Source organism: Cibotium barometz, chromosome 19, assembly GCF_041138505.1.
Source record: "Cibotium barometz isolate CiBa-2024 chromosome 19, ASM4113850v1, whole genome shotgun sequence".
Classification (NCBI taxonomy): domain Eukaryota; kingdom Viridiplantae; phylum Streptophyta; class Polypodiopsida; order Cyatheales; family Cibotiaceae; genus Cibotium; species Cibotium barometz.
In genome coordinates, this window is record NC_141064.1 from 48,522,030 (window position 1) to 48,594,118 (window position 72,089).

The window sequence follows — 72,089 nt, forward strand, 5'->3', positions numbered from 1 at the left end:
TAAGATTTACTTCTTTGACCTTGACAGGGCCATCATAAGAGGCACGAGGATCTCTATGACGACATGAACTTCTTTGAGCCTTCTCACCATGTACAACTATGTTCCTAATGGTGTGGGACTTAAAGTAGTCAGGCACTTGCCTTATATCTTCTTCTTGAGACTCGACGAGCTCTTTAAGTTTAGCTTCCTTCTATGCCCTCAACGTTGACTTTGTTGAGCTTGTGTAACAACCTAGGAGAGCTTGGCTTGCTCATATCTCATGGGGCTTGTCACCTTTATTGGCCTCTGTCTTAGCCTAAAGAGTGACTTTGTTTTAGGTAAGCTTCCCACTATCTACTAGAGTTGTTTGCTAGAGTGTCTATTGGAGTTGTTTGCTAGAGTGTCTACTAAAGTAGATCTTGTGGGAATCCAAAGCCTCAACATAGCGAAGCCAACGAAGATCCATCTCCATGGAGAAAGGACACTTCTTAGGCTTTTGATATGATTTTCTCCTTCTTGACTGCAAAATTTGATCCTTTTGTGGAGGAGTCTCCACTAGATGAATCAGAAGCTATTCCTAGTCATCCAAGCTCATTATTTTCTCCCAAAAGAGATGTGCACTAAGCATGAATGAGGAGGTAATTTATGTCCAGTCTAGTCTTGAAAATCTTGTTCCAAGCTTTTGTGTGGAAGAGTGTCCATGGTTGCCAAGACATGAATCCAATCCTCACAGTCGTTCGGCTATGGGAGAGGCTCATAATCATGGTTCTCATCTTCACTATCCAACAACTTGTTACAACATTTACACATGTTGACCCAAGCGGTCCAAACAATTGTGTTAGACTCATTGGCAAGAATGCCTCAACCCATGGGATGTTTTTAGATCTATTTTCAAGTGTTGGTGTCCTTTACATATGTAAATGTAAATGTGATTTGGTTTCGCAATCGTAATGAACTTGTGTCTCTCATGTAAGGCCTTATGACGATCGTGGTGCATGATCCTCTTCTCTTAAAATCCATCACTATGAATGTTTGGTGGAAACTTAGTCTAAAGGTCTTAATATTTGCATCTTGTAGGATGCCTAATGGTTTGGTTGTGTTCTTGTTGGCAAGCTTGACCATGAGGGCGGCTTGTACATAGGAGTGGTGGGCTTCCTAGGCCTTTCAACAATCCTTGGTGATTACATTAACACCATTAATAGAGCATGATAAGCCTCTCCAAAGTTGATAATTCCCTTGCAAAAGAGTGACACTTTAACTTCCAAGGATAAGAAGGCTATGAAGCTTGCTATTCACACTCACTTGGAGTTAGGCTTGGACCTCCTACCAACATGTAAAGGATGTGTACTGAATCTTCAAAGTTTGTTCCTTAGAAGGGCATGATATGAAGTCATTACCAAGCACCTCAGATATAATGTTATGGTAACTATGATGACCCATGGAAGGTAAACTTTTAACTCTAACTCAACTCTCCTTCACTACATCTAGTGATGTAGGGTCTCGGTGAAGGAGAGAGGAGAGATAAAAATATCACAATTTTTTTGAATAAAAAACCCTTCCACACATGTGAAATAGGCGTCTACTAGATATTTGAATTTGGCATGAGATTCAGAGTGCTTTAGGTACTCGATGGATTTGGTGCAGAACACTCCACACTATGGTGTGGGCCATTACATCGAACTATGCAGACAATAATGGCCCGACAGACATATGGCGTGCCGTATTGTTGAGGTCTCTCACTTTATGGTGTGGGCCTTTACATTGAGAACATTGCAGACAATAATGGCCCGACAGACATATGGCGTGCCATATTGTTGAGGTCTCTCACTTTATGTTACACCATAGAGAGGCATAGTCTATGGTTGGAGCTTATTCAGGACACCCATAGGGATCATATTGCTGCTTATATATGGGCCTTATTGTTTCATAAGAGACCTATAGCTCTCTTGTTCATGGGTCTTTATCTCTGTAGGTAGCGTCATTGAGTACTGGTGTAATGGTGCGGTTCTTAGAGGAATCGGTTTAGGTGGTAGTACCAGAGGTGGATACCTCTCAATAAGGGGTTTTGATAGGCAGGCACTAGAGCTTGTGCCAATGGAGGAGTGACTCATGTGGGGCTAACAAGGCTAATGACGACCCTGGTGTGTAGTAGGGAGAATTTGTCGTGCTGCTGGAGTCTACCTAGTTGGTTTTCCTTAGGACCAACAATATGTTGTGCCATAGTTCTTGTGGCACTAGTAATGAGCTATGAACTATTGATGTTAGGTGTTAGCAACAACGGACACTCCATATTTGTATGGTTTCTCTATCAAATTACACCAAAATATATTTCTTCATGATGAAAATAAGTGTGGGTGTCCAGCTTGATGAACTAGCTAGGGTTAGCTTTGAGGTTGTGGCCTTGGGGGTTAGCCCTACCATTGCTATTAAGTATGCCTACTGAGTAGTTTTTTTGCCAACTCATCCATGCTCATGTCATTAACTAGGACTCTTGCATATACTTATCTGTTGATGATGTGTCCCCTATCGCTTGGTTTGGGTGGACAACTTCTACATCCCTATCGTGTAGGTCTATCTACTAGGTCTATTGGCTCATGCAACTCTCGTCAAAGATGTAGTGTCTAGACCTATAAATGAGATGCTCGTGAAGCCTCTTAATCTTGAGACCCATCATAAATCGATCGATAATGATTGATACGTCATCTAGTCTTTTGTGGAGGCTACATCTTATATGGAGATACTTGGTTCTAGCAATGTAGTATCGCATTATCTCTCGTTCCTCTTGCTTAAGGTTGTAGCATTGTCTCTTGTTTCTCTTGCTTAAGGTTATAGCATTGTCTCTCCTTTCTCTTGCTTGAGGTTGTCAGTTTGTGCAATGAGGCTCCAACTGCCTCAACTGGTTGAAAATCTCACGGCACAAGGTGTGTCTCAAGACCACATAACTGGACTTTTCAAGTGGCTTTAGTGTCCTAAACCACTGCTTTTCCATTAAGGCAAAGTACGAATGAACAGATTTTTATGGGATCATCAATCCTTCCCATGGCTTTGCAAACTTGATCAAGCTTTTCTAGGTATTGAATATGGGAGCTTTAATTTGGTCATCATCCTTGAGATGTGGATTGGCTTTGTTTTGCCCAAATTTGAGCCTCTAGGTGCTATGTTTATAACATGGCATCCTAAGCATGTCTTTGGCATATTCAAGTGTGGCAGTGGAAGGTAAGGGAATGGTTGTGTAAAACCCTCTATCTCAGGGTTGGAGTTTCTTACTCTATGGTTGTGTAAAACCCTCTATCTCAGGGTTTGGAGTTTCTTACTCTATGGGGTTGGGTTGTGCGGTTTCTAAATGGCACTTGACCTACGCCAACCTGGCTTTGAGATTGTAGGCTTGCGGCCTGGCTTTGAGGTTGTAGACTTGCGATGGATAAGGACACGTTATGTGATTGCTTTTGTGGAACCCTTGGGTTTGAGGTGTTTGTTGATTAAAGTCACAAATAATGGTAGACAAAGGTGGACAAATTAGCTATCAAAATAGTTTACGAGTGGCATGCAACAAGTATCTTTTTTATGTAAAAGCTTCGGTTAAATTATCCAATGCCCCACGAGATACAACAAGCATCTTTTTTTATGTAAAAGCTTGGGTTAAATTATCCAAGGATGTTGGTTTGGTAAAAAAGAGCTCAAGGCACTCCTTACTGTGTGGGAAACATTCACCAAAGTGTTGTGCATTAATGCCGAGTGAGTTCATAGTCAATGCATAGCGCTAGCAACTATATAATTGGCACCTAAAGATGAGTTTGATGCACTCATCATGAGATGCTCCCACCTATAAAGTTTGATTCCCATGTCATGCCGTTGATGATATATTATATACAATGTCATTAGCAGTTGGTGAAAAAGAGCTTAAGGCACTCCTTACTGTGTGGGGAACATTCACCAAAGTGTTGTGCATTAATGCCAAGTGAGTTCATAGTAAATACATAAGCGCTAGCAACTATATAATTGGCACCTAAAGATGAGTTTGATGCACTCATCATGAGATGCTCCCACCTAGAAAGTTTGATTCCCATGCCATTAGTAGTTGATGAGATATTATGTACAATGTGTTGATGTTACAACTAAGCTTCATTATAAATACCCCTTTGTAATTTAGGCTGATTAAAAAATAGTATAGATGTGTTTAAGCATTCAAGCTTACTGGTTATAGTATTTTGAAGGGCCCACCCCTCTAAAATTGACATAATCTAGTTGCAGTATCACAAGCAATTTTTAGAAATAGTTAATTATTAACCACATAGTTAATTATTAACCACTTCGCAAGTTAATCGTAAGGCGCTTCACCATCTTATCCACGTGCCCAATCCAAATCTTGTAAAACGATTGCACTTTCGAAGCTCTGACTTTGTTTATAGATTTTACGTATGTGAAGAGGTCTTCATAAGTTGTTCTCTGTTAGTTCTTCTCAAACTTATCCTCTTTGGTCAACTCGAACACCACCAAAAGCAAGCAGATCTACCATGCAGCAAACAAAATTTACGTCCTTTTCAAGCACTACCTAGCAAAGGTTAAATTGCGTAAAAACCTACCTACAAGAAGCACGTTCAAAAGCATTACGGTGGGGAGAGAGCGCCACCAACTCTTTTTATTGTGCTCAGCATCTTCACCGTCCAAGCCATCAACAACGCTCCAACAGGTGGGAGGCCGAGCAAGGAGCCTGCAGAGATCAAAACCAGACCAGCACACCAAGCTGAAGTCTTCTCTATCGCCGTTCCAGCAAGCCAGTTCTCAGAAAATCTTTCCCTGCACGAGTTTTCGTGCTGAATCTGAGGTACTTCCTATGTATCGTCTTCATCTCCTTGCATTGAAACCTTTCTTTTGTGCTTGTCTTCAAATTCTTCTGCTTTGCTTCTTTTCCAGCCTGAAAAGCGTATTATGTTTGCCTTGGAAGCTCTTTCTGCTTGCAGTTGTTTTTCTCCGCCAGAGTTCAACTCTAGAAAGCCTTAACCGCTTGTGTTGCAACTCTAGAAAGTCTCTCATGCTACATTTTAACCCTAGAAATCATCATCCGCTTGCATTGCAACCCTAGAAACCTCCACCTGCCTGCATTAAACCCTATAAAGTTTATTTTTCTTGCTTTGCATTCCTACATAGCTGCTTTTGCTTGCATCTTAACTTTATTTGGCAACCCAAGAATGCTTCATCTGCCTGCATCACAACTCTAGGCACGTAGTCTACTTGCTTTCCTACCCTAGAAAGCTTTTTCTGCATGCGTTCCGACCCTAAGAATACATATAAGAGGCAGGATATTTGCTTTGTACTTTGGCAGTTTTCTTCTTCTGTCTCTTGCATATCAGAAAATTTCAGCCCTAGAACAACTCAACTTAAGGCACTGTTTGCACATTAGCTTGCTTCACTTTCCTCTGCTGGAAGTTTCATCCAAGTTTTCAACCCTGGAAAGGTGGAGCTACAGGGATGCGGCTTCTGCTCGAACCTTTCTGCAGATTTTGAGCTTCCGTTATGTGCACCATTGACTAGATGCAGCTTCATCTCCCTGTGCAACACAGACTTTCAACACCAAAAAGATGAAGGCTATCCTTGTATACTTGCTTGTTTCGCTTGGTTTCATAGCTCTCGTCCTCTTCTCCAACCAGCCTCATCGTTTAAAGTCCAAAGTGCACCGCAATTTGCATCCGGGACGCCGCCTTGTTGTGCGCAAATTGCACATCTCGCCGGATTCCAAGCATGAGAACGTGGCATTTGATCCAATCGTGGCAGGCTTGGAACGCAAGCGGGAGGACCGAATCTGGGAGAAAGAACATTTTCAACAGCAGCACAAGCAATGGTCTCAAGACTCAGCTGGAGGAAATGCACACGATGCTGCCCCCCACCCTGAATCTCAGCCTGAACCAGAGGACTGGGATTATTCTGATCCTGAAGAGTACTTAAATGACAAGGATCAATTCAATATTTCTTCTCGCATTGCTACTCTCTTCCCCTTGATTGACAACCACCCGCCTGATGGAACTATTAGCCTGCTGGAACTGCAGGATTGGCATCTCCAGGCAGCCTTAACTGAAGCTGAACATCGTACAGCCCGTGAAATGGAAAATTATGACAAAAATCATGATGGCATGGTCAGCTTCTCTGAGTATCTGCCTCAAGCGTCTTCGGAAAACTCTGGTGTGTTGTAATGCTAGTGTTAACTTGAAGACACCATAAACATAGGTCTTAAAGCTGCATTCTGAAACTTGTGTCAATTGACCTGTTTGCTTGTGTGATGTTGAAAGTAAATGATTCCATGGAACATGGTGGAGTGGGTTGGTGGAAGGAGCAGTTTGATGCTGCAGATGAGGATGGGGATGCCCTTCTTAATGCCACAGAATTCAACAAGTAGGCTTGCAGCACCGAGAAACATTTTATCTGCTGCTTTTTGCCCATTTCTATAATCAACTTGTGTTCACAGGGTAAGTATATTTGGTGGTTAATTTGCAGCTTTTTGCATCCACAAGACAGTCACAATGAGAAGCTGCATCAATGGCTACGGAGGCAAGAAATAAAGTAAGCTTGGCTACAGGCTTAACTCGCACTGTTTTTTTTAAAATAAAATTGAGTGTATTACAGAATTCAGAAAGAAGTATTGAATCAGTTGCAGTCTTCTGACATTGTAAGGCACCCTGAGCTAGTAAGAGGTTGTTAGATTGTTCAATCCTTGCAATGAAATCTAATATGGCTTAGAGGAGTCGAATGAGGCGTGTCACAGTTTTCCAATTGTCAGCTCAGTAGAACAGGCTGGCGTCATTTTTAATTGATTGGCTAGCCCCTCTTATGGAACTTGTAATGATAGTTCTTCATGGCCCGAGTCCTGACTCCTTTTCAACATCATTATAAACTGGTAGTGGCATTACGGCACATTACACAACATAAGAGAGAGTGGAAGCAGCTGAGGATTGAATGCGAAATGACCAGGGGCAGAGCTTTTACTGTTTCATGCAAGCTGCAAGGTAAGGAAGGGGCTAATGCAGATCAAGGACAGCAATTTGGCATGCAAGGGCAGAAAAGGGCTGGCAGAGGAGGCCACATGAAAGGGAAGTGCCATTAAGTGGTTTGGCACTAGCGGGCAAATTTTTGGCATAAAAAATTTTCTACGAGGTCTCACACTTGCTAGAGACTAGAGCTTCATTCACTGCTATTATACTACATCTTTTGAGTTTGTTGACAGCAATTCATTGGTATTCTAACATGTGTCGTAAAGCTATGTTTTAATGAAGTAACATTTCTGATCATCCAATTTCTGGTTTGTTCAAGCTTGAAGATTTGGATGTTGTACTCAACGTTGATTTGCAATAACAGCTGCGTGGTAGATCAGGCTTTATCGGAGAGCTTGTTGCTTGTGTTGACTAGAGGGTCTTTTATTGTCATATCTTCAGGACACCAAATGTGATTTGTTTTATTATTATTATTTTTTCCCCCGGAAAAAAGATCCTTCTATTAGTTACGATCAAACAGCCATAGGCTACATGTACAAGCTCAGAACCCTCAAATAAGGTTTAGAAAATCTGGGAGAGGGTAGTTCCTTCATGGCTGGCCACTCTAAGAGGGAACTACCTCATACAATGGGGGGTCCGAGCCAAACAAGCGGTGTGTAGGCACTAGTGCCAAATATCCATGGCGCCATGTGTGTAAGAAAGCCTCTCACTGAATGCGCAGAGGTCCCTGGTGCCATGTGTGTAAGAAATTTTCTTGCCGCTTGTGCATGTGATCTGAACCTCCTTGGAGCTTCCCCCTTGGCCGCGGAGGGTGTGAATGATATGGGTCCATATAGCGCAGATGAACTTAGTTTGGGGGGGATGAGGATACCCTCGATGGCCTTGTAACAATGGGTCCACCATATTTGCCATGCAACAATCTTGCTGATGTTGACATGTGCGTGGAGACGAGGCCTTAGATGACAGGTTGGGAGTGGGAACTATGTCAATCCTGCAATGCAAAAGTTGGAGAGCTTCGCCTTCTACTACCTCCTCATAGTGGAGGGCAAGATGCGTCACAATCACCTAGGCAATGTGATGATACTTGTTGAAGATCTCCCGGTTGTGTAGAGGTGAAGAATCCTTTGACATATCTGTTGTCCTTTGGGGAAATCCCAAAGGCAATGACGTTAAGGCTCCAGGGTGTGGTTGCACTACACACAATGTACTAGCCTACCATCAATAGCCAACCGAGTGCCGATAGTGAGGCCGCGGTGGACTTACTACTAAAGGCTTGGGCATAGTGATATATGCGGTCCGATGAGGACACTCTATTGGTGGTTACCTTTGCTACTTTCATTGATGACTACTCTAGGCATACCTAGGTGTATCCTTTGAAGGGTAAAGATGTGTGTATCCTTTGTTACTTTCATTGATGACCACTCTAGGCACACCTTTACTTTGTTACTACTCTAGGCATACCTGGGTGTATCTTTTGAAGGGTAAAGATGTGGTATTTATGTGCTTCAGACTTTTCTTGTTCAATGGCTGAAAATGTGTACGGTCAGAAGCTTGGTACATTACATACAAACAAAGGTGTAGAGTATAAGTCAAAGGATTTTGTTGCATTTATGGGTGAAAAAGATAAAACATCAGTGCACAATGCCTTACACACCTTGTGACATGCGGGGGATTGATCGTAGTAAAACAACCTTAGGCTAAACTAAACTATACTTAATTATACTTAAGAGATAGACAATGGTGTCAATGCAATGCAATGAAGCTATATTAAATGGATGAGTTATAATGAAGATCTATAAATAGATCTATGTTGTCCCTAGATAAGTATCTATCTCAGGAAGATAGAGATAAGCTGAATGCTGATGATGAATGACTGTTGCCGTCTCCAATGTTGAGGTCCACTCTTGGATTACTGGCTTTCCTCTATGTAGGAGGTAGGAGACGATGACTGAATGCTGAATATACTGAATTGTTGATGATGATGCTGAACTGTTGATCTGTTGACTCCCCTTGCTCCCTAGGAGGGAAAACGCTGAGAAGAATGCAACATGCTTAGATGCTCCATGACTGAAATGATGCGCTTCTATATATATTGGAATTTGGATGCTGGTTGGGTATTGTACAGCAGTCGGCCAGATGTCAGGGACTCCACGTCTACATTAAATGCCTAAAATACTGCTGTCAGCTGCTGTCGACTGCCATAAATGCGCACGACTTCATAAATGCTCTGCTACTGTAGTCGGCTGCTAACTAGATCTTGGCGGCTAGCTCCACAGTCCACAAATTGAAGTGATAAATACTCTAAATGCTATGTACCTACTGTTGGTGCTGTAGAAGCCCCAAACACATGCTCATGCTGTGTTATATGCTGTAAATGCCTGGATAAATGGATTAATGCTTATGGATGCCATGTCACTTGTACAACGTATAGGGTGTGCACGTGACATTCTCCTCTGCTAAATTGTTGTTGGGTGATACACCTGGCAACCTTTCGACTCCTCTGCTGATCCTCCTCCATTGAAACCCTTGCCCCCTTCTGACGTCTTGTGTCGGGACCGAGGTCGAGTTTCTTCATTGTAGGAACTGAATGGCAAATGTTGCTAAAACTTCTTGGAAATACTTCGGTCACCCCTTAACTGTCTATGGAGTCCTTTCACACACCATGTCTGTCGTTCCTGATCCTTTGAACCTCTTGAGGCGATGTTGGAGCAAACTTCCGCCTTCTTATGCGGAAGAGAACTCCCTGCTGCCAGCGGAAGCCCAAAACTCCATTTACTCCTTTGATGATGGATGCCATTCTTCCCCAGAAAACTGATGGGCAAAACTTGTATGCCTTGTAGATGCGAGATGCTAGATTACTGCTATGATGACTACTATGCTGATGCAAGTGTTGTGCAACCCTATATGTTGTGCAAGAATGCAGATGGATGGGTTATTGATGCATGCCTAAGGAGAAAACCCTAAGGATGGCCTACAAGATCTTGAGAATTGGATTTAATTGAGCGGAAGCGACTAACATGTTGACTTAGTGAATGATTGAACATGAACTAAGGCTGCTTACCCTGTAAAACTTTGATACCAATGTGACATGCGGGAGATTGATCGTAGTAAAACAACCTTAGGCTAACTAATCTATACTTAATTTATACTTAAGAGATAGACAATGGTGTCAATGCAATGCAATGCAGCTATAGTAAATGGATGGTGTTACAATGAAGATCTGTAAATAGATCTATGCTGTCCCTAGATAAGTATCTATCTCGGAAAGAGAGAGATAAGCCGAATGTTGATGATGAATGACTGCTCCCATCTCCAATGCTGGGGTCCACCCTTGGAATGTTGACTTTCCTCTTTGTAGGAGGTAGGAGACGATGACTGAATGCTGAATATACTGAACTGTTGATGATGATGCTGAATTGTTGATCTGCTGACTCCCCTTGCTCCCTAGGAGGGAAAACGCTGAGAAGAATGCAACACGCTCAGATGCTCCATGACTAAAATGATGCGCTTCTATATATATTGGAATCTGGATGCTGGTTGGGTATTGTACAGCAGTCGGCCAGATGTCAGGGACTCCACGACTACATTAAATGCCTAAAATACGACTGTTGGCTGCCGAATGCTGTTGTCGGCTGCCATAAATGCTCATGACTTCATAAATGCTCTACTACTGCAGTCGGCTGCTAACCAGGGCCTAGAGGCTAGCTCCACAGTCCAGAAACTGAATTGATAAATGCTCTAAATGCTATGTACCTACTGTTGGGTGCTGTAGAAGCCCCAAACACATGCTCATGCTGTAGAAGCCCCAAACACATGCTCATGCTGATATGTTGTAAATGCTTGGATAAATGGATTAATGCTTATGGATGCCATGTCACTTGTACAACCCATAGGGTGTGCACATGGAGATGGCATGATGTATGGTCAAGGGCTAGGATTTGCCTCGTGGTTTTTGGTTGGAGGCTGCTATGTGTGCTACTGTACTCAATAGATGCCCAACAAAAGCCTTGCTGTCTATCGCGCTTTACAAGGCTTGAAATGGTAGGAAGCCCTCAGTGACTCACATGCGAGTTTTTGGTTGTTTGGCTTATGCTCTCGTGCCTAAACAAAAAGATGACATAAGCTGGAGGATAAGGCGGAGCAAAGATTCCATACTCAAGAATGACACTTGGGATTTGGCAGATTTCCCATATGGCAAGGTGGCCATACGTACATAGTGGGTTTACAAGCTTAAACAGAAAGCTGATTGTATTATTGATCACTACAAACCTAAGAGTGTCCAAGATCCAAAAAAGCTAAAGGTCATGAACATAGGAATGCCAAAAGCCAAGGAGCAGTAGAATGAAGCAATTAGGCCTAGCAAAGGGAAGGTGATTAGAGATAAAACACAGTCAATGGTCTTGAGGAAGAAATTGTAAGTGCCACCTTGCTCTATTGACAAAAATGAGGAGACTATTTAGAACAAGCTTGAAGAACCAAAGACATCAAAGAAAAGTCCTATCAGTGACAAGGGTAAGAGTAAAGTGGAGGAAGAATCCAATATAGATCTTGCCATGGATCCAACAACCAGTTTTATGATTTATCCGGTGGTTGAAAGAGGAGATGCAAAATTCAAGAAAGGAACTAAAACATCTCTGACAACAACATCTCTCAATGGCAAAGAAAGGAAATGGATACTAGGCCTTGAAGATGAGAGGATAGAAAGACTCAGAGGAAATGCTAAGGATTATGCCCAACAGAAGGTGATGGATTTTGATGAGACCTTTGCACCCACATCTCATACGACTACTATCATTTGCATATTTCTTTGGCTACGCATCATGGAAGGATTGTATAGCGGTTGGACATCAAAACTGCCTTTTTACATGGTGATTTGCATGAGGAGGTCTATGTATCTCAACCTCATGGCTTTGTGATGAAGGTGTAGGAAAGCTAAGTATACAAGCTTAAGAAAGCCTTGTATGGTCTTAAGCAAGCTCCCAGGGCATGGTACGAGAACATACATACATACTTGGTTGCACATGGATTTTGCGACAGTCCAACTAAGAGTACAATGGAGTAAAGATTTATTCTGGGTTATCGTCTTGTATGTTGATGACATGCTGCTCACATGCCTTGATGTGGATCAGACTTCAACCTTGGAGGTTGAGTTACGTGGTGCATTTGAGATGTTAGATGTGGGTCTGTTGGAATGGTGTCAGTGGTTCTGTGTATCTGGTATGATACTAGATGCAAGACCACTGTGTGGACAGTTCGGGTTTGCATATAGGAAAGGGGCCAGCCCATAGGGCTACCCCAAGGACATATATGGGCATGGGGGAGGTGTAGAACCACCCCCATAGGGGCTAGGAAGGCCTTGGTTGTGCCCACCAGCCATGGGATGGCCATGGAAGGGCTGTAGGACAGCCCTAGGGCTCCTGGACAGGCAGCCGACAGGGTACACAGCCCTAGAGGACTGTAGGCTAGGTGTGGGGTAGCCCACACAGGCTGCCCAGCAGCCAGAATGTGAGGCGCATGGTGGCCAGCACCTATTGGTGTGATGCGTAGGCTTTTTTAGCATTAAATGCTATTTATTCAGGTCGTGAGACTTATTTTAGACAGCCGACCAGCAATCTAGAGGGGTATAAATACTCATTGCATAATTCAGGTCCAATCATCTCATATTTCACCAAGTGCTGAAGCTGATCAAAGGGCCAGGACAGCCAAGGATAAGCTAATGCAGAAGGCTTGAAGGATTGAAGGTCAAGGGCAGAGGATTCTCCTCAGCCAAGAAGGTTCAAGTTAAGTCTTTTATTTCAGTTTTGCATCATTCTAATAAATGCAAATACACCATTCGTGGTGGGGGCCCTACAGAGGGTATTCGGGACCCAATACTTTGTCCTCTTCTCCCTCTCTCTCTCTCTCTCTCTCTCTCTCTCTATTTTTCTGCACATCTACATTCAGTTTTGTGTGTTAATTTTCGTCACGACAAGTGTGCTGTTTTTCTGAGCATTGAAGTTACCGATCTCCTCTGAAGCTTCGGCATGTTACAGTGGTATTAGAGCCTACTTCAAGTGTAAAGATTCAGCAGGAAAACAATTTTTTTTTCTTGCTTGTGTGGTTATTTTTCAAACTCTGGTAGACCACCTCTTTTGGAGTGACTCTTGTCCCTCGAAGGGCGGTTGGTTTTCAGCCTCCAGAACCCTCCGGAAGTCTCCCGCACACATAGTGGATGGTCAGATTGCGCTTCGTAAAGGAAGTGCGTTTTCTGGCTAGGCCGAGCTTTGACAACGAGAGAGACCAAGAACCTTGGGACCAAAGTGCACCAGGCAGCCTAGCTAGGGCATCAGGCATGTGAGTGTTACAGAGATGTTCCAATAGATGATGCGAGCAATCGCAGACCAAGAGTACCAAGTTGGAAGGGCAAAATGCGCAGATATTGGCTGTGGAAGGAGGGTAGGTGTTTCTTTTGTCATACAAAAGGACACACTTCTTGGGAGTGTCCTAAGAAGACTACCGTTCCAAAGACCGTCGCCTCAGTCTCTATAGTTTCCGTGGTGAGCTCAACTCCCACACAGACCGTAGTGGTTGCCCCTAGTTCTTTAAATCCCAATGCTTCAGTTAGAGCAATCATTAGCTGGGAGCTCGAAGATAAGTAGAAGAGCACCCATGACCAGGAGTATGAGCGCAACGAATTGCTCAAGACTTTTCGCTACATAAGTGGCTAGAGAGTCGTCGTCTTGTTTGACAATACCGCTGGAGTCGGATATTCCAGCAATTTGGTGGTATGATTGAGTACCTTCTCTAGGAAAGACCAATCCAGTGACTGATGCTTTGAGCAGGAAGGGACAAGTGACTTTGATTTAGACCACTAGACTCGACCTTGTTGGTACGGGACTAGACGACATGGAGCACATGTATGCGGATTTCGAGGAATTTGGTACATAGTGGAAACAGGCATTGGATGCCACAGGACCATGCCACTTTTTGATATGCGATGGTTGGGTTTTCTACAAAGGCCGAGTCTCGACTATGTGTCATGAAGTCGTTCAGGGCAGCTCTTCTCCATGACGTCCATGATGCCATGACTAGTGGTCACAGGGGCATGAGTTCGGCTTTGCAGAAATTGGAACGGCAATATTATTGGCCAAAGATGAGGCGAGATGTGTTTTCATATGTACAACGTTGTGATATTTGTCAACAGGTGAAAGCTTCTCGTGGGAAGAAGATAGGGTTGTTACAGTCCTTGCCAATTCTTGAGGGACCTTTCCAAGACATTTCGATGGATTTTGTCACGAATCTGCCTCCCAGTTCGGGTAAGCGTAATACTCGGTGCTTAACTATAGTTGATAGATTTAACAAATTTGTTATGCTTATTCCATGCAGGGCCAATGTGATCGTTGAGGATGTTGCCTAGTTGTTTATTCGACATTGGTATCCGATTGGCGGGATTCCTAGGACCATAGTGTCAAAGTGAGATGCCAAGTTTACCAATCATTTTTGGAGGGCATTGTTTGATAACTTTGGTATTAAATTGATTTTTTCTAGTGCATTTCACCCATAGACAGACGGCCAGACAGAGATCTACAACCAGTTGGCCTTTGATGTGCTGAAGTGTTATGTCCACGATTAGCAAGGTAAGTGGGAATCATATTTGCCTTTTGTTCAAGCTATTTTGTATGATTCTTTTTCTTTAGCTATTGGCACGACTCTATATGAGGCAGCGTTTGGAAGACCATTCCAGTCGCTATTGACTAGGACCTCGTCTTTAGTACCTGAAGCGAATAGATTGACGGAGTCTTACCCGGAGATTTTAGAGTCGGTAAAAGACAGGTTGGCTAAAGCGAAGAAGGCCTACACTCGACAGGCCAATAACGACCGAAGGGATATGAAGTTTGCGGAAGGTGATTGGGTTTATCTTCGGATTATGAAGCAAAGGTTAAAATACGTGGGTAAGCGATGCCCAAAGTTGCTTTCAGGAGCTTCGGACCTTTTCCCATCCAGAGAAAGATTAACGAGGTTTCAATGAAGTTGAAGCTACCTCCGAGTTGGACTATGCACGATGTGTTTCACGTTAGTTGGTTAAGGCCATAGGCAGGTCCGATCCCTTCAGAAGGTAATGACGAGGCGGAACCAGATATTATTGATGAAGCTGAAATTATGGTTCCAAAACAGATCCTTTTGCACCGCTTCAAGCATGGCTTAGGCCGAAGACAAAGACAGTTCCTCACAAAGTTTTAGGACCGAGGGACCCACGAAGCGGTATGGCTTGACAAAGAGTTTTTCGACGACTATCCAAAGTTACTGGCGGATTGTTTGGAGGCTATGCAACTTCTGTCAAGTTAAGCAAAAGGGGATGTCACGTGCATCCCGCACTTGGATGCCATGTAGACATATCTGTACGGAAGGTGCAAGATCTGGGTGGAAAACTGGTCCCATGTGAGTCCAGTCCCGGACGAGTCAGCCAAGGTCCCACTCCAGTCGTCCGCCGAGGTTAGGTGTGCATGGTCTTGCACATGCGTCCAAGGTCAGGTGTGCATTGTCTTGCACATGCCTCCAAGGTTAGGTGTGCATTGTGCTGCACATGAAACAGTGCCAGCCTGCGCTGTGAGTTTCCCTTTGGAATGATGTCAGTGGTTCTGTGTATCTGGTATGATAATGGATACCAGACCACTGTGTAGACAGTTAGGGTTTGCATATAGGAAAGGGGCCAGCCCATAGGGCTACCCCAAGGACAGATATGGGCATGGGGGAGGTGTAGAACCACCCCCATAGGGGCTAGGAAGGCCTTGGCTGTGCCCACTAGCCATGGGATGGCCATGGAAGGGCTGTAGGACAGCCCTAGGGCTCTTGGACATGCAGTGACAGGGTACACAGCCTTAGAGGACTGTAGGCCAGGTGTGGGGCAGCCCACATAGGTGGCCAACAGCGAGAATGTGAGGCGCATGGTGCCTAGCACCTATTGGTGTGATGCGTAGGCTTTTTTAGCATTAAATGCTATTTATTCAGGTCGTGAGACTTATTTTAGACAGTCGACCAGCATCCTAGAGGGGTATAAATACCCATTGCATAATTCAGTTCTAATCATCTCATATTTCACCAAGTGCTGAAGCTGATCAAAGGGCCAGGACAGCCAAGGATAAGCTAATGCAGAAGGGGTGAAGGATTGAAGGTCAAGGGCAGAGGATTCTCCTCAGCCAAGAAGGTTCAAGTTAAGTCTTTTATTTCAGTTTTGCATCATTCTAATAAAAGCAAATACACCATTCGTGGTGGGGATTCTAGAGAGGGTCTTCGGGACCCAATATTGTGTCCTCTTCTCTCCCTCTCTCTCGCCTCTCTCTCTCTCTCTCTCTTTGCCTTCATTGATGTATACCATTCTATACTCCCAGTATGGTACAGGATGGAGCTAGCTAGGTTGCATATCATGATTGTATACTCCATGCATATAGCTTTGCATTCTCCTAGCAGTAGAGCTCCATCACCTCCCCCTCTCATTGTACTTATTGCACACCCAGATTCAGCTTTTTAGTTCAGTACTTTTTCATTTTGTTGAGATGACAGAGGATACTCCACACAGGTACACTGTTTTGTCTCATAGGCCGAGTTCGGTCTTTTGGAAGACGTTATTAAAATCTTTCTTTCTTTCGTTCTTTCGCATTTTGGTCGCCAGCCCCCTCTGGGCCTGCCTCCCGCCAGCCCACTCGCCTTCGCTTCTGCGCCGCCCTGCTCGGCCCGTTCACCCAGTCGCCCCCCCTTTCAGTCTCTGCTCACTTCGCATTTGTCTCGCCAGCCCACTCGCCTTCGCATCTCTTCAGCACCGGTTTCGCCTCCTTCGCATCTCTGCGCTAGCCCACTCGCCTTCGCATTTTGGTCGCCATCCCCCTCTGTGCCTTCCTCCCGCCAGCCCACTCGCCTTCGCTTTTGCGCCGCCCTGCTCGGCCCGTTCACCCAGTCGCCCCCCCCCTTTCAGTCTCTGCTCACTTCGCATCTGCCCATTTCGCATTTTGGGGGGCCCCCTTTCCCCACCCACCCTTGCTCAGGCCCCCAAGGCAGCAACATAACTCTCCCCTGCACCTGTTGCTGAGCATCTTGTAGGTCGCATATTCTGAGTCTCCCCCAAAGGGGAGAGGGTACCCTTGAGGGGAGACTCGTTCCACCAACAGCCCTATCCTTTATCAGCAGCAACACATGGGAAGTAAGAAGTCTTTTGCCTCAGTCACCGCTTCACGATTACCGCCCATTCCTCCACCCGTGGGCAAGCCGACACCATGGGAAGCCTACCTCATGCAAGAACTGAAGAAACTCCAAGGAGAATTAGCAGCACTGAAACACGAGACTATCAAGAAAGATGAACAAATCAACGAATTGAAAGTGCAAGTGCAAGCCATGAAGACGAAGCAAGAGGAAGCACGAGAAGGATCCATACCTACAACACTACAAATAGAAACGACAAACCATGTTTCAAAGGTAAATTCAGTTAACTCACAAGATTTTGTTAAAGAAGTCATATCAGCAATCAAAGAAAAGGAACGAATGGAAAGTAACAAAAAGGTAATCAGAGTCGGTGGTCTTCCTCAAGGCTGGGATAGGGCAGACATAGCTCAAGAGCTTCGAGAAGACTACATATTAGATACAGATGTACTTACAGCACAACTGAGCAAAATAGTCCCCTTCGTGGACTTAGGAGACCCTATCTCTATTACAGTAAAGGGTACACAGGCAAAAGTCTCCTATATGGACAACAAACAAGGTCTCTCCAAGAGAAAATAGCAGTGATGAAGCAAACAAGGTCTCTCCAAGGGACAAAGGTATGGATAGCTGATGAACTTACCACGCTACAACTCAAGAACAGATCGGCAGAGCTGAATAAAGTTAAAGAAGCAAGAAAGAATGGCAAATGGGCAATATACAGAGGAGGACAAGCAATCATTAAAGAATTCCGTACCCCACCCCCCTCAAGAGCAAATCCATCCATGGATGAAATATAGCTATTTTTATTTTGAACCTCAATTTCGAACTAGATGCAATAGAACCCATTGTAATTTAAACTCTTAAGAGTCTTAAGAGTTCATTTTGAGTTATTTTTTGTTCAATTTTATGCCTCTTTGGCATCGATACCCAGAGTGGAATGTAAATGGATGTACCTGATCTGTCCCATAGGTCGGATTCGGCCTCCCGTGGGACGTTAATATAACTTTCTTTCTTTCTCTCTCGCTTCGTTGTTCGCCGCCCTCTCTCCCGCCTCTCTCTCTCTCTCTCTCTCTCTCTCTCTCTTTCCTTCACTGTTTGCCTCTCTCCCGCCTGGGTTGCCTTGTCTGTTGGCCCGTCTGCCTTTCCGCTAGGCCCTCCGGCTTCCTTTTCCCACCCACCCTTCCACAGGCCCCCAAGGCTACATGGAAGAGGACCCTCTCCCCTTCACCAAAGCATGGAGAGCTGGGAAAGACTCAACACGCAAGTGAGCCCTCATCCTACAGTTTGCAGGAGAGACGGAGAGGGTCACCTTCATGAGTAAGAGGGTCATAGGACGAGGCTTAGAGGGAGCTCCTATTTTCTTGGATGATGATCTCACGAGGATGCAGCTAGAGCATAGGAGAGCTTGCATGCCACGAGTCTTACACGCGAGGAGAGAAGGCAAGAAGGCCTTCTAACGAGATGGTCGGGTCATCATTGATGGCCGGCCCATGGATTAGCGGTTTCGGGCCTATGGGACACAGACCAGGCCACTGACAGATACACATGGCAGTATGGAACTGTAATGGTTCACTATGGGTGCAGCCTGGACGATTGGAGCGTGTTATGGTGAGGAGAGACATCATACTTCTGACAGAGACACATCAGAGTCTAGAGAGAGGGCTACCTCGAGTAGAGAGATTCCAGTGGGAGTGAGCATACAAAAGGACCACACGCCAGGGTGCCTCGAGAGGATCGGGGGGAGTAGCAGTTCTATTCAGACGGGAGCTACAGGGGAGACTGAGAGTGGTAGCACAGGATCAAGAGGCCAAATACATGTGGATTAGCTTACAGCTCTCACAGGACAGGGTTATATGCATAGCCCTATGTTACTTTCCTCCATCAGGATCCTCCTATGTCATTACAGAGGACATGCCACAGGAGGAGGAGACATGAGCCTCGCCATACACTTGTCTGTCAGAGGAGATTATGCATTATTCTACACTAGGGGAAGTATTTCTTATGAGTGACTTCAATGCCCACACACAGAGTAGACAGTGTGAGGTGTATGACTAAGATGACATGGAGATCCTCCACCCTGTGGATCCAGAGGAGATAGGGGCTAGTCGGCCATCAGAAGACAGTGGACCAGACAGAGGACATTATGGGGACCACTTACTAGAGTTGGCAGCCAGGCATCGTCTCGTTATTTATAACGGGATGCTACAGTGGCGGGGATCGGGAGGGCTGACATGCTTCCCACATGGAGGTCATACACGGACCGGAGGCACAGTGGTAGACTACATTATGGGGTCTTTGGAGGCATCACAGCTCGTCACCTCATTCTCCATCCCACCTTGTCCTATTGGGGTAGATCATACATACTTGGCATTTTCACTAGCCGGATCACGAGTATCACCAGCCTCCCACATACCGAGGCCACACACTACCATCTACTTCACACATGACATGGCAGACATACACACTGGGAGAGTAGAGGATGGGCTCCTACTCATGGATCCCCTGGCACCTATGGATACCATTTCATCCCAGCTGGCATCACTTCTACACACGGCTGCATTACAGAGCTTCCCACATCGTGTCCACTCAGTAGAGCCTACGAGATTTGGGACTATGCCCCAGAATAGATGATATGATGACGAGTGTAGAGCCCTATACTCACGGCTCCGCATACAGAGAGCCTTGGGAGCCATCACAGAGCAGGAGTCGAGGAGAGAGATGAGGAGACTTACTCGCCGCAAAAGGCGGGCCTTCGCAGAGATACAAGAGCTAGAGATCTTCCATTTCCTCATGAGTAGAGATAGCCCTATCTCATGGCGGCACTTCAGAGAGCCCTGGACACCGACACCCATTGCAGACCCACAAACATGGCACACATATGCAAAGGGCTTATACCACGCCCCACAGCAGCCACCTATACCTCAGCCCCCACAGGAGCCTCGACCTACCACAGCTAGCTTCTTTACCCACTGGATGGTAAAGGAAGCTATCCGCCACCTACAGCATGGACGGGCCGTCGACCATACGGGCCTGCAGGGTGAGCATCTCATATATGCAGTAGATTCTTTGGCTCTTTTTCTTACACACCTGTTTATTAACAGGGCACTAGTAGAGGGTTTACGTGCGGAGTGGGCGATGCACACCATTGTGCCGATCCACAAAACAGGAGATGCTTGATCCGAGCAAGTACAGGACGGTTATGGTTGGCCATGTGTTGGCCAAACTCTATGGTGCAGTGTTGGAGCAAGAGCTTAGCTTTTATGTTGAGCGAGCAGGTTTACGCTCATCAGGGCAGGCAGGTTTCAGGAAAGCTTTCTCTACCACTGACCATGTATTCACTTTGAGATGTATGATTGATCAGGCCAGAGTGAGGAAGAGAAAGCTCTATTGCTGCTTTGTGGATTTCTGCAGGCATTTGACACAGTACCACGAGAGAGGCTCTTTCAGCGCCTGCAGTCTCTTGGCATACCAGCAGATATGACATGGGGCATCTATGCATTATATGAGCAGGTTTTTGGGCGAGTCAGATGCCCAGGAGGTATGTCCGAGACTATTGCTAGCACCATTGGTGTGAGGCATGGATGCCCTCTTTCCCCTATGCTATTTGGGTTATACATTGATGAGGTGGCTGACTTCATTACATGGGGAGGCGGAGATGGAGTTGATCTAGCAGGTACCTCAGTACATATTATGCGTTATGCTGATGATATTGTATTAGTGTCTGAGTCTCCAAGACGTCTACAGTAGCATCTACATGCACTGGATGATTTCTGCACACAGAGGGGTCTTACTGAGAACCTTGGGAAAACCAAGGTTATGGTCTTTCATACATCGAGACAGGGCAGGAGTCCATTGACATTCACTCTCGCATGACGCCAGGTGGAGGTGGTGACATCATACGTGTACCTAGGGGTTACCTTCTCTGCAGCAGCCATGCGCTTCACCATGGGTTCAGCAGCCATAGCTAGATTGACACGGGGATATGCAGCATTGGCTATGCTAGAGAGACTGCCACTAGGCACATCTTCAAGAGCCCCGGACGAAGAGGTGGCTATTTGACACATTAGTCACACCGGCACTGATGTATGGAGCAGTTGTATGGGCGCCAGGCCTTGCTACCCAAGGGTGGACACAGATAGAGAGACCACAGGCCCTCATGATGGCACGCATGATACGCAACAAACTGTCAGTACCTCATGACATTATCCGAGCAGAGTTTGCTGCGCCTCCTATGATGGTAGAGGCCATATTCCCGACTATATGCTTGCTAGACAGATTCAGAGAGATGCCACAGGACAGATTGTCATACAGAGCTTTTGAGGCATCTGGACAGCTGGCTGAGGCAGGAGACAGATGATCATGGTATGCATAGGTCACACATTGGTTCTCACAGCATGGCCTAGACATGGATCATCTACCACCATTCCAGTATGACATGGGGTAGACATCTCAGATACCACAGTTCACATTATGCTATATGCACATGATATTATTCTGGTCTCTGAGTCGCAGATGGGACTACAGCACCATCTCCATGCACTCGATGACCTCTGCACACAGAGGGGCTTACAGTGAACCTTGGGAAAACCAAGGCCATGATTTTCCACACCTTAGGGCCGGCTCGACGACAGGCCATTTTCACTCTAGCAAGAGGACAGGTAGAGGTGGTAGACTCATATGTGTACCTGGGGATTACATTTAGGACTCCGTGAGGAAGATTTACTATGGCACAGGCAGCCAGGGATAGACTCACACGAGGGTATGTAGCTCTGGCCATGTTAGAGAGACAGTGTCACCAGGCACACTTCCAGGAGCCCCGCACGAAGGGGTGGTTGTTTGACACACTAGTCACCCTTGCTTTGATGTATGTTGCAGTAGTATGGGCACCTGGGCTCGCCACCTCCACATGGTCTCAGATAGAGAGGCCTCAAGGCCTCAGATTCTCATGCTCTCACGGATGATCCGCAGCAAACCCTCTGTCCCGCATGACATTGTCCGGACGGAGTTTGTTGCACCTCCTCTGCTAGTAGAGGCCCTCTTCCAGACGATCTGCTTCATATAGAGGATCATAGATATGCCATTAGATCGACTGTCACATAGAGCTTTTGAGGTGTCCAGGCAGCTCGCAGAGAGTGGAGATAGGAGATCATGGTATTCAGAGATGATACTGTGGCTCACTCAGCATGGTCTTGACATAGATCACCTGCCACCTTTCCAGTATGATATACATGCACCACACATCCAGCTCTCTCACAGTGAGAGGAACAGAGTTCTTCGGCAGGATTTATGGCAGCGATACACTCAAGAGACTTGGATTACACCCAGTCAGCCTCTACTGCCGAAGATGCTATACTATACAGAGATCAGTTTATGCGTATCTCAACGGATGGATTCATACAGAGACTTGGATACATGGATGTGTACATGCCTCACAGTGCCCGAGTGGTGATTGGCCAGCTCAGAGTGTCATTACACCAGCTTGAGATTGAGGCAGGTAGGGCAGCACAGATCCCCAGAGTAGAGAGGATATGCAGACTATGCGAAGAGGAGGTTGAGAGTGAGGAACACTATGTATGCAGATGTAGAGCATATAGTGTCATTAGAGAGAGATACACCACCATCTTCAGTGCCTCACAGTGCCCGAGTGGTGATTGGCCAGCTCAGAGTGTCATTACACCAGCTTGAGATTGAGATTGAGGCAGGTAGGGCAGCACAGATCCCCAGAGTAGAGATTGGTGATTGGCCAGCTCAGAGTGGTGATTGGCCAGCTCAGAGTGTCATTACACCAGCTTGAGATTGAGGCAGGTAGGGCAGCACAGATCCCCAGAGTAGAGAGGATATGCAGACTATGCGAGGAGGAGGTTGAGAGTGAGGAACACTATGTATGCAGATGTAGAGCATATAGTGTCATTAGAGAGAGATACACCACCATCTTCAGTGGACATCCCTCACTCTGCCAGATCATGGAGTCCGTAGACCACAGCTTAGATTTGGCCAGTTCTTGCTAGAGACAGCGCCACAGAGACATTGCTACGGACTCATACCACAGGGAGAGGTGGGGACAGCTCTAGCTCACTGATTTCTTCCAGAGATCTATCCCAGTGCCTATTCTGACACAGGAGGGGGTTACAATTTAGCGCGCCGCGGACCTTCGAGCCAGACGGAGACCGAGAGCATGAGGCTACTAGACTACATCAGAGGGAGATCACAGAGATACGGGCTCGACATCAGCACCATATCCAAGAGCGGCTAGCTCACTTACACTCACACCCGGAGATCATGCTCCGAGGTATTTTTGCCTCGCCATCGCCTATGTATCATATATTACACCCCCATTATGGTACTGGTTGGAGCTAGACAGATCTGCATTGCATTCTTGTATACCCTGCGCATATAGGTTGCATACTGAGCCTCTAGCAGTAGTGCTCCAGCCATCACACCCCCCCACTAGCTCAGTACTCTCATAGTTTATTTCATGTTCATTTTGTCCTTTTTTTTTCTAGACATCCAGAAGACATTGACAGTTGTACATTGATTTGTCTCATAGGTCGAGTTCGGCCTCTAGTAGACGTTAATACAGCTTTCTTTCTTTATTTCTTTCTCTCTCTTTCTATTTTCCTGCACATCTACATTCAGTTTTGTGCGTTAATTATTGTTGTGACAAGTGTGCTGTTTTCTGAGCATTGAAGTTAACGATCCCCGGAAGCTTTCGCATGTTACATCGACAGTGACTACTCTTCATCGAAACACACGCCAACATCGAGAGAAGAGAGAGGATAGAGGTATGCTAGACATGGGATTGAAGAGCCCCAATCTTTTGATGCACAATACAGATCCTAGCCTTGCTACTCTTTCTTGCCGGAATACCATGCCTACTAAGTGATTCTCTAGAAATACCCTATTTTGCAATGATCTGTAGCAAAACACTTACCTTTGCTCCTGTGCTGAAGTGGTGTGCTGATTTGTCTTGGATGATGCCTTCTTGGATGCTTCTTGTGATGCTTTTGTTGGAGGAAGGGCCTATTTATAAGACTTTGTAGCCTTTTGTGAGCTCCTTGCCCATCAGTGTGACGTAATGGCCTAGGCCTTCTCAATTAACTCTTAAAATCTTTCTGGTACACCCAACAATTGGCCTAATAAGCATCCATACAATTGTACAAACTTCAACTTAAAGTGGGTGCAGCCAAGTGGTTTGCACACCACATTTCAACATTTCCTCTGGTGCCTCACAAGGAGGTGTTAATAGTCACACCAAGCTTTCCATATGCCCTCCCAAAGATCTGAACCTATTGTTATGGTATCAAATTTCCTACATAAGGGTAATTTTTGGGCCCAAGGTTTCATTTCTCTGGAGTGCCACCATGGAGATTGACCAACAAAAGTTGGGACCAAGCTTCTTCTCGATTTGTTTGTGATCAAATAACTTGTTACCCATTTAACATCCATTAGGTGTTCTAAATCCTTCATAGTGTAGAAGTTCTTGAGGCAGTACTATTGGAGGTAGAGCCAGTGTGTCTGGTGACAAAATCTTCAATAGAGGTACTATTGGAGGCAGAGCTGCTGGATATGGAGAAGAGCTCAGAGATGGACCGGATCAAAAGTGGAGCGAAGGTGCATCATGCACCCTAGTGTTTCAAGTTCATCACTTAATTGCTACTGCTCGGGCTGAATGTGCTACTCTTCATGACTTATATTCTCTCCTTTGGCTGGCTACTCCAAAAGACTTGTAGAAGATGTGTAGAGAATGGGGAGAGATGGTCCTATATATAGAAAAGTAAAGGCAAACTAAGTGGGCCAACTAGTTGGCTAACTTTGCATTAGTTACGTTAGCTGTATCTTGCATTAATTGCATTCACACACAGCCTCTTTTGTCCCGCGTGTATATATGTATATGTATACATAGATGTACATGAATATGTATATGTGTGTGTGTGTGTAGATGTGTATATGTATATGTATATATAGCCTCTTTTGTCCCATACATATATATGTATACATAGATGTACATGAATATGTATGTGTGTGTGTAGAGATATGTATGTATGTATGTATGTATACATAGATGTACATGAATATGTATGTGTGTGTGTGTAGAGAGAGAGATTAACGTCTACAAGAGGCCAAAGTGGCCTATGAGACTTAAGTACCAATACATCCAAAACTCAAGGAAACTAAATGTCCCGAGCAGAAAATGAAAAGCATAAACTGAAAAACAACTAGCTATAACATGTGGCCAAAGAGGAACTAGTGGCCTGATACAATTGCTAGAAAAAGGCATATCTGATGAAAGTGTGGAACTGGAAAAATGGTAGGCTATGGGAAGGAGCTGAGATAGACTCATCCCATAATGTCTCGCATAGGTCGATCCAGCATAGACAAGCCGAAGCGTCAAGGTCCTGCCGCACGACGTCTTGCCAATATCGCTTGTATCTTGAGAGAGAGAGAGAGAGAGAGAGAGAGAGAGAGAGAGAGAGAGAGAGAGCTATAACTTGGATGATTTCAGAATTGTACCAGAAAATAAACTCTTTATCTTTGGTATTTTTCTTGTTTCAGAGATCGTGATCGAGATAATGATGGAAAGATAGGCCTTGCCGAGTTTGAACAGGGTTTGTTTGATTTGATAAAACTACATGATGAAGAAGACTCCTTGGTTACAACTGATAATCTTGATAGTGCTGCAAGAAGAGAAGCTCATGCCAAGCAATTTTTTTTGGACTTGGATAAAGATAAGGACGGGCAAGTTCTTTTAGTCTAGGATTATCTTTCATGAGACTCTAGACTGTTTCTTTTTTTTTTTTTGGGGGGGGGGTGGTGTAGTGAATTATTTTATACGGTTGGTTTTTGAACTCATGCTCCCTTCTGGCCAGTGTGGTTTGATAGCCACATGGGAAAGGGCCTGCCGACATAAGTAAGAAGTTTCAGTATTACATGTTACGTTTTGCAGGTTTCTGAGTGAAGATGAGCTTGTACCCATCATGGATAGATTGCATCCAGGAGAGGCATACTATGCCAAGCAGCAAGCAGAGTACTTAATGTCACAGGTGAATTGTAGTGATGGTGAAATCTCGGTGATCACAATGGCCCAGAGAGGAAGCTTGAAGTGTCTCAACTGACTAGAACATTTTTTTGGCCATCTCAGGCAGATAAAAACAAGGATGGACACTTGACAATAGAGGAGATGCTAGAAAACCCTTACATATTTTACAGCACTGCGTATGCCTATGAGGATTATGAAGAATATTATCATGATGAGTTTTGAGGTACGTTATGCCTACGAGGATTATGAAGATATTATCATGATGAGTTTTGAGGTACATTTGCATTCTAGTAAGCTCTGATAAAAGGTACTTAGCACTTCCCTGTTTGGTTGTTGTATTGTTTCATCTCTCTGTCAGTTATATGAGCCTTCATTTTACTAGGTAGCTATTAAGCTTTTTAATTCTGTATTAAGAAAAAACAAGAGCTCAGGGGCAGCCAGTGCAACATTTGAGTACATTCGAATGATTGGCAGTGTTTGTTGTAGTCTGAATGTGAAACAGGGAAAGTATCATTTGTGTATGCAGAAACATCTTGTGACTCCCTCCATTGTCAATGAGCACACGCATGGTGGCCTATCATGAAGAATTGCAACTCATACACAGGAAGTCTCTGGTGTGAACAGGATCTATCCACTGGCACCAGTTTTTTCCTTGTGGAAACACACTCTAGTGTGTTGGCCTTTTAGGCTGAGGTCAACAAAGTACTTTTCCAGAACATCTATTGAGCTCACGTTTTCTCTCTCTGTGTGCTTCTTTGTGTGTGTCTTTGTGTGTTTCTCTTGTAGAGCTCCACTCCCCTCACCCAACATTGGTATTAGAACCAACTTAGCTGGTTGCCCTGCAGCCTGTACACAGATCTGCACCAACAGCTTCTCGCTAATGCCTTGTCTGTTCTTTGCATTGGGAAGATTGTTAGTTTGCTTTGAGTCATGGCTAATAATGATGTATTCGGGATGCTCTTTGCTGAGGACAAGCTTGACAGGACTAACTATCCCATGTGGGCATACATGATGAAGCATGTAGTAGTTGCAAAGAATTTATGGGTATATGTATTTGGTGCTGAGTTAAGACCTGCTGGTCTTGCACTTGTAGCTGAGACGGGCACGTGCCTTACATGTACGTGTAGTTGGGTGGGAAGATAAGGGAAATCTCCAAGAGGATGCAAAAGCTCTTGCAACAAAAATCGGAGCCACTGATGTACCCATTATCGGAGCATGGCGTGTAGGCAGAGATGAAACCAGGGTGAAGATATTGATCATCAGGTTTGGTGACTTGGAGAAGTAGAAGGCCTTCCTCTCCGAAAGGATGGCCCTTAATGGGGAAAAGATTTATTTGGATGAGGACCTTATACCGGCATAGATAGCACACCGGAAGGAACACATGTCGCGTGTGCTTGAGGCAAGGAAAGAGGGGAAATGGGCGGTATACAAAGATGGCCGAGTCATCATTACGGAGAGGAGGCCCGCTTGACGGTGCGCGGCCTATGAGACCTTGGGATTCACGGTGTGGAATTGCAACGGAGCCCTTAGAACAGATGTAGGATACTATGAGGATACTTTCACACACAGTGATATTTCTATGTATACGGAGATCCATCAGTGCACAAACAAGAGGCTTCCTGACGTCCGGGGTTATAGATGGAAATCAGTTTTCCGCCCTCAGCCACGCATAGTGGGAGGTACCAGAGGATTTGGAGGAGTGGCAATACTTTACAGGGAGGAGCTTCGTGACAAAATACATGTACATAAAGATGCAGATGCGAGGTACATGTGGCTCCGAATATGCAGAGGGGGGCTCCGCGAGCTATATGTGGCAGTATGCTACTTTCCCCCAGCCCACTCCAGGTTTGCACCGTTAAGAGAGTCGCCCTATATACCACTATATGATGATATCATGAGGTTTGCTAGCATGGGAGACATATTACTATTGGGAGACTTTAATGCACGTACATGCACAGAGCAGACAGAAATGTATGATACTCAAGAGACTATGTACCGGGAGACTTTAATGCACGTACAGGCACAGAGCAGACAGAGTTGTAGGATACTCAAGAGGCTATGTACCGAGAGATCACGGCAGAGGATGTAGGGTTGCAGAGATCAGCACAGGATGAGGGGGAGATTACAGATTATGGCAGGCATTTTCTCACACTCGGGAGTGCACATGGGTTGGTCATATACAATGGCTTATCGAGATGGCAAGGATAAGATGCTCTCACACACTGGAACTCTAAAGGGGGAGCGAGCATAGTGGACTACTTGGTGGGATCTCCTTCATTGATACCTGATGTGCGGGGTTTCACGATTTCCAGTAGGCCCATTGGCATAGCAGCCGATCATGCATACCTGAGTTTCACACTAGTAGGTAGATCCCCGAGAGATGGGCCAGCCACTCATCTACCTAGGTACCCGAGATATCAGTTTACACGTGAGACAGTTGGGGTTTATCGGGATGCAGTATCTGATGGCTTGTTCGCTTTAGACCCACATAGCCCTCTGGACGAGATCACGAGAGGATTGGCAGGTGTTCTACATGCATCCGCCTTATATGCGTTTCCCTGCACTATGATCCCTTCCACCCACCCCCACAGCACTGCCCCACAGAACAGTTGGTATGATGATGAGTGTCGTGAGACACGAGCACAGCTACAACGTGAGATTGCCATTGGGTCTCACACGCATAGACAGGCTAGGATGATCTTTCGGCGCCTTGTGCGGAGAAAGAAACGAGCCTATCTGGCTAAGCTAGAGGAGGAGATCTACCAACTCTTCCTGGGGAAGGACAGCAAGAGGGCATGGAAGATGTTTCAGGAGAGAAAGCCTGGTACTCTGATTACTCTACCTGAGGCATGGCATACTTATGCTAGAGAGCTATATGATGCACGAGGACAGCCCCCCACCCCCCCTCCACTGGGAGCTAGACCGCCTAGCAACACCTTTTTTACTATGCGGATGGTGCTAGATGCGATAGACAGGTTACAGAATGGAAAGGCACAGGATCATGATGGGCTAGTTGGAGAGCACTTCTCATATGCACGAGACACTTTGGCTCTGCTCATCGTACATGTGTTTAATCATGCCATTTGTGAGGGTTTCTCGACAAGCTGGACAGAGCATATCATTGTGCCACTCTTTAAGAGTGGGGACCCCATGGTACCAGGCAACTATAGGACGATCATGATTGGTCATTACTTGGCCAAATTATATGGCTCTATATTGGAGTCGGAGCTAAGCCAATGGGCAAAGAGACATGGTCATCGAGCACATGGACAGGCTGGCTTCAGGAGAGGATTTACTACCTTGGATCAGCACCTACTGACACTTCGGGCACTTATTGAAGAGGGTAGGGCACAGAAGAGAAGGATAAACTGTTGCTTTGTGGACTTCCGCAAAGCCTTTGATACCGTACCACGTGCCAGGCTTATGCACAGATTGCATGACATTGAGGTACCCGAGGATATGCAGTGGGGGATATATGCTTTGTATGAGTCTGTTGACAGGCAGAAACTGAGCTCCAGGTGGACTATCTGATAGGGTGACGAGCACGATAGGGGTGAAGGAGGGATGTCCGCTATCGCCCACCCTCTTTGGACTGTACATTGATGCGGTCTCTGATTATGTAGACAGATTGGGAGGCCCAGGGGCATGCCTGGCAGGGGTGTTGATACCCATCTTGTTATATGCTGATGATATTGTTCTAATCTCAGACTCTCCGTAAGGATTATAGAGACACCTAGATGCATAACAGGTTTTCTGTGTAGATAGAGATCTGACAGTGAACCTTGGGAAAACCAAGGTTATGGTGTTTAATACCACACAGGTATGGGTGACGAGATCAGAGCCTCAGTTCACTTTCCGAGGGGAGCCGGTAGAGTACGTCAGGTCATATGTCTACTTGGGAGTTACTTTCACAGGACCGCGTTTCTCCCTGAAGGAGGCAGCAGTAGCTAGATTAGCTGGAGGGCATGCAGCCTTGGGGGCACTTGAGAGGCAGTGTGCACACATAGTTTCAAGAGCCACGCACCAAATTGTGGCTATTTGATACGCTTGTCACACCGACCCTCCTGTACGGAGCTTCAATTTGGGGGCCCAGTATACATCACAGATCTCAGAAAGGGAAAGATGAGGGATGGAGGCAAATGGAGAGACCACTGATTATGATGATTGTCTGCATGATTCCGAGCAAATCATCAGTACCAGACGAGATTGTTCGGGCTGAGCACCAGTAGTAGTAACCGAGGCCCTATTCTAGGCAGTTACCTTTTTACAGCGGCTATGGGAGCTCCCTCAGCAGAGGTACTCCCCGATTGGCATTGACCTCATCCATACAGTTGGCAGAGGATGGAGATACTCATTGTTGGTAAGCTCAGATGAGATCATAGTTTGACCTACATGGTTTGCGGATAGAGGCATTACCACCCTTTCAGTACAGTCTGGATTGTCCATTTTTGGACCTCACCTGCTCAAAGCAAAACCGCGTGATCAGGATGGATATCATCAAAGTGGACACAGAGAGGACATGTACTAGCCCCCTTGAGCCCTTGGGCACGAAAATGGCTCACTACAAGAGCCATTTTCTATACCTCTCACCGGATGATTGTATCACCCGCCCGGCGTACATGGATGTACACCTATCACATGGGATACGTGCCATTGGACAGATCCGGACCTCATCACACCAGCTGTGGATTGAGACAGGGTGATATGTGCATCAGATCGTGGATAACGGCGTTTGTTAGCTATGCCACCAGGAGGTAGAGACAGAGGAACACTACATTTGCCTATGTACAATCTATTATGAGATCCGAGGGAGATATCACTGTCTCTTCCGAGAGGGTTTTGGGCCATTACGCAGGGTCATGGAGTTTGAGGATTAGAGATGCGTTGGATTGTCTCTACTTGAGCTCAGGAGACACAGAGAGACCCTCTTGGCAGACGAGAGGCCGAGCCATGATGTACCTAGACGGAGGACCCTGACAGATTTCTTCGGCACCAGCACCAGCAACCCAGCCCACACTTCTCCTGATACCTCCTTCATTGGGCCATCAGGGCACCGACCACGCTCCCAGGGAGTAACCACTGATAGAGCAGTTATCTTATGTCGTGCTCATCGGCCACGCCCACCAGGATCTCGACCACGGCATCCTCACCATCGCCAGATCAGAGCCATTATTGGTCGACATCGGAGGCGCCTACCTTGCTTCTACGACCTCTCCATTCTACACAACCCCATGGCGGAGATACTTGATCTAAGGAGAGGGCAACACTTCAACTAATCAGCATACATGGATCTACATGATATACATTTTTTTAAGTATTTTTCAGTATTTTCTACTCAGTATCATTCTCGGAGTCTTACAGTTCTGTTCTTATAACTGTAGGACAATCAGCTTATTGTACTTTTTAGTCTCATTTAGTTGTTCTCTTTGATGAGACACCAACTTCAAATGTACTCTCAGTTTTGGTCTCTTAGGCCACTATGGCCTCTTAGAGACGTTAATATATCATTTCATTTCATTTCTCTCTCATCTCTTAAATTGTGAAGTGATAAAGTGGATTGCTAAAGACTCGCGAAACTCAGGATAAAGAAGGTGGTGTGAGACTTTGTGTGACAGGATCCCTTATCTACGCATAATTCTGCTGCATGTTACAGTCTCATGATAATCAATGTTCTTTTTTTGGGCATATCCTTTGGCCTCTAGCTTGGCCTTGTACCTGTCAATGGTATCATCAGACTTTCTTTTCAACTTGTATACCCACTTTGTGCCAATGGGTTTCTTACCAGCAGGCAAGTCTACCAAATCCTATGTGCTAGTTTTATGGATAGAATCCATCTCATTTTGCATGGCTTTTACCCAATGCTCATCCTCATGAGCCTCTTCAAATGAATCTGGCTCATCTGCATCACAAAGTGTATTCATGCAAGCAACATCTGTGCGTTCTCTTGCATTACGTGAACCAACCCATGTCTTGCTACCAAGTGGAGCTGCAAGTCAGCTTTCCTGTAAAGTACGGAGCAGCCAACGAGGCACAACTCTAGCCTCCTCCGCTGTTGTCTGCTCTTCCTCCACTGCTGCCTCCACATTTTGAGGTGTAATGAGCTCATTCATGGGTTGATTTGGAGCACCCAAATGCTGTCCATTTGTCGAAGATGATGGCTGATTTGCAGAGCCATCAATTCCCAACAGGAGAAGTCCTTCAAACATGTTATGTGGGCCCGAAGGTGTCTGTCCAAAAAATTCAGCCAATGGTTGGTCTGAATTTTCAGCAATTACAACATCTTTGCTGTCCAAAATCCTTCGTGTGGAAGGATTAAAGAGATGGTAGCCTTTACTGCCACTGCAATAACCCTCAAATATGGACTTAGTAGCTTTGTCATCAAGCTTACCTTTCAACTGCTGAGGTACATGTGCATATGCTATACATCCAGAAACTCTAAAGTGATCAACTTTAGGTTTCCTTTCATGCAAGGCCTCATATGGCGTGATGGTTTTCAATGCTTGGGTAGGGCATATGTTCAACACATATGTAGCACACATTATTGTCTCCATCCAGAATTTTTGAGGCAATCCTTTGCCTTTAATCATGCATCTAGCCATTTCCAGCAAAAAACTGTTCTTTCTCTCAGCAACACCATTTTGTTGAGGAGAATATGGCATCGTGCATTGATGGTTTATGCCTTTCTCTGCCATAAATGCTTTGATAGCAATGGACATGTATTCCCCCCCTCGATCTGCACGAAGGGTCTGTACTTTGCAACCTGTTTGATTTTCAGCTTGTGCCACAAAATGCAGAAAAAATGCAAATACATCAGATTTGGCCTTCAAAGGATACACCCATGTGGTACAAAGTATAGATGCTTTCCAATAGATGGTGTCCACATAGGATCACACACATCGTTGTGCACAAGCTGTAATTTCTGGACCACCCTTGCTGATCCATCTTTTGGGAATGCATTTTTGTGCATCTTACCCAATATGCACACTTCACATACATGTTCTGGTGGCAATTCTACATGAGGCATGTTCTGTACCATTTGATGCCTTTGCAATAGCATCAAACCGCCATAATTGACATGCCTAAACCTCGCATGCCACAATTCTGCCTCTTGCATGGCAGGTGCAAGAGTGGTAACCACATGACCATCATGCTCTCTCTTGTCAAACCTGTCAAGTTGATATAACCCATGGTACAATGTGTCCGAAGTGACCAATGCATAGCCACCTTCACGATCTTTCATTGTGCATCTGTCATCGTCAAAGGTCACTGCATGTCCTCTTTTAGCAAAAAAGGAGACGGCAAGAAGTTCTTTTTAATCCCTAGCACATAGATTACATTTGGAATACATAAGTCTGCACCATATGCTGTTGTGAGGATCACCTCACCAACACCTTGAAGTGGATAAGAAGAATTGTTTGCACACGTTACCCGTTTGTCTTCAGGGGTAGCCATAAGCTTCTTAAACCAATTCCTCTGTGAGGTAATGTGTTTAGAAGAACCATTGTCATGTCAAAGTACCTGAAACTCACTTTAGTTGTCTTACTTTGATCCACTTTTTAACGAGTGTCAAGCTACTTGTCTCACTTTGGTCCACTTTCTTGTTACATGTTCTAATCTAAGAGATGGGTCTTTCCATAAACTTTATCTCTAAAAATATCCCAATTGATAGCCCATTTGTCATAGGTACTTTGGCTACTCTTGGTATTTGCTCAATTCTAGACGTAATGACGTGAACAGAATTTCCATCGAAGTCGGGCCGAAAATAGTAATCCTCCTAGATTTTAGGAGTGTGATCCTTTGTATTCCAGGATAATCCCTCATTCCCAAAGCTTGTACTTTCCAAATACGTCACTTGCACTCTGCACTGTAGTGCATGGTGACAAACTGGCTCATCATCATCAGTGCAACATTGTACAATATTAGTACCATTCAGGATGATATTTGTCGTACGCCGTGACCCCATTGTAATTCTCAGTCCAGGATAAGTCAGGCACGAGCTACGTAGGTAATTCTCAACCATAGCAAGTCAGTCAGTCAGTCTAAGTCCCTTAACCCACTTAAAGAGACGCATTCATGCATATACAGTTCAGTAGAAACCTTAGGGTTTGCATCAGAAAGCATTCTCCATATTGCACATTATTCATGCATAGGATCTAGACCATTGTAGGAACCCCAGATATCATCGAGTATTTGTTAGGATATTTACTAGGATTTTTTGGGTATTTTTTTTCCATCATTTTCAGCATTTTTCACATCATTTATGCATTTATGTTGGACATGAGCAGTCAGCCAGCTCAATAGCTAGCCGGCTGGCTCCATGTGTCCATATAAATAGTTTCCTTGCATAATCATTCTCTCATTCAATCATATTCAGCCAAGGAGCATTCAGGCGCTTAGCATCTTCAGCACAAGGAGCAAAGCGATTGCAGTTTTCAGTCTCCTCCTCTCAGCGTTTTCCTCCTACAGCAGTAGGCGCCTCAATGCATGAGCATTCAGCCATCTTGCATCAACAAAACGCACCAGTTCAGCATTCAGCCTTCAGTCCACCTTGTGTTTTTTGCATCCATACAGTTTTCAGCATTCATCTCATCATCGTTTTGCTCCAGCCACTTGGTGAAGGTAAAACGCAGCATTCATATTCATTTACAGCATTCATACTTAGTCTAGAACAGTCCCAAACAGCCCCTCTCTCAGCCCTAGCTTTGCATCCCTCCCTCATACCATTGGGAAGAGTGCATAGGCTCGAGATTGGACATCTTTGGTGCTTCTACAGCAGTGTACAGTTCAGCCCAACACTTGGTCTTCAGAGGTCTTGCGTTTGGCTTATCGTCAGTGACACCGTCAGTCTCTTTAAAGATAATAAAGCAAATACTATCTCGGTAATGGGATAGGGGACCCTTCAGTGGGTAATTCGGGACCCCATACGGTGTACAATTCTCATCTCTCTCTCTCTCTCTCACTCTCATATCTCTCTAAAGTTTGAAGTATTAAAGTGGATTGCTAAACTCGCGAAACTCAGGATACAGAAGACGGTGTGAGCATGTGTGTGACAGGATTCTCCAATACGAATACTTCCGCTGCATGTTACATTGTTACCAGAGTCAGCTTGTCCACACACATCGTATCCTAGTGTGAGGGCATCCTTGGATGGTCAGATTGCGTTCCGGCACGACCACCGACTTCAGCATCATGTCTACAGAAGAGAGTACTCATCAGTCGGAAGACGTCTCCCCCAAAAGTGACCTTACTCTTCCGACTACCGCAGACACCATAGCTCTTCTTAGCATAGCTACTAGTAGGGGACGGGGACGGGGACGGGGACGGGGACGGGTGTCACGACCTTGTGTTTTTCTCTGGACAGTATGCAGGTGTGCACGGGGACATGGAGGACAGTGTGAATGTCATCAGTTTGGAGTTGAAAAGGAAACCGATGTGTGGACAACCCCAAGTGTGAAGGGGTCATAGATTTTAAAGTTAAAAAGGTTTTATAACCTTGGGAGGCCCCTAGGTAATTTATAGAGGCTACTCTACTTTTGGGGGGGGGGGGGGGGGGGCACGCCTCTTTCTCTCTCATGCTTTTTGGGAGAAAACAAGGCTGGCGGGCTGTGCTTCAGGGCTGCGCTTCAGGCCTACTATGGCTGATTGGAAGGACTGCAGGTGGGCAGCGCTACTCTTGCTTTTTGGAAGGAGTTACTGGCGGGTTGCTCTGAATCATGGAGAGGCACAGCTGAATATCATTAAACGCCTGCTTTTTGGGGAGAGTTCACGGGCTGGCTGCTGCGCTACAGAGAACAATATGCCAGGCACTTGTTAAATCTCTCTCTCTCTCTCTCTCTGGCTTTTGGGGGGCTGGTTGGCTGCTGCGCTGCAGTGTATATAGGCGCCTATTGAATCTCCTTGTCCTGTGCTTTTGGCAAGACATGGGCTGACTGGACTGCAAGCGCACAGGGCTGAAACACGTGCTCTTTTGCACAGAGTCAGGCTGCAGCTTACAGGCTGGCTTCCCTGGACTCTCAGGCGGCCAGGACTGCAGAGGTACACGCAGCTTCTTGAAGGCAAACTTGGGCTGTCAGTGCAGCGCAACGCACAAGGTCTTGTACAAGTGCTTAGAGCTGCTGGCGAGTTGAACTGCTTGCGCAGATGGTCATAGGGCTGGTCCGCAGGAGGATAACACTGCAGAAGACCATGCAGGCCTTTGGCAGTGCATAGGAGACTCCAGTTGGACTGTAGTAGTGTACAGCTCCTTTCACTCATAGGTGGCTGCTGGACAGAGGTGCACAAGTGTGCTGATCCTCCTTGCAACAGGGATGTTTTGAGACTGTTTATGGGTTGTTTTGCTTGGCTGCAAGTACACTGTGTACATGGATTATTGGCTGCAAGTACAAGGTCACCTGGTAGTGTTTCTTGGCATGGGAGTGATGCAAGCTCGCATGGCTGTGTGCTCATGGAGCAGATTGTTTTCTTCCTGCTAGAAAGGAACTGAGGGACCTACAGTTATGGGCATCTCTATGTTTCCAGATGTTTCATGAGGGAACAGGTAAGTAGATGTATGCCATTGTTGGCACTGTTGTTGAATGGTGCCATGAATGGTTTTGTATGGAAATAGGACAGAAGTTTCAAAGGGAAACATGCCTAAGGGTTTCATGTGGAAACAGGTCGTAGGTTTCTCGAGGAAACATGTTTTTGGGTTTCTCCAGGAGATAGGTCACATGCAGGCAGAAGGTACATGAATGGACACATGTTTGGTACAGCCTTGCTACTGATTGGGCAGGGGACAGGGAATCCATGACAGAGATGGATAGTACCCTTGGAAGGTAGAGAGGGTTGGTACAGGTGTATGAGTGTGATACTCATCCGCTCTAATCTCTTCCCTTTAACCATCTGACACTCATCCATTTTCAACATGAGTTCTCTTTTGAGAGACAGTTTGGGAGTCTGTGTTGTGATGCAGAAGCAGTGGATATGTCAGGGTGTGATGCTGTTCATAGGGTGAGAGGCTATGGATGGTTGTGGCAGCCCTGATCATGGGAGAAAGCTTCTGTATGCAGGACTCAATGTGTGAGAGTCTTTTGATGTGAACAATGGCTGGACTTGTCTGTGGATGCCGAGTGGATATGAAGCCATGATGCAGGGTATGCGCAGGCTTCCGGAGTTCTACAGTGACGGTTGAGTTCCCAGCCTTATTGTAATCAAAGCTCTTATAATCAATTAAAGAAATACCGCAAGGGGCACCACTGCGTTTTGGGGCCAATCGATGTCTGTGTGCTGTTTGCAGAAGCACTCTAGCTCCCGTTGTTTGTTTTCCTTTTCTAGGTCCTCAATGGTGTTGAAGTGTTTTATGTGCGAGTGTTTGTTTCACCGCCCGTCAGATTTCTGAAGGCCGGTTTCAACGTGGACGGGGGACGGGAACGGGAACGGGGATGGAGACGGGGACGGCTAAAGGTAGGGAACGAAGACGGGGGGTGGGGACGGCACTCAAAATTGTTAATTTTAGAGGAGTAAAGAATCAAGATTAATCAATCAATAACAATAAGCTTTCTAACTCCAAAAGTTATGAATCATGATACACATTACATTTAAAATTAAATTACGCTACAAGGTGCAAGAGTCAAGAGTCAAGACTTGCAAAGTCGGAAAAGAAAGACTTTAAAGTTGATAACATTAAATAGATATACTCAAAAGATGTTGGGGCCTGGGCGATACAAAATATAAGTCACTCTCTCTCATACTTTGCGCTCCCAATAAGAGAGGTGCTAGCCTCATGATCATGAGTGCGTGAAGTGTGGATGGGGGTTGTGTCATCCGATGAAGGCTCATGATGAGAACCATCTGTCCCACCCTCCTGTGCAATAGTTGTAGCTGCCTCCTCTTGTTCCATCTCCCACTGTGTAAAAGTATCGGCATTGCATCTTGCACTCTTGCCAAGCATGCGCAAGTTTGCGCTAATGAAGACAAGATCATTAGCTCTTTCCACCCCAAGCCGATTTCTTTTCTTTGATGAAATGTGATTGTAGGAGGACCATAATTGCTCTAGGCAAGAAGAGCTAACGGACTGGCTCAAGATCCGGATCGCCAACTGTTGTAGCTCTGGTCCATCTGATCCGAAGTCCTCCCACCATAATGCTGCACCAACCTTGAATCTGTCCTGCTGTGCATCTGCACATCCATATGAGCTTTGAAATGCCCTGTAATTAGAGAGCTAGTCTCTAATTTTGCGCCTGATTTCTGCATCCGGCGTGAGGCGATCCAAGATGAGTCTCTAACCGTTGCTCACCTCTTTATCACCCTCCTGTTCTTTTCCCTGAAATTTTGGGTCCACCATAAAAGGAGCTGCATGTAAAGGAGAGGAATATGAGCTCCATCTCGCCACACAAAGTAAGTGGATCTCCTCATATCTATCTACGTCTGGCTCAAGCTTCTTAAGACTCTCTATCATCCGGTCCATGGCTTCGTATACTTTGCCGATGCATGGCTGCATAGCATCAACAATCCTGAGCAAGTGGACAATGGGATGCACCATGGCGTCGGTACGCTTGAGATCCTCCCAAAAATCAGCATCGTCGACCTTTTTCTTGCATGAAATCCCTACCTGTGTACGTGCAAAAGATGAGGAGAAAAACTCATCACTGATGAATAGTTGCCGCACGGCACCGTGACAATCCTTCAAGCGATGCAACATAAGAAAGTTGTATGCAAAGCGAGTGTCCGAGTACTTGAGAAGGACCTTTGTGGACCATTTCCCAAACTCGGATCGAGGGTATGTGTGATTGTTGATGAAGGTCACAATTGCACATGCATCATCAATCACCGATTCAATCCATGACAATTTCCCAATATCTTTCAAAAGATTATTGAGACAATGTGCCATGCAAAAAGAGACAGTGATTTGAGCATACATACTCTCAAGAATAGCTCCCGCTGCCCTATTTGTCGCCTCACCATCCGTGACGAAACCGATCACACATTCGGGGCCGATAATCTCGACAGCGTTACTCCACTCAGCAGCAAGTACATCCGCACTCTTTCCCAGCCCTGAAGCATCATGTGAGGAGACAAAGTACATCTGCCCCCGTGAGTATGCCACAAGGCCATGGATAGACCTTTTCCGCGTGTCACTCCATCCATCTGTAATCAAAGAGACTCCATTGCGAGCCCATTGTCTCTTTGTGTTTGTCGCCGCTTGCTCAACAAGGCGTTTCTCCTTGTCAAGCATAGTGGTCTGCAAGGTTTCGGAGGATGGAGGTGTGTAGTGAGGACCGTACTTTCCAATCTTCTTCACCATCGTTTTGAAGTAGTTGGACCTATTTATCATTTTAAAAAAGAAGAGGGTAAGTAATTAGAATGGCAAAATGGTGACCCGTGAATCGTGACTCGTGAGACATGATCATGAAATCATTCATGTGAGTGAAATACGTACCGTGCCACACGAAAAGCAATGTGGTCATGGAAAAAGAAGCGGGCCACCACGGCATCAACCTCCTCCTTCTTTTTGGGATCCCAACTCCCCTCAAGAGTACTTTGCCGACGAGAGAGAGAGCATTGAGAAGGCGGTTTGTGTGAAGCCTCGAGTAGTGCCACGAGGAGGATGTGATGGAGGGGTAGATGAAGGTGCACCACCACCCGATGTAGAACCTGATGTTTGGGTCGGAGTGACATAAGTGTTGGGATCCATTGCACGCACCCTTTGGCTTGCACTCAAAGCTTGATGGGCGGCAAGCTTTGCAAGAAGCTCCTTTCTTATCTCCGGTGTGACCCGCTCACAAAATTTCACCTCATGACCGGGCTCATGCAACAAATGGGCCCTCACTCTATTGGCCCCACCCACACGCTTATATGGGCAAAGCTTGCATGTCCATTGACGTGCACCCCCCCGCATGAGTAGGAGGCTTGAAGTTGACCTCATCCCACCATGACCACCCATCCGTTCTACTCCTACTGCCCGCACGAGAAGAGGATGCCATGAATAGTTAGTAACTTAGTAGTAGTCTAGTAGAAGATGGCGGAGAGAGCTTAGAGGGTAGAGTAGGAGAAGAAGTAGAGGGAAGATTGAAGTAGTCTAGTAGGAGAGGGTGGAGAGGAAGGTGGTGGAGTAGGAGAGGGAGATAGTGGCGAGGAAAGCTTGAGTAGGAGAGGGAGATGGTGGAGAGGAACTCAAGTCTTGGAAAGCTTGAGTAGAAGAGGAGTAGCTTGCAGTCCATTATGTAGTATATGGCAGCTGGCTCTCTCTCTCTCTCTCTCTCTCTCTCTCTCTCTCTCTCTCTCTCTCTCAAACTCTCAAACGGCCAGCCGCCAACGGCTAGTAGCCGTTATTTGAAAAAAAAAACGGTTGGAAATGTAGCCGTTGCAGCCGTCCCCGTCCCCGTCCCCGAATGACAACGTCCCCCCGTTCCCACGGGGTGACGGGCGTCCCTTGGTCACGTCCTGTCTGTATCGTCCCCTTGGCTGTCCCCAGGCCGTTACGCAAGTGTCCTTGCTCGAGACGGCGTTCCCACGTCCCACGTGGGCGTGCCGCCGTCCCCCTGTCACTATGCTTCTTAGGGCTCAGAACCCATGGAGCGTCTCCAACTCTTGGAGGCAGCAACAGCACGTCCTCCTCTGCCTCCAGCAGCCCCCGACTACATCTACCTCTTCTTTCAGATGAAACAACAAAGGAGAGAAGACAAGGTTCGAAGGAAAGAAGAAAAAGCAGAAGCAAAAGCAAGAAAACAACAAGAAAAAGCAAAAAGACAGGACTATGAGGAAGTCCAACGCAGGATCGACAAAGATCGTCGTCAGGCTGAACTCGCCGCTTCTGAGCACCAATGAGAGCTCGATCGAGAACGTATATGACTCGAGCACCAAAGGGAAAAGGAGGCCATTCATCTTAGATGCCAGCACCTCTCTTCAGCATCCCCCGCCTCAGGTGCCACCAGCCAGCAGTCCGTAGCATCAACTACCGTCATTCGTAGTCAACCAAATTTCAGTAAGTATGATGGTAAGTGTGATCATTTAGTAGTTAATCAGTTTATTCATCAATTTACTGCTCATTTTCCATTAGCTAGGATCACAAATCCTCAGGATCGAGTCCACATAGCGGCTCCCCATCTCACTGGTGAGGCAGTCACTTGGTGGCAACATTGGTCTAATCTTTATACAGACGAGACCACAGGTGTCACAGCTTTGAGCTGGGATACCTTTATCCATGACCTGAAGACCAGATTCCTCCCGCCCCAGTACATGACCGGATGCTGTATTACAGAGACCACTTTATGAGCATCTCAAGGGATGGGTTTATACAGCGACCGCGGTATATGGATGTATACATGCCACACAGCTCTCGCGTTGCTATTGGACAACTAGGAGTCCCATCACATCAGCTAGAGATAGAGGCCGGGAGAGCGGCACGGGTTTCCAGAGCCGAGCGGATATGCAGATTGTGGCGCGAGGAGGTGGAGACTGAGGATCACTTTGTATGTAGATGTAGAGCCTACCAGGGGGTCAGAGATAGTTATGCAGGATTGTTTGAGGAGCACTCTTCACTACATCAGTTGATGGAGGCCTCGGACCAGCGACAGCTTGGCAGACTACTACTAGAGTTTCATAGTTCTCGAGAGAGACTCCTCCAGACACCCGCTCCCACAAGGGGTGGGAGACAATCCCAGCTCACAGATTTCTTCCAGAGAGCTATGCCAGTGCCAGTTGATGTACCACGTGGGGTGACCGCACAGAGAGCAGAGGAAATGAGAGCTAGGAGGAGACCTAGACAGATTGGACTCAGAGCACCCCGACTCCGTCACCGAGAGATAGCAGCTATCCGGATGAGACACCAGATGGAGACACAGGAGAGGCTAGCTCGCTTTCATTCAGACTCAGGGTACATGTTCACGCCACTCACAGCCTTAGTATCGGCGATGTATGATATCTTATATCCCTCTTATGGCACTGGATGGAGTTAGACATAGATCTGCATAGCATGCTTCTACTACCCCTTCAGCATATAGAGATGCATCTTGCCTTAGCACTCCATCCACATCCCCACCCCCCTTTATATTGTTTGTATATGGGCTCCACCGATTCATGATGATTCAGAGTTGTATCCAGACACATGCACACTTTTTCTTTTCTTTCTTTTCCTTTTCTTTCGATGACCGGAAGAACACAGTTGTTTTATTTTTTTGTCTCATAGACCGACTTTGGCCTCTCGTAGACATTAATATATCTTTCTTTCTTTTTCTCTCTCAACTTTCACCCTCTCTCATGGCATCTTCTTCACAAGCAACCTTCGGTTGCGCACGTCGTGGTGGTGCTAGAAGAACCGACGGTTGGTCATGGTGGGAAGAGGTTAATGGCAACCGCCCTAGAAGTGGAGGAGGTTCACGCCCGTGGTCTTGCAAGCTTTGCCCCTATAGGTGGACGAGTGGGTCAGACAAAGTGAGAGCCCACCTTATGCATGAGTCCGGGCATGAGGTTCGATTTTGCACGGGACTCATATCGGAGAAGAGAAGGGAGCTTCTTGAGCGCATTGCCGGGCATGAGGGTTTGAGGGCTACAAGACCGGCACGTGTGGCTGTGGATCTTGTAGCATTTGTGACACCACCCGAGGGGTCTGTTTCAGGGTCAGGTGGTGCATCTACCACATCTACACCACGGCCACATGGTGTAGGTTCCTTTGTGATGCACACACTCGGCGACAGAGTACACTTGAGGGAAGTTGGGATCGTAAGAAGAAGGAAGAGGTTGATAGAGCTGTGGCTCGTTTCTTTTTCCATGATCATATTGCTTTCCATACTGCTATGCAAGCCTTGACTTTTCCCTCTTGACATGATTTTTCTAAGTTTCATTCTTGAAAGTTCAGTTGTTTCTTTTTGTAATCAGATCCGAGTACTTCAAGGCTATGGTAAAGAGGATTGGGGAGTATGGTCCAACTACACCCCCCCATCATCGGAGTCTCTATGCACCACATTGGTGGACAAGAAGAAGCACCTTGTCGAGCAAGCTGCAGAGAACACAAAGCGGCTATGGGCAAAGAATGGAGTGTCACTCATTGCAAATGGATGGAGTGACACACGAAAGCGGTCCATCCATGGTCTCGTTGCATATTCCCGTGGCGAGATATACTTTATTGCTTCACATGATGCCTCAGGGACAGGGAAGAGTGTAGACGTGCTTGCAGCAGAGTAGGCAAGTGGCATTGAGCTCATGGGCCCGGAATGTGTGGTGGGTTTTGTTGCAGATGGCGAGGCTGCAAATAGGGCAGCGTGAGCTATTATTGAGAGCATGTATCCACACATGACTGTCATATTGTATGGCACATTGTTTGAACAATTTTTTAAAGGATATTGGAAAGATGTCATGGATTGAGCTTATCATTCAGGAGGCCAATCAAGTGGTAACATTTGTCTTGAACCACCAGTTCCTCCGCCACGAGTTCTCCAAGAAATCAAGGCTGTCACTTCTCAAATACTCCGACACCCGATTTGCCTTCAACTTCTTGATGCTGGCCCACTTGAGGGAGTGTAGTGGTGCATTGAGGCACCTCTTCATCAGCTACAAGTTCACCACTTCTACATTGGCTTCGACAGCCATAGGCATATTATGTAGGGAGCATGCAGAGAGCACTTCCTTTTGGGAGGATGTGAAACGCATTGATGCTATGATGAGACCTATTGTCCACTTGTTGAGGCTTGTAGATGCTATACAACCATGCATCGGGAAGGTGTATGAGGCGATGGATAGAATGATAGAGAAGTTGCAAGAGATAGAGCCCGATGAGGACATATACGAGGAGATTCGTTCCTTATGTGTGACGAGGTGGAACTCCTATGCCTCTCCCTTGCACGGAGAGATAAGTGATCGTTAGAGGCGCATCTTGGATCGTCTAGTGCCAGATGGAGGCATTAGGCGCAAATTAGAGACCATCTTGCTGCATACAGGTCCTTTCGTGGTGCTTTTGGTTGTGCGGATGCACAGGAGGATAGGTTGAAGCTTGGGGGCTGCTTTGTGGTGGGAAGACTATGGTTCAGATGGGCCTGAGCTGCAACACTTGGCTATCCGCATTCTCAGGCAAGCTGTAAGCTGCTCTTGTTTGGAGTAGCTTTGGAGTTCTTACAGCCATATTGCATCAAAGAAGAGAAACCGCCTTGGTGTAGAAAAGGCCAATGATCTTGTCTTTGTAAGCGCAAACTTGCGAATGCTTTGCAAGGGTGCGACTGCAAAGGCAGATCCCTTTACTCAATGGGAGATGGAGCAAGAGGGGGGAAATGAGCAGGTGGAGACACAACAGAGCCCAGAGGACGATGCCACTATTAGATTGGTCATGTAGGCAGCCATGATCATGACGCCAGTATTTCTCACGCTCCACCCTCCGATTGAGCATTGCAGGCTCTATGATTTATCACTTAGCTATGTTTTATGTTTTTACTTTTGAGTCTTGACTCAGCACTTTATGTGCATTGCAGACACTAGTCTTTTGTTATTTGATAGTGATCATCATTCCATGCTTATATATTGGTTTGAACTTAATCGGTGTACTTATTAGCGCCTATTCGGTGTTTGCACCATGTATTGTACATTTAAAGTGATGCCTTGAAAGTTCAAAGTGTAAAAACATAAATGTTATTTTATTTAGTGTGCTTTGTAGTCAATAAATTGCATATTCCATATGCCGTCCCCATTCCCTGCCTTTTGCCGCTTCCCGTCCCCTTCCTGTTCCCCGTCCCATGTGACTATGCTTCTCATACCAAGCTCGAGGAGCTTGTTTGAGACCATAAAGCGCTTTTCGAAGCTTGCATACTTTGTTTTCCTGACTATGCAACACAAAACCAATGGACTGATTTACAAACACTTCATCCTGCAAATCCCCATTGAGAAAAGCTGATTTTATGTCTAGTTGATGCACTTTCCATCCATGATGGGCAGCCAATGCAACAACACATCTAACTGTGGCCATACGAGAAGTGGGTGCGAAAGTCTCATTATAGTCAATGCCTTTTTGTTGGGCATATCCTTTGGCTACTAGCCTGGCCTTGTACTTGTCAATGGTACCATCAGACTTTTTTTTAAAAACTTGTAAACCCACTTTGTGCCAATGGGCTTCTTGCCAGCAGGCAAGTTTACCAAATAACAAGTGCTGTTTTTATGGATAGATTCCATCTCATATTGCATGGCTTGTATCCAATGCTCATCCTCACGAGCCTCTTCAAATGAATCTGGCTCATCTACATCACAAAGCGTACTCATGCAAGGAACATCTGCGTGTTCTCTTGCATTAGGTGAACCAGCCCGTGTCTTGCTACCAAGTGGAGCTGCAAGTCTGCTCTCCTGTAAAGTACGGAGCAGCCAAGGAGGCACAACTCTAGCCTCCTCCGTTGCTATCTGCTCTTCCTTCACTGCTGCCTCCACTGCTTGAGGTGCAGTGAGCTCATTCATGGGCTGATCTGGAGCACCCAAATGCTGTCCATTGGTCAAAGTTTATGGCTGATTTTTAGAGCCATCAATTACCAAAACGGGAGAAGTCCTTCAAACATGGTATGTGGGCCCGAAGGTGGCTGTCCAAAAAATTCAGCCAATGGCTGGTCTGAATCCTTTGTGTGGAAGGATTAAAGAGATGGTAGCCTTTACTGCCACTGCTATAACCCTCAAATATGGACTTAGTAGCTTTGTCATCAAACTTACCTCTCAACTGGTGAGGTACATGTGCATATGCTATACATCTAGAAACTCTAAAGTGATCAACTTTAGGTTTCCTTTCATGTCAGGCCTCATATGGCGTGATGGTTTTCAATGCTTTGGTAGGGCATCTGTTCAACACATGTGTAGCACACATTATTGCCTCCAACCAGAATTTGTGAGGCAATCCTTTGCCTTTAACCATGCATCTAGCCATTTCCATCAAAGAATTGTTCTTTCTCTGAGCAACACCATTTTGCTGAGGAGAATATGGCATCGTGCATTGATGGTTTATGTCTTTCTTTGCCATAAATGCTTTGAAAGCAATGGACATGTATTCCCCCTCTCGATATGTACGGAAGTCTGCACCATTTGCTGTTGTGAGGATCACCTCGCCAACACCGTGACCTGGATAAGAAGAATTGATTGCACATGTTACCCGCTTGGCTTCTGGGGCAGCCATAAGCTTCTTAAACAAATCCCTCCGAGTGTTGATGTGTTTAGAAGCACCACTGTCAAAATACCATGTGTCGTGTGTTTCATTGACACTCAGAGACATAGGCTCCAAAGATGCATCATAACTGCAAGTGATGAAAGTCCACTCATCTTGCCCAAGGTTTATTGATGCATCATCTTTCCGTGCAGGTGATGAAGAAGAATCTAGAGCCATGCTTATTTCCTTTTTCTTCTCCTTTGGAAGCCTCTTTTTGCACTCTTCCAAGTAATGACTTGGCTTCTTGCAATAGTGATATTTTTCCTTCTTTTTGTGCTTGCTTGCATCATTTTTAGCCTTTTGTGAAGGTTGTCCTGAATTTGCCTTTGATTGAAAACAGTGTTTGGCTTTTCCCTTGCCCTTGTCTTGGGCAGCAAAAGCCCCATCACCACATATGTTGGAAGATTTGTTCTTGTGATTCTGCACCTCCGTGTAGCAACAAATAGACCTACTTTTCAATCAAGATTGGTTCAGGGTTACCCCAGATAGATAGAGTGAGCGATGCGAGGCAACCGCAATGTCTTGTACAAATGTTTTGCCCCAAATTTCAGGCTACAATGCTGAAAATCCCCTAATTTCTGAGCACCAATGGGCTAATTTATGTGTCAATTGCACATAATTGACGAAAGCCCCAAAATTTGTGTACCAATGAGCTTCAATTTTGCGTTTAAGCAATGATTTCATGAAAGCCCCAATTTTTGTTTGTTTCTTGTAAATGTAACTGTGCAATTTCTTAAAAATTGCCAAATTCTGAAAATCCCCAAAATCCGACAAATCCCCAAATATTTTCTTGAATCTTGCACCCTAATGCTGCCCTGCAGTGTTGCTTGCACTTGAATCTTGAATGAAGCAAGGTATGCACAAAAGACCCAAAAAAAGTAGCAAAACCAGTTACTTGATTGGAATTGACTCCGCTGGACCCCTCTCCACAGTGTTGCTGCTGCTGGTGGATTGATGCGACAGGTGGGAGCAGCTGCTTCTTAGCAAGCCAGAGTTTTTGCTACAGCAACCACGACCAAATTGGTAAGTGTCCTGACCAGACCAGACCAGAGCAGGCAGAATGCAGACGGCGGCCAGACCAGACTAGAGAAAATGCAGTAGTCATTGGGGAGCAGTGGCCGGTGGCGGGATCAGTGGATGGAGACGGGGATGGAGCAGTGGCCGGCGTCGGGAGCTGCTGCTGGAGGAGACAAGACAGAGCAGCGGACGGAGCCGTGGCTGACGACGGCATGGACGAAGCGACGGGAGCGCAGAAGGCGGGAGCCGTGGATGGAGTTGCTGCAGGCGACGACGGGAGCGGAAGACGGGCGGCGGGACGTCGACGGAAAGGTTGCTGGATGGACTGTGTCGACGGGAAAGCTGCCGGACGGACTGCACTGACAGAAATTCACAGTGGCAACCGATAGACTGCTAAGGTGACGAGGAAATGCAAGATTTCCGAAGCAACCGGCGCCAGAAACTGCATGGGCAGAGGGGGGGCAGCCCAGCCCTGATACCACTGTTGGGTGATTAGGGTTTCAGAGAAACAGAGAATACACACACAGAGATGTACACAGCAGCAAGCTCTCCAGAGAGAGAGATGGTGATTGCTACTCAAAGTAGATAGATACAAGATGTGTGGAGCAAGGGACTTGACTCCACAATATCATAATACAATCAAATAAGTGTGGTGTCCTTTCACACCTGATAAGTGTGGTGTCGCACTTGATTGAATCCTGGCCAACCAGCATTGTGACGTGCAGAGTGCATACATTTTTTTGGAGAGGGAAGGGGGTTGCATATAGTGAGGCACCTGAGCAACCCAGTCCCTCTTTTCCCCCCTCAAAGCTGTGGCTCATTGCTGAAGATGCCTATGAGGCACCTGAGCAATTCAGTGCCTCTTTCTCCCCCTTTAAAGCTGTGGTGCATTGCTGAAGATGTCTGATGGAGGCTGGATACTGAACTGAAAGGACTGTTTCTGCAACGCAAGTGAAGATGGAGAAGTCCGAGGGTGAGTGGGCTTTACATATTTACCAAAGATGCCTGTAGGTGGCTGAGCAGCAAGGTAGACTCGCCAGGGCCCCCACAGGGCTGGTGGCTGGCCGTTCCATCTGGGACTAGGGGAATGCTCACATGCAGCTGAAATTTATTCCTCCCCATGTGAGGTTTTTTAAAGATGTGCCCACATTTGTTTGTGTCCATGTATGCTGTGCTTTTTTAGCAGTGTGCAAGACCTCTTAGAAGCCATCATAAATGCTCTTACTAGATTTTGGCAAGTGTAAATATTTCAAGACATTGGTGCTCAAATTCTCACAGATTTTTTGGTTGCAATGCAGGTTTTTATTTATTTCATTCTTAGTGCAGCACAGTCATAGCTAACTCCACATGTACATCAATGCTTGACAATGTTGAGCAATCGTCTAGTTTACAGCACAGAAGGGTGTTCTTAACATCAGCTTGGTATCCTCTTGCACAGTAATTTGAATTTAGGACATGGGGTATACCAGATGTTTGATACGTTAAAAGTTTTGGATACGTCATGTCAAAAGTAATTTGAGAAATAGCATCAATTGATGGTTATCGTATCGCCCCCTCAAGTGTCATGTTTAGACATGAAATGTTAATTTTTTGAAGTCTTGCCAATTCTGTTGCCATGACCAATGCTCTTCTAGTACTTGAAGCTTGTTCTGTGACTGTGTAGCAGCTATGTAGTTGTGGTTGTGTATTGCATTGGTGACATTATGTCATGGATCACAATGTTTGTGTTGCAAGCTGCCTGGAGTTCTAGGCCTGTATGCGAGCCCATACCAGATTGATTTGCAGGAAGTTTGCATGTCTTCCTGCGAATTCCATAATCTCTCAACTGTACATGCTGCCTCACAGAATAAATTCCATACACAACCTTAGTCACTGTTTGATCTTAGATACATGTCATTTAGAGCATTACAGGGCCCAGTTTTTGCTCCTTGGTACTGCTTTTTTGTCTTCCTGGAAGCCCCCAAACATATGCCTCTTGCAAGTGACTATTTGAGATAATCCTCTCACAATTCACTACAAGTGCATTTGTAACAGTTATGTGAGGTCTACAACCAAGGTCTGACAAAGCATCCCTCAGAAAAGGTCCGGTCAACACGAAGTGCAAGTTTCAGTTCAAGAAGCTATCAAGGCTACATCAGCATCTTAGGTTGATCTCAGTGGCTATGTGAATTTGGCTCTTGCAAGTGACTATGTGCGATAATCCTCTCACAATTCACTTCAAATGCTTTTTGTAACAGTTATGTAACGTCTACAATTAAGGTCGGCAAAGCTTCCCTCAGAAAAGGTCCGGTCAACACGAAGTGCAAGTTTCAGTACAAGAAGCCGTCAAGGCTACACCAGCATCTTAGGTTGATCTCAGTGGCTAAACCCAATGTTTTACTTAACACATTTAAGGCCTTAGTAACAGCCCCATGCCAATGGCCCTGGGCCCTTGTCGTGCGGAGCATGTCGATTGTCAATTGGTTGAGAATGACAAAGTTTCACTAATTATAACTTTAAGGCAAGAGGATGCTCATACGAGAGATATAACCTGGTTAATGTTTGGCCTATGGAATGCAAGTTTTACTGCAGAAAAGTAAGAGAGACCATGCATAGACAGTAAATCATCTCTGCAATTTTCCCATCTACAATCTTTAAGAGTGTCACAGGGCATGCCCACTCACATGATGGTTCACGCCCATGTCTTTTCGACACAAGCCCTTACCCTGCATATTTACATGGCTGCTTGAACTCCCCTCAAGATACAAACTGGCTGCTAATATCCAAGCCTGAGGCTTGTATATCCAACTTAGAAAGTGAATTACTAATCTGAACCTTGCTACTTATAGGCGAAATTCATGTTCAACTAACTCCAAACGGCTAGCCTTTTGGAAGTTAAAAATAATATCATGAAAATTAGTTACTATGTTTACACCCTTCATATGACTTGTTCTCCAATGCTCTCACATCACGCAACCCAAAATTTTAAATTTTTGAGTGTAGGTAAGTCCTCACACATCCCTTACGTAGATAAGTACTAACACAACCCTTACATAGGCCACTATACTCTTGGCAAAGAGGCTTATTTGGACAATGAACAGAGGCTACGAGCTTTCTTTGTGAAATTTGGTTTTTTGATTGTAGAAAAGTACTAACACAACCCCTACATAGGCCACTATATTCTTGGCAAAGGGGCTTACTTGGATAATGAACAGACGTGGTCCATTATGTTTCAGTTCTCCACAATATCGTTTGTGCTTGCTCTTACAAAGAGAGCACCAGCTCCTTTACAAGCAATCTCTATGCTCCTCTCCCCTTTTTGGACGAGCTCAAATGCTCAAACAGCCATACTTCCCCGGTACAGCTTGGACACCTACTTCTAATGACTCAGAAGCTCTCTTCTTCTACCATTATCATGCACCTACAGGTATCAGGCCACCACCACACTACATACGATATTGGTAAGGGTGTACGTAATTTCTTGAGTAGAAAAAGTGAAAGGCTTTTTCTGCTTGCACTGACATATTGGATGTAGTCAAAAGTCTCTTCAGAGTCGCTAGATTCTCCAAAGCTTGGCATCTGTAGATTTCTGAGCGATTCTCTTACTGTGCTTTGATTTACTAGAGCTAATGAAACAGTAAGCAAACTTAGGGTTAGCCAAGAATTGACGATGGCTGTGAAGTTATATGACTGTTAAGAATTAGTGATGCATCAAAGTCACAATTGCTAGCAGTATTGGCCTTGGCCTTGCACCATCACTAGGGATGCAAATTCCTTGTCTTGTCAACGCATGTTGCTGAAGTCAAGATTACCCTAGCCTTTTTCGAAACAAGTGGGTTTGGCTTGCTTCCTTTTAGACCTCGAGAGCTTACTTTAGCCGTAAGGGAGTGAAGTTAGCCTTATCCCCCAAGAGCTTACCTCGTAGAGCTTTATCCACGTGAGGAGAAGGTTTCCTAAGAATCAATCACACAAGAGGTGGAAGAGAGGAGAAGCTCATGCAAGGTCTTACCTTAGCCTTTGCCGAAACAAGTGTCATTTGCTTCCTTTGCTAAGGGGTGAAGTTAGAGCTTCATCCACCTTGATGGATGTGAGGAGAAAGAAAGAAAGTTGTATTAACGTCTTCAAAAGGCCAAAATGACCTATGAGACCAAAAGGTGACATCATATCCTTGAGGTACATCATCCTAGGTACAAAATAGTAATAAAGAAAGATAACAAAAATCTAGAACTGATCTAAGTACATGAGCAGAGAGCTCTCATATCACCCTAATACATGCCTCATGGGCCGCTGTGACATGGTGCTCAAGGTGGAAAAATTGAGTTGGTGCGAGAAGGTCCTGTGATGATGGGAGACGATGGCCTGGATCCTCCTATGGTGGCGTGGCCGTGGGCGAGGACCATGGGATTTGGGGTAACTCAGTGGCTCTCTCGAGTCACAGCTCTCGGTTGAGCTCCTGCACTAGCCTGTGGTCTAGGTATGATGGGTGGATCGGCCCTCAGAGTGCTGGTATGGAAGAAGTCGGTGACAGCTCTCTGTGATGGTCCTTGAGCAAGTATAGTTGATATGGATCTCACTAAGGACTCCTTGTGTCTATGTAGATCTAGAAGTAGAAGTCCCAGGATTCTCTGATCCGAGGAGTCCATGATCCTGGAAAGTGGTCCGAACCCAGCTCGGAAGAGGCAGTGGAACCTCCCTCGAATGTCATAGTATACAGGGCATCGGCATATGTAATGATCCTCTGTCTCGGACTCTGTGTGACAAAGCTGGCATATCTTGTCCTCTGGTGCAGCCGCCCAGGCCCATATCTGGCAGTCTCCATTCTCAGCTGGTGAGATGAGGTGCGGATCTAGCCGATCGCACATCTCACCCCAAAGGATAGGTGTGTGTCCATGTAGGGTGGGCGGATGATGAACCCATCCACTGTTAGGCATAGGAGGTGATCTCTGTAGTAGAAGGCCATCTTCGTCCCCAGTGGATGACTAGGCGAACTCCATGTCCTCTAAGTATCCAGTCTGACAATGTCCTTGCTGATAATCCTGTTCCACTTTGTGGGGCTGAGAGAAAATGACGGGGCCTCTATGTTGTACTGGAACAGGGGGAGTGCCTCCATCTACATACCGTGCATGCCAAACCAAGTGCCTACTTGTGCATACCATCACTCTGTATCTCCCTCAAGTGTCAACTGTCTTGAGGACTCCAGGGCTAGCCGGGGGTATCTATCAAGTGGAAGCTCCCATAGCTTGTGCCAGTATGTCAGTCTGGAATAGAGCCTCTATTACTGTTCGGAACTGTTGGTACAACCCCCATCTCTGCCCACACAATCTCATGTGGCATTGACGGCTTACTCCTAATCATGCGTGAGATCATCGCCACTAGGGGCCTCTCCATCGGCTTACACCCATCATATACCTTTTCTGTATGTCTCGGTCGGCTCTCTCCTCTGTCTCCTCTTGTGGTATAAGCTAGGAGAAGGTTGCTTACACTACGGATTAATCACACAAGAGGTGGATAGAGAGGAGAAGCTCAAGCAAGAGAGATCCTATAATCAAACATATCTAAGCAAGTATCCCTCAAGCAAGCAAGATTCAATAGAACACAAGCAAGAGGGTATGGAGAAGAGGGAGAGCCCACAAGTATTCTATTGTAAGGGAATAAATATGTATTGCTTAATGTTGAAATTCACTTTTACACAGATGACTGGCTTTCATACTAGACCAAAGAAAACTTAAAAATAGTTCATTGGCACTAGGTCTAGTCTTTAAGTAAACATATACATGAAGTTTGTAACTTTCTTATTTGGAATTAAGCTTAGGATAAGGCTACTTTATAAAGTCCAGTACCATCTCACAAGAATTAAGCTCCCATTACATGAGGGTAAGATGTCTTAAGCAAATTGTACTTGATATTTTTGACTTCTCTATTTAGCGTCAAGCTTAGGGTAAGGCCACTTTATAAACTCCATAGCCTTTTGACTCTTTGTATGTGGGTAAGATGGAAAAGCGCCTTATGGTGGGATAGGCAAGTGAACCCATGTAAACATGCAAAGTGGTTAATATACTGTGTCCTTGGTGAAGATGCTGTCGGTTCTGGAGAGAGGTGGATGGCAAAAGATGCAGTTAGTGGGGCGAGACCAACCCATGTGCTTCAGGGCTTGTTGGACATGGAATATGGTTGGCCCTTGAGTTAAGAAGCATATTGAGGTTGTTGCGCGTGGTGTAATGTGGGAGTGAAAATGATTGATGCAAGATCTTATTTCTGGAGTGGTGAGTTTGAAGAGGGTTAGTGGCTTTGCTTATGGATTAATGCACCAAGACCACCTTGGCAATGACCTGATGGTGGGCGGTCCTGAATTATTTGGTGCAACAAGATATAATTCCTAGATCTCATGCTGAAACCACATACTGGGTGCTTCGTCGTTGCTTGTTGGGGATCACTCCTTGGTGTTGGGTATGGGTCTTTGTCCTTGGGATCTTCTTTGTCACCCAAACTGCTAGAAGACTGTGCCTCATTGGCTTACGGATCTTCTCACCTTGTTTGTCTTCTAAGAAGTCTTCAAGGTCATCTTCTTCATTGGCAGGTTTGTGGCTTCTTAAAGGGGAAAAGGTCTGATGTGCTTCGTCGAAGGAGACATCTTGTGGGTAAGCCACATGAATAGTTTGAATGATGGCATCTCCAATTGCGAGGGCTTGCTTGAGATATGTGTAAACATAGTTTTAGGATGCCCTGTGGGTTGCTCGAGGTATGTGTAGACTATTTTGATATAGTCGGAGGATGCCCTATGGGTTGTATTGGTTGTTGGACAAGTGGCAAAGTAGTCGGAAGGTTGACTTCACTCCTGATTAGGGTCTTCATGGCTACCATGGCAAAGTGAAGCATATCTTCTTTGATGGGGTAGTTGAAACCCGCCGGGCGGGGGGGGGGGGTGGGGGGGTTGTTTCATAAGTTTGAGAAAGTGGTATTTCTCGATAAAAAGTGTAGGTTTGACGGACAAGTTGCACCATGTGGGTGAGGTTCGACACAACTGCACACAATCGGGTGAGATTCAATGGAGTATAAAAGGGTTATGGTTATGTTCAAGAAGGAAATGGATTGGTTGTAGAAGAAGAGTGTGGTGAGAGTTGGTTGCAGTGAGGTTGTAGAAGAAGAGGGTGGCAAGAGTTAGTTGCCATGAGGTGTTGATGCAGGCAAGGATGGTGTAGAAGGTGATGGTTTAGATTGGGTTGGATAAAAAGATGTTAAATTGAAGCATGTAAAGGAAAAGGGTGTGGTTGATGAGGGTGAGGGTATCCACAAGGGACAAAGTATTGGTTGATATGGTGTCGAGGTCGGTTGACCATGAGAGAAGCATAGCCATTTTCCTTTGGTCACACCCTTCCAACAAGGGGTTTGGTCTTAGTTAGGTATAAACCAACTTATGAATCTCTCTGTGTGCCTTGGTGATGAGGTTTTCTTTGTGTTGGAGGAGCTCTTGGTAGGCCTTTTCTCTAGCCGTCCATTTGACCATGGCTTGGTTATAATCCTCATGGAATTTGGTGAGGGCTTTTGTTGCCTCTCACAAGGGCATCGTTAAAATCGTTTACAAACGAGTTAGCAACATGGACGACTTAGTCTTGTTTTGCTTTAGTTTTCTTGACCTCTTCTAGAAATTGGTCCGTGTGGACTTCATGTGTCAAGGCTGTCGCATTCTTGGGTCTTCCAGTTCTTGTTATTATAGCTGGAGGGTATCCATATCTCGCTTGTGAGAGTTGGTAGGCTTCTCTTGGGTAGCCTTGAAAGTTACGAGCTCGTTCTCAAGCTTGTGGACTTCTCTTTTTTCTTTTTGAGCTCGGCTTCTAACTTGACAACTTCTCATTTATCTCCTGAAGTTATTGGGAATGATTGAGATTGTGGCGCTCCTTGTGGATAATCTCATCCTAACACTTGAGTTCATGTTGTTCCTAGAGTATGTGGCTCTTGGATGTCTTAGCCAAATAGCCAATAAGCTCAACCCACCACTGGTGAGTGTTGATATCTTAGGTGCTTGGGGGAGCTAGAAGGTCAATGGTGCCCACATCTTGTGGGATAAGATGGTTCGGGAGGGACCAGTCTACAGCTTCCTTAAGAGTATGTTAGAGGTGGGCATGGGATGGTCTTGATGATGAGAGGCCGGACATTGAAGAAATCGATATGATGTGGGATTGGGTGAGGGATTTATGAAGGGAGGGGGCGAGGCCACACATGTGTCACTTGTTGACTTTCTTGGTGGGCCGCTTCGGTAGGGCTTCATTCAACTCTCCCTAGGGTGGTTCATGCGTGAAAACGTCCAGTAACTCAAACATGTCACTTCCTGAGTTGACTGATATGGACTTTCTTGGTGGGTCCTTTTGGCTTGGGAGTGGTTTGGTTAGAATGGCATCAATGGCGGTGATGCACATGGTGTTCCGGTTTGGTATTCGAATGTGCCTAGTTGCTTGCTTTCCTCCTTGCTTTGCTTTGCTCTTCTCTACTTTCCCTATTGCTTGGCTTTCTTCTTTTTCTTTCCTCCTAATTTCTTCTCTCCTTCTCACCTTCTCCTCTATTCTTTCTTTTCTACTTCTTCGCTACTTCCCTTTCGCTCCTCTTGCTTCTTCTATATCTCCTTTCTAGTTTCTTCTTCTCCCCTCTCTCTCTCTCTCTCTCTCTCTCTCTCTCTCTCTGTCTCTGTCTCTGTCTGCAGAAACACTCCCAATCGCCTTGCTGCCCGCTGCATATGGGCTAGATCTCTCGCTCAAGGCCGCCAGAGACTATCGAAACGGGCCCGATTGCGCCTCCTGATTTGCCTAGTCCGCCTCGATGTCGCGGGCGAGTATCTAAGCTTGCCCCTTGACTGCCGGATCCGTGCCATCGCCGCTTGGTTGTCCTGCACCTCGATGGCCGGAGATCACCCGTTAGCGGCCACTGGAGTTGCACTGCGTTCTTGGGCCTGCCACGTGGCCATTGCCCGTTTAATTAATTAATTAATTTTTATTTTTAAAAATAAAAAAGAACAAAAGTATATAGGGTTTTTGTCATAAATATTTAAAAATAAAGTTTGGGGAGCGGTTTTGTTTTCCATAAAATTTTAAAAAATAAAGAGAGGAAGGAAGTTTTTTAATGTGGATATTTGTAAGGAAAAGGTATAAATATTTAAAGGGGGTTTTTAAGATTGTATAAAATGTGTGCACACGCACTCGCATGGAGAGAGTGTGTGCATGTTGTTATAAGGGTTATATAAAATGTGTGTGCGCGCATGGAGAGAGGGTGTTCATGTGGGTGTTTTGGTTTTTAATTGTTTTTTATTTTGTTTAGTTTTTAAATTTCAGTATTTAGTCATTCCCAAGTATGTGTATATATAATTGATAGTAAGAGGAGGTGCTACGTTACATATGTACAACTGGGGTTTAAGGTTTTCTAGTTACCTTACAGGCTCAATGAGCGAAGACAAAAAACTACTTGCTTATCCACGACGAAAGCTTTGACAATGTGTCAGCTTTGTTGGTGCGCTTGATTGAACTTTGGTCTTCCAGCTCAGGAGTTGATGTTGTGGAATGGCACACATAGGGATGTTGTGGGAACACGGTGATCCCTTTGAGCCTTGGGGTTGCTTGGCTGTGCCAAGGGAGTGTCTCCACTAGTATTTTGGGGGCTTGGCACCATGCTTCTTTGATGGGAATGGAGATAGATACCATTGCACATAGACTTGGTGACGTTGGACTCTTTCGACTCCCTTGAAGATGGTTTCAGCATGTGGGTCAAGGTAATAGCCACTGCTCTCCATTCTTGCCTAAATGTTGAGAGTGGTGGCAGATGGCTATATGTCGTCACTCCATCTTTGATTACGTTTGATGGCACGCTTGTAGAGGCTTGTGGCAAAGGCTTGACACAAAGCGAGCTTGGCAAGGGAGCTATTGGAGGGAGCTTCTTGTGTCAAACTCTTTAAAAAATTATTATTCTCTCACTAGCCTAGCCCAACTTAGCTTCTCCATCAACACCACCATCGTCACTCATCCTAGCTCAGCTAAGCTCTGCCACCACCACCACCACGATCGCAGTTGCTCAGCCCAGTTTGGTTTGTCTGCCACCAACTCCGCTCTTTCTTCCTATCTGTTGTCCTCTCACTATCTCTCTTGTTTTGACTCTCTTCCTCGTTTTTGTCTTTCTCCTTGTTTCTCCCTCTTTTTCTTTGTCACCCTTAATCTTCTTCCTATTTGTCGCCCTCTCACCCTCTTCTCACTTGCATCGAAGTTCTCACATTCTCCTCCCAAGTCTCCCTCATCATCTCTCTAATCTCCTCCCCCCCCCCTCCTCTCTCTCTCTCTCTCTCTCTCTCATGTCTTCCTCTCTCCCTCTCCTCCCTTGTATCGTCACTCTCACCCTCTCCTCCAATTCTCCCTCTCTCTCTCTCTCTCTCTCTCTCTCTCTCTCTCTCTCCCTCCTCCTCACCGTCACCCTTAACTCTTAACCCTCTCCCCTTCTCTCCTTTCATTAGTTGTCTATCACTATCTCTCCCTTTTCCACTCATTTTCACTCTTTCTTCTTATCAGTCTTGCTCTCTTGGAATTGTTCCTATGACATTAAAAGAGTCTTAAGAAAGTACAATTAATAACCTCTTGGTAGTCATCCATAAGACAATAAACCATCAACTCCATCATGCATAGTATGGACTAGATACTATGACATTCCCACTAACGTCATCAGTGTCCAATAGTGGGTGTAGAACTTGGTATCAATACATGCTTCCCTCCCCCCTCCCCCCCCTTTCCCCACGCACATACACACACAAGAGCATACATTCATTCAGAGGTCTGATTTGTAAGAGCTCCGGAGATGTAGGGCAGGCTTAACCATAATGAAGCCTAGCACTAAGGGATCATAATAAATAGAAATAATTATTACAACCAAAAGGTAGTTGATATGGCATATGCACCACTAAAGATAGAAAGAATTAACATTATATTAACTGGTCGCAACTTGGACGAAAACTTCATAATGTGAAATTTGCATGTCTGCTATATCACATTATAAAGATATACTTAGATGAATCCAAGAACATGTCCAAATTCACCTTATAAGAAAGTGTAGTTTATAACCTCATGGTAGTCATTGACAAGATAATAAACCATCGACTCCATCATGTATAGTATGGACTATATACTACGACACCTCCACTAACGTCATCAATACCCAATAGTGGGTGTAGAACTTGGTATCAAAACACAGTACACACATTCATAACTTCATTTATCTTGCGATTCAGTTATTCCCTATAGATCCTTTGAGTCTACAAACTTAACACTTCTTTATTTATCTACACAATACACACAATGTCATTACTTTATTTGTTTATTTGACATGTTGAGCACAAACATAAAAGAAACTCTTTCTCATTTTATTTTGCGCCAATCATGGTTGTCACTTGATACATTGTACTAATGACAATAAGAGAGCCATTGTTGTCAATGATGGTCTCACAAATCTTGAGCAATAAATACTCGTCTCCATTTACATGACATTGACATGAAAACATGAGAATTTGCGTCTTACCTTACATAGTAATATGTAAGCTTTTATTGTTGAACAATTTCTGTTAATCACTCACATGTACATAGATTCCATGGTGGGATTATGTCATTGAGAAAACCATAAACAAAACCTCCTATGGACAACCGGCTATAATACAATCACATCCTATGCTTGTATTAATACCTTTAATATTGAAGGTTTGATTTGTTGCACAAATACTTTGTAACATTTCTTGAAGATGTGCTAGTTCCTTTGGATTCCTAATTTTGAATTGCACGTCCTATCTTGATAGGATCGCCTATAAATACTCTCATCGTCATAAAAGTATCTCATGCTACACCATGTTGAGAAGAGTTTGTTAAGAACGATACAAAAGACACACATAACATATAATTATAAATGTGATGCATAATTGAGGAGTATACCTGTTGTGAGTGTAGAAGTACCTACAACAATAGAGGAACTTGCAATTTGATGTTATAGCACGCTTGCAACACCGAGGACTAATGCGCAACACATATTTTATTAGTAAAATTTTTTCATTTTATGGATTGTAAAGTAACGTGATAAAGGTACAATCCATACTTACTAATAGTTATAGGTACATGTAGTATATTTGCTATGTACCATGAGACAATGTACTTATCACACCACAAGAGACACTCCTACAAAGCATACATTTTATAAGTACATTCATTTTAGATATATATTACATTGTCATTAAAATTGTACCTGGTAATTTCATTTTGATTGGTATCAAAACACCGTGGGTAGATGGATTATTGTGTCGAATATTGGTGCATTTGGCGTTTTACCTCTAGCTAAGCTTATCTGCACCCATAACCAAATCATGTAAGTTAGTAGTTCAACTATAATGAAAGTAATCAATTACTATTAGAAGAGTGGCTTGTCTATGTTGCAACATGGTCCACTTCTTCATTTTTTTGGTGTTGTCTGCATGGGCTAATTGTCATCCTCGAAATTTGTATCGTTGTACTCTGATGTAACGTCAGCATTCCTTACCATCTTCTTTCCTTCTTGCATTTGCTTCTTTCTCTTTATTCGTGGCATCCTCCTCTGGCACTTCTCCCACTTCATCATCATCATGCCCTTCATTCTCTTCATCTTCATCATCCCCTAGGTCTTCCATAAGCTCTTTGCCATTTTCGTTAAGATCTGATTGGTCACATAGAATTCGAGTCTTCACAATATATAATCATGAATCAATAGGATATATATAATATTGGATATTTATCCAAAAATATAATTACAAACATGAGTAGATATATAGTACATACTGTCTTGAATTGCTTAGATTTACAAGCTCGAGTGTGCATCTCCTTCCCGCTCTGGGAAAATTTCTACTTTAAAAGTCAAGGAATAGTTGGACATCTCTTGTACACCTCTACATCCCAAAGTTCTGAAACTTATTGTTGTGTACAGTATGTTCTCATGTCTTGGATCTCCCCACTCATTTACGATGGGTGGCATAGCTGTAATGTAATTCTCTACATACGATTATTTTCGTTCAAGTTAAGAGTATAACATCATCAAAAAGTGGTGAGTGGTCTTTCTAGATTTTTATGTACCTGAATATAGTATACTTAGTAGCTTTGATGATAGTAGGGCGTGAAGCTATCACACCTTGTTTTTTAGAGGCCCCACGATTTCCTCAAATAACTTTCAAAAATATAATCTTTTGAGCTCAGAGATTTCTTCCTTAAAACTATCTGGAATTTGTATTTGATCCTTATCTATAATTTTTGTAAGAATTGCCACACCTTATTCTCCAATCTCATGCCATATCACTTCTCGTCTTAGCGAATCTTTGAATCAACCTGCATTTGGTGTGTTCATCAATCATAGCTTTTTGGTCATTTGGTAGTGTGCTGGATGCCAAGTTGTATAACCTATCTTCTGTAAAAAAATCTAGTATGTCATCCCAATTGACTTGCACTAGTCGATTGCAGCACACAACATCAATCAAACCACGACACTTTGAAACATTATATCATTGCCTATCTAAACAAATATAAGGAAAGGACATAGGTTTTCTTACCAAAAAAAATCATCTCCTTGGGCAAGATTGTAATCATGGCTAATTGTCTAGTAGCATGCCTCCACTTTCACTCTATTCTCCATTTATCTCAAACTCCTTTGCAGGTAGGGTATCTATAAGGGGGTCAATAGCAATAATGGTAGCGAGATACTCATCTTATATTTCACAAGTTACTTCATTAGTATGAGAATATAGGGATAGTAATCTTATATTTTAAATGTTAGAAATTTTTATTCCACTACCAAGTGATAGAGAATGCACTTGGAATTCTAATTGGGATAGCTCAGAAAGTTTACAAGTGTACCAAGATGGGGTGACCCTTTTTTTTTAAGGCTTTGCGGCATGCTTTATAATTGTTTCTTTGTTTTCCAATTCAAGTGCCCTAATGAAGCACCTATTATCCATGAGGGATGATGAAACATAATCCACTTCATTCATCCTAAGACAAAAAGATTATAAATTAGACACGCCTTCTCCAACGAGGAATGATAAAACATATCCCACTTTATTTATCCTGTCAAAGATATTTAAAACAAATCATATCCTAATATGTATGTTGCCTTACTTGTTTAAGCGTGCTATGATGGTGAGGGACTCTCTCTCACTGGTGCCAACACAAGGATGCCTTGATTGTACATTCTTGAATGCTATATTCATTATAAACCAAATAAGTCCATTACTATTTATATAAAATTAACACCACATTATTCAAAGAGTTAGTGTGTTTAGATAACTTAGAGTTGCTTATCTGCTCCATTCATGCTACAACACGATGGTTGCCATCCAACACATAAAATATCTTCTTTTTACCAAGAATGCCAACTCTGTATGCTTGATCTGATTCTTAAACTCCTCATTTTTCATTCGTCATATATCATCCCATCTATTAATATCATCCTGTGATACTTCTCTAATAGGATTATGGGATGAGGAGACGGAGCATGTGAATCTGCACCTATTGGCAACATAGCCATTTGTATAGAATTCCCTTGCAAGATTTTTGTACCTAAGCTACACTCTCCTTATGGAGGGGTTAGGCATAAGTTTGTATAGAATTCCCATGCAAGCTTTTTGTACCTAAGCTACACTCTCCTTATGGAGGGGTTAGGCATAAGTCTACACCAGAGAATAGGTGGTAAAGAAGTGGATCCTTTCACTTTTGCAATGTACATAAAGCATTTGTGCGTGCTAGTAAAAGCGAGACCTTTCACAAGATTAATTTTAATGTGGATAACACTTACCTTTAATATATTTAGGCTATCTTGTAGAATTTCAAGTTGAAGGCGAGTTGCATAACCATGAACTTCTCTTCATTATCACCTCTTTCTCAACACCCTCTTCTACCTCTTCTTTGATTCCTTCTTAGATTTCAAAGATGATTTATTTTTAAAGGATGTGGATGTTCACTTTGGCATTTTTTGAGGAGGTACCCAATCGTGATTTTCCTCTTGTGTTGATTTCCTCCTCTTCTTGGTGCTTATAACTTCTTGGCTTGCTTGGAGATTTATCTACCTTTTGTGGTTCCTCTGTGTATGGATCAATCTAAACACACCAACATATATAAGATAAATTATTTAAATAAAATTAAAAAATAAATGTACTTAACATGAAAAAACACATTAAAATACCTATACAATGTCTTGAGGGCGATAAAACAATGTACCCTTTAGTTTGATTTAATACTGATATATCACCATCTTTGAGAGGAAAAGGAAGAGGCACTTTTCCTACTTTGACATCTTCAAACTTCAACATATCCTAGAGGTAATGGAACTCTATACACGATATCAATATTGGAATTCACATGTAAAATGGTGCCAACATATACTTTCATATTATTGGACGTAAGAAAAACTAGTGTCCATCTTTCGATATGAAAAGATGCCATACAAGGAAAAGGACACAAGAAGGAGAGGAGAAGAGAAAGGAGAAAAAGTAAGAGGGGAAGCAAGAAGGAGATGAGAAGAGAGAACATGAAAAAGCAGGAGGGGAAGCAAGAACGAGAGGAGAAGAGAGAAAGAGGAAGAGAAAGAGAAAGAAAAAGAGAAAAGAAAATAAGAAAAAAAGGAGAAAAAAATAAACAAGAGAGAGGACAAGAGAAGGGAGGGAGAGGGAAGACATGAGGGAGACAAGGAAGAGAGGAGGGAGGGAAGGGAGAGAGGTAAACAGAAGGGAAGGAAGGGAGAAGGTTAAAAAGAAGGGAGAGGAGGGATGCAAGGGAGAGGGGAGAGAGGAGGGATGCAAGGGAGAGGGGAGGGATGCAAGGGAGAGGGGAGAGAGGAGGGAGAGAGTTAAAGAGAAGGAGAGGGGAGAGAGGAGAGAGAGGAGGGAGAGAAGGGAGAGAGAGAGAGAGAGAGGAGGGAGGCAAGGGAGAGAGGAGGGGGAGAGAGAGAGGAGGGGGAGAGAGAGAGAGGAGGGAGGCAAGGGAGAGAAGGAAGGAGACAGGAGGGAGGAGGGAGGAGGGAGAGAAGGGAGAAGGGAGGGAAAGAGAGGGGAGAGAGGAGGGATACGAGAGAGAGAGAGAGGAGGGAGAGAAGGGAGAGAAGAGAGAGAGAGAGGAGGGATACGAGAGAGAGAGAGAGAGAGAGAGAGAGAGAGGAGGGAGAGGAGAGAGAGAGAAGGGAGAGAAGAGAGGGGAGAGAGGAGGGATACGAGAGAGAGAGAGAGAGGAGGGAGAGAAGGGAGAGAAGAGATAAGGGAGGGAAGGAGAGGGGAGAGAGGAGGGAGAGAAGAGATAAGGGAGGGAAGGAGAGGGGAGAGAGGAGGGAGGCAAGGGAGAGAGTAAGGGCGACCATGTTGCTCTTAGTAAGGGCGACGATTTCGCTAGCTAGGGCAACCTGGTCACCTTAACTAAGAGCAATCCATGCCCTTATAGTAAGGGCATGGTCGCCCTTAGTAAGGGCGACAAGTCGTTCCCTTAGTGACTCATTCACCTTAGGGGAAGGGCCACGTCTCGTCACCCTTAGTAAGGGTGTGACGACCAATGGTTGCCCTTATTAAAAAGTTGAAGGCTGTATTTTCATGCATGATTTATGATCTCATAAAATTTTCCCAAAAAATTACCCAATGATATACAATTATACTTTGTCCAGGGAAACATGGGTACAATTACTTTGTCTAGGGAAACATAACCCAATGATATACAATTATACTTTTTCAAGGGAAACATGGGCACAAGAACATTCTATTATTTTCTTTGTTTTATTTAAAAGCCCCTCTTTTGAGCTTTTAACTTAGGTAGGTACATTATTATTATACTTAAGAAGTGTTTCTTTCATATCATCTTGAAAAAGTTTTTTTTTATAAAAAAGAGCCTTTGTCCATTCTTTGAATGCATCACAATAATATATTTTTTTTCATCATACATATTAAGCTCTTATAATATTTGTACCCATGATTGGCTATGGATCCCAACTAAAATATTTCTTTAGCATGATAATGGAAAGAAACTTGAGTGTGAAGAAAGTTACTAGTTTGCTTTGGCGATTGTGAATATTTACGATCTCGTACAATTGTAGAAGTAATCATTGGGTACGAACTATGAGATTGAGAGATTTTTATAATTATTTACTTCTTATAATTTGTTTGAACTCGTTTTTACATATTGTATTCGATCTTCAATAGTATTCTTTCTTCTTATTCATACTTGTTGATTAGAGATATGTCTTATGTATCTTTTTAAATTTTTGTTGGTGGATTGGAGGTAGAACCATTTGATTAAAAAAAAGTGAAAGGGTCAAAATTTTATTGCTAAACCTTGAGAATTTTTCAATGATCTCAACACACACAAAGGGATAAGGATATGAAGGTATATGCAGTGAAACAATCTTGTAATGATGTTGATAACCTTATCCAAATTATCTCTGCCAAAGCAAACGGTGAAGAACCATGCTTGATATTAGATAAGGAAGTGTCTCTGGAATATCTCGTCGTGTAACAGTCTTAGTCACATGCATGTAACACTCAAGAAACCCTAAAAAAATGAATCATTGATCTAACTATAGATGATCTCTCCAATTTTTAAAAATTGCACCCAAGTAGAAGCCAAAAAAGTATACTGGCGCATCTCTTGTCTTTTGAGTCCCATGGCGGTCTTCTACGCAAAATGTTCTCAGAATGTAGGATCATCGATGAGGAATCATACATCGCAATGTTATAGTCAAAAAATATGTAAGTTTCCAATTATGATCAAGACATCTAGTCCTATCTATGCAAAATGTGCAAAGACAAGTTACTAGCACTATCTGCAATGAAAGATAATGGTGGAAAAGTAACATCAAGTGGCGACCATAAAGGTATAATAAGGGCTCTCAAAGTACCTTGACCACCAAGAGTCTTACAACCAAAACTCCCAACACCTAGGGCTTGTGCATATATAATCCAAATATAAGTGGAAGAAGGCAAAAGGTATGGAACTTATACTTGGTTTATCTTAAGTACTGAAATGTGTAGAGTGAGACCACTTTATTACATGTTGTACTCATTACTACCACTAATATTCTACATCAAAGAGAAAAGACATACACAAACCAAAAGGATGTACTATCAAGCTATGAAACGGTGTCCTTATTACAACTTGGATGGGTGCCCATAATGGTTTGATGAAAGACTTATGGTGATTCTCCCTCTAAGGGCGTGTTGCAACAACAAGCTATAATGAATTCCCTAGTGATTTAATTCATGGATGTATTATGAAATTAAACATTTTATAAGAAATAGGCCATTACCACTTACAAGCCATAGGCACCTGGTTGATACTCTTTAATTGTATGTGAACACTTATGGACTTGTATATTAGTTAATTTCTCTCATAATGAAATATACTCTCCCATTGTGCAATCAAGTTTCTCTCTTGCTAATCATCTTCTTAACCACATGCTAAAATCTTGTGTAGAAGAGTGTGTGAGGTGAGAAGAAGGACGAGGACTTGTAGTCCAAGGTGGTGGTGTGACAATACTCATAGGAGAGGAGTGACAAGACTAGATTCCCAAGAAGAAGTGGAGCTCTTGGAGTGTGGCTTGAGATCGATTGGACATATGAATTCCCCATGACAATATAGTGAGTAGAGGTAGATTGATTCCCTATACATTTTTGGTGCCGTTTATTGGGGAGAAATTCTTTTGGCGTATTTCTTTGTTTTTCTCTAAATCTTCTATGGTGATGATTATACACCAGAGTCTTGAGATTGACACATACATCTTGCCCATACCATGCCTGGCCCAATGTTTTTCTTTTAGCTTATTTCTTTGTTTTTCTCTAAATCTTCTATGGTGACGATTATACACCAGAGTCTTGAGATTGACACATACATCTTGCCCATACCATGCCTGGCCCAATGACACTTAGGAGCCACCTTTGTCCTCACACCAAGCGTGTCAGGAGCACACCCATGTTTGTCGAGATAGGTCAAGGTCTTGGATGACCATCTTTGTGCGACAGGATCCACCACTCAAATGACATCCACATGGCATCACATCAGCTTATGTGGCACCTTCATAAGCTCCACAATAAACAATATCTAAACAAGTATCAAATATGATCAAGAAACCATGCATCACTATGCATTGTGGAATGGGATAAACCATCAACAAGTATCTGATGAGACGATCCTAATTCTCCATCAAATCTTGGAATGCATCCATTGATCCAATAATCTCTATCCAAGTTTTTCTGATCCTTGTGAAACATGATAAACCATCGGGCAAGTGTCTGATGATGAGACAATTATAATCCTCCATCAAATCTGATGTGATGAGACATTTATAATCCTCCATCAAATCTTGGAATGCAATTAGAATCAGAGCATATGAACGAGGAAGACTCCATGTACAGTTTCCTTACAAAAATCAAGGATTTTAAGGAGCAATTGGCCAGTGTTGATGAAGTATATCCTGACACTTCATTGGTGCTTACTATCTTAAATACATTATTGAAGTTTTTCTTCTACCATCAGACTCATTGATGAAAGGAAATCCAAATGTCTTGAAGTTTGAGGAGTTGGTTTTTGTGCTCTTGCAAAGAAGAGAAATCCAAGCAAAACAGATCTAACATGCGTATAAGAGATCAGGCTTTTGTAGTAGCCAATCAACAAAGAGGCAAAGGTAAATCCTTTCCTCAGGGTAGTTAGAAGCCAAAATCAGAGTCATTGGGCAAGCTTGCAGATTAGGAAGGGGACAAGCCAAAGAGAAAGGGCAAATGCAAATATTGTAAGAAACCTAGTCACTACATTTAATGAGTGTAAGAAGCGGGGCTAGAGAAGGAGAAAATGGAAGACTCAAGTATGGCTGAGCTGATGCGTCAACATCTAATGCAGAAAACCATGAATCCACAAACTATGCACATGATAATTGGGCTTTCATTACATAAGAATGTATGCATGGATGTTACAGATGTACATGTATAGTATTTTGATAGTGGTGCTAGTAACCACATTACTTCTCATTAATTGAATCTTCTCTATAGGGAAGCACTATTACATGTGTAAACAACTCCTCATATCATGTAAAAGGAGTTGGTAAATTTGTTCTCACCGCTGTAAATGGTGGAACAATCATGCTCTCACACATATATTATATGTACTAGGGATCATGAAGAACTTGTTATTTGTCTTTGCCATTACTAAGGCTGGCTTAGTGGTTTAGTTTGTGGATGACACATGTATTGTTCATGATTGCTGTGATGGAAATATAATTGTTGCTTCTGGTACTTTGTCTCATGGCTTTTACACAGGCTAGATGCATATGAAAGACTAAAGAATGCTACAACTACAATTTTTTCCACAAAGGCAATGGGTGATGCTAAGTGGTGGCATGCATGCTTTGGTCACTTGAACTTTGGCAGTTTGACGCGTTTGTATAAGCATGACATGGTTTTTGAGCTGTCGCATCTTGAGGTCCCTATCAAACATGTTTGTGAGGGTTGTATTCTTGGAAAAAATGCAATAGGCATCATATCCCAAAGATGGTTCAACTAGAGCTGTCTAGAAATTGTAGCTTATACATGATGTATATGGTCTTATGAGGACACCATCTATTGGGGGCTACCTCTATTTTGTCACATTCATGGATGATTATTCCAGACATACCTAGGTATATCCATTGAAACATAAATAAGAGGTTTTTATGTGTTTTAAGCACTTTGTTGCTATGGTTGAAAATGTTTCTACATGTAAGATTGGTACCTTGCGTACTGATTGAGGGGGGGAGTATATGTGTTTTAAGCACTTTGTTGCTATGGTTGAAAATGTTTCTACATGTAAGATTGGTACCTTGCGTACTGATTGAGGGGGGGAGTATATGTCTAAGGAGTTTCACGCATACATGGCTGATCATGGGATACAACACCAATGTACTGTGCCCTATATACCCCTTAGCAAAATGGGTAGTTGAATGCCAAAACCGGTCTCTCATAGAGATGGTACATTATATGGTCAGAAGTTAGGAGCTACCTCATGGTTTTTGGCGAGAAGCAGTCATGTGTACAACATATGTTTTGAATAGGTGTCCTATAAAGGCTTTGCATACAATTACACCTTTTGAGGCTTAGAATGGTAGAAAGCCCTCTGTGTGTCACTTACGCATTTGTGGTTGTCTCGCTTATGTGTACTTGTGCTTGAGAAAATTCGCAGCAAGCTTGATGATAAGGCTGTTAAATATATTTTTGTGGGTATAGCTCAGAAAGTAAAGGTTACTGTCTCTATCATTCTATTAGCAACAAGCAGATTCTTGTGAGCAGAGATGTATTTGTGGAAGATGCAATTCAGCCCTTGATTTCATGTAAAAAATAACAAAATGTATATTTGAAGGACATTTTCGAAACTCTCCTTCCATTGTTTAATGTAAGACACATTAATGTAGAGAATTTAGATACTCAAAGGAATGCTAAAAATTAAAAATCAACATGTTTTTTGGTCCACAGATCAGTCTATTGATGAGGTAAATGTGGATGATGCAGTTGATGAGGAAAGAAAGAAAATTGAGGAGTCAAAAAGTATGCCAAAATGGTTGGTGCAAACACTACGTGTGATAGCAAATTTCCCACTCCTTTGCCTAGCAAAACATGTGTAGGTTCTCATCACGCATCTCATGTTGACATAGGTCATGCTGCCAGTTTATGTAAGAAAGAGGAACCTCTCTCCTTTGATGAAGCAAAGGAATCAGAACAATGGATGAGTGCTATGCAATCTGAATATGATGCTTTACTAAAAAATAATACTTAGGAGTCGTCTAATTTGCTTCGTGGTAACAAGGTCATTGGCACAAAATGGGTTTACAAGCTTAAAGCTGATGGTAGTATCGAACGATACAAAGCAAGTCTTGTTACAAAGGGTTATGCATAGAAAAAAGGCATTGACTATGGTGAGACCTTTGCACCCACATGTTGTGTGATTACCATGCGGAGTATCACTACAATAGTAGCACATAAAGGTTGGAATGTATGTGAATTGGACATCAAAATTGTTTTTTTGAATGGAGATTTGCATGAGGATGTCTATGTACCACATCCTCGTGCTTTTGTTCATAAGGGTTAGGAATCAAAAGTATACATATTGAAAAAAGCTTTGTATGGTCTTAAGCAGGCTCCCAAAGAAAGGTATGAGAAGATACATGCATACTTGGTTACACAAGATTTTTGTAACAGTCCTACTGATAGTAACCTCTACATTGAAAGGATTAAAGATGAATTTTTAGTCATCGTGCTATAAGTTGATGACATGCTACTCACAAGCCCTAATGCTGATTATATTTTAGCATTTATGTTGATTTATAGATATATTTTGAAATGTTAGACCTTGGACCATTGTTCTATTATTTGGGCATTGAGTTTCGACAATGTAATGATGGTATTATTATGTTGAGACACAATACATAGAGGAATTTTTAAAGAGGTTCAGTCTTGGAGATTTCAAACCTATTGCTACACCTATGGAACCTAGTTTGTTTGCAACTTAGCCTTGAAGATGTAGGTGACCCTTTTGATGTTGGCAAGTATATCAAGAAGCTGTTGGATGCCTTATCTTCTTATGTAACACCGAGCTTGACATTCAATATGGGGTCTCAGTATTGAGCAGATTTATGCATAGCCTAGGCATAAAGCATTGGTAGTCTATCAAATGGGTGTTTCGTTACTTAAAGGGCACCAAGTACTTTGGGTTGTTTTTTTCCAAGGGGGTAAATTATACCTGTATACATTTACATACTTAGACAGGGCTGGATCTTATGATACACGAGTGTCCACGAGTGGTTTTTGCTTTCGCCTAGGTGATTCATGTATATCATCGCTAAAAAAGAAGCAACCCACTGTGGCCACTTCTAGCTATGAAGTTGAGTACAGGGTAGCATTTATAGCTACAGTTAAGTATGTTTAGCTCAGACGCCTTATTGTTGATTTGTGTATTGGCGAGTGCTTATCCACTACCATCTTTACTGACAGTTAGAGCACTATGACAATTGTGAGCAATCTAGTTTTTCATGCTTGTACAAAGCACATTGAGGTGCATTATCATTATGTTAGGGAGAGATGCTCTGTAAGGGAAATCAACTTGGCTTATGTGCCAACACAGGACAACATGGCAGATTTATTCACAAACTCTCTCTCATAAGAGAAGTTTGAAACTTTTCACAAAGCTTTGAACTTACTTCCCTTTAGGGATTAGTCTGGGCTCCCTCTCATAGTTCAAAGAGCTTGGCATATCTTTGTACTTTTAGTACTAGCTCACCCCTTGTTCACATCATCATTCCGAGAGGGAATTTGTAACCATATTTGGTAGTGATGTGTGTGAACACACTAGGACCAATCGGGGGACTTTTTCCCTCTTTAGGAGGTTTTTCCCCTATGCTAGTATACACCTATCTTGGAGTATACTTATCATCTTTGTATAGTACATATTCATTATCTATCTATCATCTCATTGTGTGCTCCCTTGAGCTTCTCCACTGTGTGTGTGCATGCATTCATGCAACCCTATTTCCAACACTTATAAAACATTCTATGGTCACAAGTCTTTCAAGAGACATTATATTTTCACTGTTTTTTCAAAACTTTAAGTCACTTTTTCTAACCTTATACTACTAATGCTAAAACATCTAACTATTCATGCTCGATGTTTAGGATTTTTACCTAGATAGATTCTACTCTTTCAAGTCCTTTTTCTCTTCCCCAAGGTCTTTCCTTACCTAAGGTCTTTATTTATCCCTTGAAAAGTCTAGCTAGTCTTTTCTCATTCTCTAGCATTTAACATTGCTTGAGATAATTTCTATACACAGTTTATAAGGTATTCTAGCACTCTTCCTGTGTAAGACCTAATTGTACGTTTGGTTTAGTCCCTATTCTTTTTCCATGGATCGTATGTAACTTGAACTAGAACCTTCATTAGCCTTGATTGTACCTTTGGTTTAGTCCCTATTCTTTTTCCACGGATCTTATGTCATTTAATTAACTTGAACTAGAACCTTCATTAGCCTTAATTTTGATCAATCCTTGATTTTCTCTCTCTAAGGTTTTACTATCTTTCTAGCTTCTTTATCTCTCTCTAGTTCAAGTCCCACCGTTGGTTGTATATGCCCTCGTGTTGCATTCTACCGACGTTAATACCTCTCTCTCTCTCTCTCTCTCTCTCTCTCTCTCTCTCCTGAGTCAAACATTTGAATTTTTTCTCTTTAATCTTTTCTAAACTTGGTTCCTTCATAGACATTTCTACCCTTATTTGTAACTTATCTTTAATATGATTTCTCTGGAGATAAACTCTATTAATAGGGGCATTCTCTCTCTAAATGACTAGGTTTTTATCGATTTTTAAGGTCATATTCACACTGCTTCTTTACCATAATTTGTTAGGGATTCTTATGTGGAATAATCCCATTATTTTACTAACTCTTTTAAATATTTCTTTGGACAAAATTTAGGGTATGAGTGCACATGCACAATTGTGTATCTAACATACCTTTTTAGGCATGCTTGGCCCTCATCTTGCTAGGCTTAGCCTCTCTTTCTTTTAAAGATTTTCACTAAGTCTAAGGCTATATTTAGAGTTTCTTCCAAGAAAAAATTAGCACTTCACAACTAGGGTAAAGGACTTTAAAAATCTATTTGGAATAGGAATAACAACCATTTTATATGCATTTTCTATTGTGCACAATTTGAGAATCTAACCCCATACAAGATCTTCTAAATCCATTCGGTTTAACTTATTCTTGGGCTAAATTC

General features: G+C 44.0%; 2 protein-coding genes across 8 annotated transcripts; one reads left to right on the plus strand and one right to left on the minus strand.

Annotated features, from left to right (window-relative positions):
- Positions 1–4,217: 4,217 nt before the first annotated feature.
- LOC147628693 (uncharacterized) lies at positions 4,218–49,901 on the plus strand. Of its 7 annotated transcripts, none has more exons than XR_015268162.1 (8): positions 4,218–6,156; positions 6,264–6,366; positions 6,469–6,534; positions 25,686–25,868; positions 26,077–26,173; positions 26,272–26,392; positions 49,361–49,472; positions 49,564–49,901. XR_015268162.1 is itself a non-coding variant. In XM_086813908.1 (8 exons), exons 2-7 carry the CDS (start codon positions 5,559–5,561, stop codon positions 26,389–26,391), a joined length of 1,167 nt encoding a protein of 388 aa, XP_086670034.1. In that variant the 5' UTR covers positions 4,218–4,804; positions 5,303–5,558; the 3' UTR covers position 26,392; positions 48,625–48,931. The 7 variants fall into 7 exon arrangements, 5 of the variants coding, with proteins under 5 accessions (XP_086670034.1, XP_086670037.1, XP_086670038.1 ...); XM_086813908.1 differs by lacking the exons at positions 49,361–49,472; positions 49,564–49,901 and adding an exon at positions 48,625–48,931 and having other exon boundaries at positions 4,218–4,804; positions 5,303–6,156; XM_086813911.1 differs by lacking the exons at positions 49,361–49,472; positions 49,564–49,901 and adding an exon at positions 48,625–48,931 and having other exon boundaries at positions 4,218–4,804; positions 5,381–6,156.
- Positions 38,429–39,451, minus strand: LOC147628694 (uncharacterized). Its single transcript, XM_086813086.1, has one exon. The coding sequence runs from the start codon at positions 39,449–39,451 to the stop codon at positions 38,429–38,431; it is 1,023 nt and encodes a 340-aa protein (XP_086669212.1).
- Positions 49,902–72,089: the final 22,188 nt, after the last annotated feature.

Excerpts from the sequence above, each read along its gene's own strand:
- LOC147628693 (XM_086813910.1), top strand. The coding sequence starts at position 5,559 with ATGAAGGCTATCCTTGTATACTTGCTTGTTTCGCTTGGTTTCATAGCT. Across the intron at positions 6,157-6,263 it reads AGCGTCTTCGGAAAACTCTG|TAAATGATTCCATGGAACAT; the intron begins GTGTGTTGTAAT and ends TGATGTTGAAAG. Across the intron at positions 26,174-26,271 it reads CAGAGTACTTAATGTCACAG|GCAGATAAAAACAAGGATGG; the intron begins GTGAATTGTAGT and ends TGGCCATCTCAG.
- LOC147628694 (XM_086813086.1), bottom strand. The coding sequence starts at position 39,451 with ATGGTGAAGAAGATTGGAAAGTACGGTCCTCACTACACACCTCCATCC.